The 72,089-nt window shown below is 37.8% G+C and overlaps 1 pseudogene; it reads right to left on the reverse strand.

Annotated features, from left to right (window-relative positions):
• Nucleotides 1-38,619: 38,619 nt before the first annotated feature.
• LOC138439194 (small ribosomal subunit protein eS19 pseudogene) lies at nt 38,620-39,043 on the reverse strand (annotated as a pseudogene).
• Between the last annotated feature and the right edge of the window lie 33,046 nt (nt 39,044-72,089).

The following is a 72,089-nucleotide window of genomic DNA, read 5'->3' on the forward strand; positions in this document are numbered from 1 at the left end:
CTGAATGAAGGAGAACCATTTATTATTGTCTCCAGATGAAAAAAATGATTGGGTATAATGCTCTTCTCTGCTAGGTAAATAATAATGCAAAGCCATGAGGAAAGTTATATATATATGATATAAAATACTGTGAAATAAACAAACCTAGAATTGTCATTATAAAGTAGTTTGTCATTCTTTTTTTATTTGATTCTTTCAGCCCAGGTCAGGAGTCGTTTGATAAATGTTCAAGTCCATAGTTCCATTTTTTAGAAATGAAATAAATTCTGAGTAAAAAGAAATGATTTTCTTTTTCTTTGCACACTGGATAAACAATGAAATTAAGATTGCATTCACCTACCAAATAGAATATATTTTCCTGGACTTCTTGGCTACAGACATACAACATAAAATGAGACAAAAATTTTAATTTTGTGTGATTTTGGACATAGGTGGACAGATTATATGTCTTTTCATGGTTACATGGAGTTGCCAGCCAACCACCAAAATGTATGACTGCCCTGCCTTCATTTAGAGTTGTGGTTGGGAAGTCATTGCTGAACTGGGCATTGCAGATCCCTTTACATTTACATTAGATGTGGGAGTAGATCTCTTCATTGTAACATGAGCAGAACAGAGTCAAGGGTATGTTTTCTTGAAGCTTTCTTCTCTCTCTGCCAACTTGGGCTCTGAAGATTGAGGCCCTAAGAGATGGAAGATTTCATAAGATGGAAGTCACCAGAGTCTTAAAATCATCATGTGGAGGCAAGCAACATGCGAGGAATACCCAGGTTAGACTATTGTCCAACTGAGAAATAAACTTTATATGACCATAGTCACTGAAATTTTGAAGTTTATTATAGCAGCTAGTGCTGTCTAACTAATGCAAAATTGAATACGTATTTCAATGCATTAATATCATGTGAAAGGTAAAAACCACACCCTAAATAAAATTTTTAAGTTATGAAAAGTTAATCACTCTTAATAAGACTAGTTTATTTTCTTATTTTAAAAAGAAAATAAAAAAATTACAGACACTGCATAAACTGAATACAAACGGTTTTCGCAGATGATTATAATCAACTTTTCTACGAATATATAAATATTCTCTCTAACTAGTTACACAGGTATTATCTCACTTTTCAAAGAAATGTATCTTGACTATTGTAAATAGTGCTGCTGTGAATGTTGGCGTGTATGCACCTTTTTAAATTATGGTTTTCTCTGAGTATATGTCCAGCAGCGGGATTGCGGGTCATATGATAGTTCTATTTTTAGTTTTTTAAGGAACCTCCATACTGTTTTCTGCTGTGGCTGTATCTATTTACACTCCCACCAAGGGTGCACAAGGGTTCCCTTTTCTTCATAGCCACCCCAGCATTTATTGTTTGTAGATTTTTTGATGATGGTCCTTCTCTGGTGTGAGGTGATATCTCACTGTAGTTTTGATTTGCAGTTCTCTAATGATTAGTGGTATTGAGCATCTTTTCATATGTTTGTTGGCCATCTTTATGTCTTTGGAAAAATATCTATTTAGTTCTGCCCTTTTTTGATTGGGTTGTAATTTTTTGTATTGAGCTACATCAGCTGCTTGTATATTTTGCAGATTAACCCTCTGTCATCTGCAAATAGTTTCTCTCATTCTGAGGTATGTCATTATATCTTATTTATAGCTTCCTTTTCTGTTCAAAAGTTTTTAAGTTTAATTAGGTCTCATTTTTTTAAAATTTTAAGTACTCTAGTGAAAGTCGCTCAATAGTGTCTGATTCTTTGTGACCCCATGGACTGTAGCCCTCCAGGCTCCTCTGTCCATGGAATTCTCCAGCCCAGAATACTGGAGTGGGTAGCTCCAGGGTGTCTTCCCAACCCAGGGATCGAACCCAGGTCTCCCACATTGCAGGAGGATTCTTTACTGTCTGAGCCACCAAGGAAGTACTCTAGGAGGTGGGTCAAAAAAGATCTTCCTCCTATTTATGTCAAAGAGTGTTCTGCCTGTGATTTCCTTTAAGAGTTTTATAGTATCTGGCCTTAAATTCAGATCTTAATCCATTTTGAGTTTGTTTTTGTGTCTGGTATTAGGGAGTATTATAATTTCACTCTTTCACATGTAGCTTTCAAGTTTTCCCAGCACCAGTTACTGAAGAGGCTGTCTTTTCTCCTTTGTGTATTCTTGCCCACTTTGTCATAGATTAGGTGACCACAGGTGCATGGCTTTATCTCTGGGCTTTGGAAGCAACCTTAATGTTCATCAAGATAGGAATGGAAGAAGAAGCTGTGGTATATATATATAATGGAGTATTACTCAGCTATAAAAGGAAGGAAACTGGGTTATTTGTAGAGACATGGATGGACCTAGAGATGAGAGAGTCATACAGAGTGAAGTAAGTCAGAGAGAGAAAAACAAATACCTCATATTAAGGCATATAGGTCAGAATCTAGAGCTGTTTAATCACTCAGTCCTGTCCAACAGTTTGTGACACCATGGACTGTAGCCCTTCAGGCTCCTCTGTCCATGGGTTTCTCCAGGCAAGAATATTGGAGTGGGTTGCTATTTCCTTCTCCAGGGGATCTTCCCATCCCAGGGGTTAAACCTGGGTCTCCTGCATTACACGAAGATTCTTTACCATCTGAGCCACCAGGGAAGTAATATCACATTGTAAAAGCAGCTAATTCCAATAAAAGTAAATTTTAAAAAAGCAAGCAGAAACACATAAAAGAATTGATAGATAGCAAGAACACTTTTGTTTGCATATTTTATAGATGAGACTCTAATTAAATAAATAGGTACTATTTTACTTTGTTCTGAAATGTACAAACCCAGCCTTTGGCCAGCATGGTGTTAGCAGCTGGTGAAGTGATTTAAAGCAAACTGAAATTTGGAGAAACCTTGTCACATTTAAAAAGGGAGGGGGGTTCAGGATTGGGAACGCATGTATACCCGTGGCTGATTCATGTCAATGTATGGCAAAACCAATATAGTATTGTAAAGCAAAATAAAGTAAAAATAAAAATTAAAAGAAAAAAGTGATCTGAGAATGTTTCTGTTTATGTGTGAATTCTTGTCACGTGCATTTACGTGCACATTCTCAGTCTTGGTGGCCAAGGCTCAGGAGCCAGAGCTGGAGATCCAGTGAGCCAGTTCCTATCTGTGAGACTGGGACAGTTTGCCTACCAAGCCTCAGTTTCCTCATATGTAAAATGAGAACAATAATATCTAAGCTATAAGCTTTTTATGAAAGTGAAAGGAAATAATGCATGTGAAAGTATACTTTAAGTTGTAAAACAAAATCATACTTGTTGTCATTATTTATTGGACCTTATATTCCATCACAAAAAATATAAATTCATAGAAAAGCTTGGTTTAAGTTCAGCAGAAATTCACTTTTGGCAATATTGCCTGAATATGTGTATTTTTATTTATTTTTTTCTTTTTTTTTATTTGAAAAAAATTTTATTTTTTTACTTTACAATACTGTATTGGTTTTGCCATACATTGACATGAATCCACCACAGGTGTACATGAGTTCCCAACCCTGAACCCCTCTCCCATCACCTTCCCCATATCATCTCTCTGGGTCATCCCAGTGCACCAGCCCCAAGCATCCTGTATGCTGTATCGAACCTAGACTAGCGATTTATTTCTTACATGAGAGTATACATGTTTCAGTGCCATTCTCCCAAATCATCCCACCCTCTCCCTCTCCCACAGAGTCCAAAAGTCTGTTCTTTACATCTGTGTCTCTTTTGAATATGTGTATTTTTAAAAGTATGTCTGTGTTTCCCTGTACTTTTTTGCTCCCTTGCACTGGGTTAAAGAAAAGACAAATTAGTCATCCGAGATTATCCATACAATCCACTCCTGTAGGTCAAGATGGAGACATGTTAATGGAGAAAAGATATCATTTATTTACAAACACTTCAGTTAATTGAAGTGACTATGCATATTCAGCTGACCTCAGAGCTTCTAGCGGGTCACTGTGTATAGGAAAAAAAATAAAGGAATCATCAACATTCATCATACTGACGCCTGTTTGTCTGATATTTTTTATAATATTGTGGGAAGCTAACAATAAAATTTGGCAAACAATTTGGAATTTGTGTGTGTGTTTTATAAAATGTGGCTTTTAGATTTGTAGTTAATCTTGGCTCAAACCCCATTCTTTAGAGTTTTCGGCAAACCAAGTTTTCAAATACAGGATATGCTGAACACTAATTTGTGAAAGGATGTGGATAAATTTAATATTCATATATTGTGATATTTTGGAGAGTTGCTTTCAATTAGAGAATAACTACTAGATTTTTTTGAAAAATAATGACTATTTTAGACAAGCTTATTTTTTTAATTTATTTTTTAATTTGAGGGAAATTGCTTTATAATTTATATTGTGTTGTGTTGGTTTTATGACATGAATCAATCATAATGATATATATATTCCCTCCCTCTTAAGCTTCCCTCCCCCTTGCAAATTATCACAGAAGGCCAAGCTGGGCTCTGAGTGTTATTTACCAATTCCCCACTATCTGTTTTACACAATATAATGTATATATGTCAGGGCTACTTTGTAGATATTTTTAAAAGATGGAATTCAATCCTGGAGTTTGGGTAGGAAGACATATTTTTATATGGTGGTTTAGTCTCTAAGTTGTGTCCGAATCTTGTGACTGCTTGGACTGTAGCCTGCCAGGCTTCTCTGTCCATAAGCTTTCCCAGGCAAGAATACTAGAGCAGGTTGCCTTTTCCTTCTCCAGGGGATCTTCCTTATCCAGGGATCAAACCTGGGTCTCCTGCCCTGTAGGTAGATTCTTTCCCAATTGAGCCACCAGTGAAGCATTTTTATATACTGTAAGTAAATATGTATTGTGATTTAATAATTGTGCATTCATTTAAGTCTTCAGTTGCTGAGTTGTGTCCGACTCTTTGTGACCCCATGGACTATAGCACGCCAGGCCTTCCTGTCCATCACCAACTCCCGGAGTTTGCTTGAACTCATGTCCATCAAGTTGGTGATGCCATCCAACCATCTCATCCTCTGTCGTCCCCTTCTCCTCCTGCCTTCAATCTTTCCTAGCATCACGGTCTTTTCCAATGAGTCAGTTCGTCGCATCAGGTGGCCAAAGTATTGGAGTTTCAGCTTCAGCATTAGTCCCTCCGATGAATATTCAGGACTGATTTCCTTTACTATTGACTGTTTGATCTCCTTGCAGTGCAAGGGACTTTCAAGAGTTCTCTCCACCACCACAGGTCAAAAGCATCAATTCTTCAGTGCTCAGCTTTCTTTATAGTCCAACTCTCACATCCATACATAACTACTGGAAAAGCCGTAGCTTTAACTAGACAGACCTTTGTTGACAAAGTAATGTCTCTGCTTTTTAATATGCTGTCTAGGTTGGTCATAGCTTTTCTTTCAAGAAGCAAGCATCTTTTAATTTCATGGCTGCAGCCACCGTCTGCAGTGATTTTGGAGCCCAAGAAAATAGTCTGTCACTGTTTCCGTTGTTTCCCCATCTATTTGCCATGAAGTGATGTCACTGGATGCCATAATATTCATTTTTCGAATGTTGAGTTTTAAGCCAGCTTTTTCACTCTCCTCTTTCACTTGCAAGAGGCTCTTTAGTTCTTCTTCACTTTCTGCCCTAAGGGTGGTGTCATCTGCACATCTGAGGTTATTGATATTTCTCCTGGCAATCTTGATTCCAGCTTGTGCTTCATCCAGTCATGCATTTTGCCTGATGTTCTCTGCATATAAGTTAGATAAGCAGGGTGACAATATATAGATTTGATGTACTCCTTTCCCAATTTGGCATCAGTCTGTTGTTCCATGTCTGGTTCTAACTGTTGCTTCTTGACCTGCATTCAGATATCTCAGGAGGCAGGTAAGGTGATCTGGTATTCTCATCTCTTTAAGAAAGAATACTCAGGTAGGACAATGTCAGGATGTCTTCAGAGATTAGAAACAAATGTCAAGTTTATAAAGCCTAGATATAAACACAATTTCTATTTTTACCAAAGATTAAAAAAATATAGCTTCTTGGGAATAGGAACAAATCATATTACTCTGATAGTCAGCAATGGAAATCACAAATATTGTGGTACAATGAGCTTTCATTTGGATAGATACTCAAGATACAACAATTTTCTAAATCTGTTTTATATCATTTAAGTAAATAAAAAAGCCTCAAACATTCCATGAATTCTGACAATTAGTTGGCATCTGTTTGGGTGGAGGCTCCAGAGTGAAGTATTAAAGTCCAGTACTCCATGGAGATAACCCCTTAGAAGAAAAAATTTGGATAATGAATGACATGTCTCACAATGACACACACAGACACATGCATATATATGAATGTATTGCTATTATTTCTAGCTACTCATTGGGGTGATAGAAGAAGACTTGTGTAGAAAGCAATAAAAAATAGCTGATCAACTATCTCGGGTAGTTTGCAGTTCATTCAATTTTTACTTGTCTGCCTTTATCTAAATGTGTTTTTTATCATTATTAGATCCCTTTGCCCAATCTTTTAATCATTCTATGGCTCTGCTCTAAACCTGCTTCACATTCTCTTAATTTTTTTGTAACTTGTGCTGCGGCTGCTGCCAAGTTGCTTCAGTCATGTCTGACTCTGTGCGACCCCATAGACGGCAGCCCACCAGGCTCCCCCGTCCCTGGGATTCTCCAGGCAAAAACACTGGAGTGGGGTGCCATTTCCTTCTCCAATGCATGAAAGTGAAGTCGCTCAGCTGTGTCCGACTGTTAGCGACCCCATGGACTGCAGCCTACCAGGCTCCTCCGTCCATGGGATTTTCCAGGCAAGAGTACTGGAGTGGGGTGCCATTGCCTTTTCCGTGTAACTTGTGTAGTCAGAACTAAATGGTAGTTTCTGTTAGTTCTCTTGATTAAAGATTTCATTTTGTTTTGTTAACAGTTATATGGGTATATTTGCATATGAAGTTTTAAAATTTTCAATTAACACAGGAAGTTATGGCTTTGTGATAGCAACCCAGTGCAAATATGTGGGACTTCAGCATTTTTTACCTTTCTGGATACAGTAATGAATTATAATTTACCTCTATTTATTAAGCAAGTGGCAGCTTAATTTTTGTAGTACCATATTTGAACACACTCAAAAACTACTTACTGGACTTTCTATGTGATAATTTCCCTTTATCAGTAATTAAATAATAATTTACCTTTTCTGAAAATTTTGTTTGAACAATTTGTTAAGAGGTAAAACTAGGGGCTTCCCTGGCAGTCCAGTGGTTAAGACTGTGCTTCCAATGCAGGACATTCAGGTTCAACCCCTTCTCAAGGAACTAAGATCTCACATGCCTCATGGCATGGCCAAAAAAAAATAAAGTAAAAACATGCTTCAGACTTTACTAGCAGAAACAAATAGCATAGTTGTCATCTCTAGTTCATCTTGAATCACTGACTTCTATTAATGATGTTCTTGTGAGCAATGACATACCTTCTGGTGTATAAAAACAGGCAGTTCAGTTCTTTGAGGCGTTTTTTTCTAGCACTCTAAAGCACTCAGTTTTTAAATTATGCTGCATGTCCACCGTATACACACAAACTTATTCCTTGACTCTGAAGCCTGGCATTTTGTTTTTATTTGAAATGCTATTGCCTTGAGGGAAAAGGAAAACAGAAATGAGCAGAGGTCAGAGTTGAATTTTAGATTTATTCTCAGAATTGTTTGTCAGGACCAGCCTATACACCTTGCTACTGTCTATAAAAGATTACTCATTTCCAAGGACAAAGTTATTTCTAAAAGATCTTTCCATGTCCTTTAATGATGTATACTTAGAATGTACTCTTTTAAACTTTTTAAAGAGATCAACACCATTGACATTCTAAATTAGAATTACTTGAATTCCAAAGATCTACTCTGCTTATTATACCTGAATAGATCTGCTGCTGCTAAGTCACTTCAGTCATGTCCAACTCTGTGCAACCCCATAGACGACAGCCCACGAGGCTCCCCCGTCCCTGGAATTCTCCAGGCAAGAACACTGGAGTAGGTTGCCATTTCCTTCTCCAATGCATGAAAGTAAAAAGTGAAAGTGAAGTCACTCAGTCATATCTGACTGTTAGCGACCGCATGGACTGCAGCCTACCAGGCTCCTCTGTCCATAGGATTTTCCAGGCAAGAGTACTGGAGTGGGGTGCCATTGCCTTCTCCACCTGAATAGATCTGGAGGGCAGAAAATATGTTTTCAAATACGAACCCATTTGATACAAAGAATACCACATGAATAAAACTATCTGAAGTTGTTTGAAAAATACATCAAGCTTTACTTTGCTACTTTTAATCACTGCCTAACCAGCCAGCTAATTCTGAAAATACATTTGTTGTATGATTCTTTGTTTTTCTAAGACAAATGCCCAGAAGAACAATTGCTGTCTTACGGTTGTTGAATGTTTATATTTTTTAAGAAACTGTGCAGTTTTTTTAAAGTGTCTGTACCATTTTACATTCCCATCAGAAATAAACATGTGATTTAATTTTTCTGCATCCACACCAGTATTTGTCACTTAAGAAAAATTTATTCTGATAGGTGTATAGTGCTACCTCATTGTGGTATTGATTTGCACTTCCCTGATGGTTAATAATATTGTTTTTTAATGTTTGTTTTTGCCATCTGCATATCCACTTTGGTACAAGGGATACATATTGTACAAAATACATTGTATTTTCTGACCTTGCTAAACATTTTAGTTTCAGAAGATTTTTTTGTTTGTTTTTGTTTTTGCATATTCCTTGGGATTTTCTATGTAGATAATCATGACATCCACACATGGCACGGCGTTAGCCCTTTCTTTCCAGTCTGTATGCTATTATTTCCTTTTCTTGCCTTATTACACTGGCTAGAACTTGCAGCATTATGTTGAATAAGAGTGGGGAGAGTAGTTATCCTAGCCTTATTCCAGCTCTTATAGATAAAACATTCACTTTTTCAATCCTTAAGTGTAATTTTAGCTGTAGGTTTTTTTTGTAGATTCCTATTCAGCAACTTTAGAAAATTCTCTTCAATTCTTTACTGAAGATTTTTTAAAACAAGTAGGCATTGAATTTTTTCATGCTTTTTCTTCATAGATTGATATCATATAACTTCTCTTTTACAGTTTTTAATATATTGGCTTATATTCATTTATTTTCAAATATTAATCAGTGTTAAAATGCATTTGGTTATAGTGTGTAGTTCATTTTATATGTTGCTGAATTCTATTTGGTAATATTTTGCTAAAGATTTAGCATCTATATTCATGAGGGATATTGGTCTGAAGTTTTTGTTTCATTTTGTTTCGTGCTATCTTTGATTTTGGTATCAGGGTAATACCAGTTTCTTAAATTGAGAAGTGTTCTCTGCTGTTTTCTTTAAGAGATTATATATAATTGGTTTCAATTTTCCTTAAATTATCACTTCATTTTACTTAATTGTTATAGGTCTATTCATATTATCTATTTCTTATTGGATGAATTGTGGTTGTTCTATGTTTCTTGAGAAATTGGTCAGTTTATCCTAAGTTATCAAATTTAGCTATGCAACATTGCTCATAGTATTCACTTAGCATTGTTTTGATGTCTGCAAGATGTCTTATTCCTAATTTTGGTCACTTGCGTTATCTCTGTTTTGCTCTTTATCTCAGTCTTGCTGGCAGTTTATTATTTTTATTGATCTTTTAAGGAAGCACCTTTTTAATTTTTATTTTCCCTATTTTTTTTCTGTTTTTAGTTTCAGTGCTCTCTGCTCATATATATTATTTCATTCCTGATACTTGATTTGAATAGCTTTGCTCCCACCCCTTTTTTCCTAGGTTCTTGATATGGGAGCCTAGATTATTGATTTGAAACATTCCTCTGTTTGTTTGTTTTTTTTTTGTTACACCCAAGTACTATAAACTTAGTGCCAAAAATTTCGCTCTCATCCCTGATTTACCTGTGCCCCCGTGTTATGATGGGGCATATGGAAAATACTACCATTTTCATTTTGTTAAATATATTAAAATTTTTTCTTAAAATTTCCTCTTTGATGAATGAATTGTAATTGTTTTGTTCTATTTCCAAGTATTTGGGGGATTTTTCTGTTTTCTTTGTACCATTGATGTAGAGTTTGATTCTGTTGTGGTCAGAGAACGCAATTCCTATGGTTTAAATTCTTTTAAATATGTTGAATTTTTTTAATGACCTAGAATATGATCTATCATTGTATATGTTCCATGGCTTCTTAAAAAGAATGTGTCTTTGCTTCTGTTAAGCAAAGTATTCTAAACGTGTTGATTAGATTCATTTTTTTGCCTGATGTAGTTCAATTCTTCTATACCCTTGCTGATTTGCTGGCTAGTTGTTCTATCAGGGATGAGGTAGGGATGTCGTCTCCAACTATGTTAGTGGATTTGAGTATTTCTTTTAGTTCCGTCAGCTTTTGTTTCATTTATTTTGCATCCTGTTTGTTTGGTGTTTATGGTTGCCATGTCTTCTTGGTGAATTAATCCTCTTGTCATCATCATACAGTCTCCTTCTCTGCCTCTAGTCCTTTTATTTGCTCTGAAGTCTGTTTTATCTGATAATAACATAGCTAATGCTGCTTTCTTTTGATTAATATTTGCATGTTATATCTTTTCCCAATTTTTCTTTCAATTTTCTTATATCATTTTGTTTGAGGTGAGTTTCTTATATTACAGGAAGCATATTGAATCATGATTTTAAATCTACATTGCCAGGCTTTGTCTTCTAATTATTGTATTTAGACTATTTTCATTTAATATAATTTTAATATGTTAAGGTTTAAGTCACTCATTTGTGTTTTCTCTTTATGTTCTTTTTTCCTATGGGTTACTTGTATATTTTATAGAATTACATTTTTATTTATTTGTCATGTTTTATATTTACATCATTGCATCAGTTCAGTTCAGTCGCTCAGTAGTGTCCAACTCTTTGCAACCCCATGGACTGCAAAACACCAGGCTTCCCTGTCCATCACCAGCCCCCAGAGTTTGCTCAAACTCATGTCCTTCAAGTCAGTGATGCCATCCAACCATCTCATCCTCTGCCATCCCCTTCTCTTCCCGCCTTCAGTCTTTCCCAGTATCAGGGTCTTTTCCAGTGAGTCAGTTCTTTGCATCATGTGGCCAAAGTATTGCAGCTTCAGCATCAGTACTTCCAATGAATATACAGGACTGATTTCCTTTAGGATGGACTGGTTGGATCTCCTTGCAGTCCAAGGGACTCTCAAGAGTCTTCTCCAACTCCACCATTCAGAAGCATCAATTCTTCAGCATTCAGCTTTCTTTATGGCCCAACTCTCACATCCATACATGATTACTGGAAAAACCATAGTTTTGACCAGACAGACCTTTGTTGGCAAAGTAATGACTCTGCTTTTTAATATACTGTCTATGTTGGCCGTAGCTTTTCTTCCAAGGAGCAAGAATCTTTTAATTTCATGGTTGCAGTCACTGTCTGCAGTGATTTTGGAGCCCAGGAAAATAGTCTGTCACCATTTCCATTGTTTCCCCATCTATTTGCCATGCAGTGATGGGACTGGATGCCATGATGTTCAGTTTTTGATTGTTGAATTTTAAGCCAGCTTTTCACTCTCCTCTTTCACTTTCATCAAGAGGCTTTTTAGTTCTTCTGTGCTTTCTGCCGTAAGGCTAGTGTCATCTGCCTATCTGAGGCTATTGATATTTCTCCCAGGAGTCTTGATTCCAGCTGTGCTTCATCCATCCCGGCATTTTGCATGACGTTCTCTGCATTTAAGTTAAATAAGCAGGGCGACAATATATAGCTTTGACGTACTCCTTTCCCAATTTGGAACCAGTCCGTTGTTCCATGTCTGGTTCTAACTGTTGCTTCTTGACCTGCATTCAGATATCTCAGGAGGCAGGTAAGGTGATCTGGTATTCCCATCTCTTTAAGAATTTTCTGCAGTTTTTTGTTTTTCTTTTTAAATGGTTACTCTAACATGTAATGATTACATTGAAATGTAAAATTTATCACAGTCTAATGGTGTCATGTTACCACAGGGAAGTTTGAAATCCTGCTTTTCTTTATATATCCCTTTACCCTCCTCTATTTATAATATGAATTATCTTAAATATTTCCTCTATGTACATATGGAACTGCATAAAACAGTACTATATTTTGCATTTCAATCATCAAAAGTAATTTAGTATTTTGCCTATATATTTGTATATTATGTTCAATTTTGCTTCCTGATATTCTAGGAATTTTTCTTACTGTATTTATTTTTTTCTTCAATGGACTTCCTTCAGCCATTCTTTTAGATTAGAGATGCTGGGAGCATATTCTCTTAGCCTTCCTTCATTTCAGAATATCTTGATTTCCTCTTGATTTTTGAAATAGATTTTCATTCTAGGTTGAATAGTTCTTTTCTTTCAGCACTTGAAAACTATAGTGTAATTCCTCCTGGCCTCCATTGTTTCTGATGAGAAATTTGCTCATTGAGATATTTTTCTTCCATATGTAATGTGCTATTTCTCTCTCACTTCCTTAAAAAACCTTTTGTTTTGTTAGTCTTCCAAAGTTTGACTATGATACATCTTGGCATGGATGTATTTTTTATCTATTTTCAGCTCACTCAGCTTCAATCTGTAAGTTTATGCCTTTTGCCAAATTTGGGAAATTTTCAGCTTTGATTATTTGATTTGATGTTGTTCAGTTACTTTTTCATTATTTCAGCCTGGCATGGGTGGAGGTCTAGGCAACTCACTCAGCCTTTGTTGGTGTGGTTGAGGTTTGCATGCATGCTCAGTCATATCCAGGATTGCTGATAAGAGGATGGCAACCTCATGGACTATAGCCCGCTAGGCTCCTCTGTCCATGGGATTTCCCTGGCAAGAATACTGGAGTGAGTTGCCATTTCCTTCTCCGGGAGATCTTCCTGACCCAGGGATCAAACCCATGTCTCCTGCATTGGCAGGTGGATTCTTTATCCACCAGCCACCTCAGAAGCCTGGGTGTGGTTTGGGTCATAGTTATTTCTGTGGTGTTTGACTGGAATAGAGTAGTTCTTACCTGAAGGGTATTTGGGGGCTTTTGTTTGTTTTGTCTGCGCCTGCTAGTGTTACCAGATTGCTAGCTTCTTTAACTGAAAACCTGGGACACATGAGGCCAGTAGAAAATTCAGAGAGCTTACCAGTGTGCCACTCCTGAGGTCGCTAGCCAGACTGCCTTCTTTACTCCTTTTGGAGTCTTTGGATGTTTATTTTATGTATAAAGTCCAAAGTTTTGCATTGTAACTAATGGGAAAAAAAGAAAAAGTATGTTTACTTTGTCTTCTTGAAAGTGAAACCTAGAGCGTGTGTATTTAACCACTAGGATATCTTTATATCCCACTGGAGAGTTAATTGCTGATTAATCTGAAATGCAGTGTACATCTTCTGAATCTGTAGAACTAAGTGAGTGATTCATTCCAGGCTTAAATGATTTTCTGTACTTAGCAAATTACATTAAAACAGATGCAGTACTGGGACCTATATTATTGTGGGCTATGAAAAGTAGAAATATTTTCCTTTTACATTATACCAAATATCTTAGAATTCTGCCTAAAAATGAATGCTATGGTTCCAAAATGTAGAAAAATGAAAATATTTTAATTTGTTTAAGAAACTTCTGGGGCCTTACTCTTGATACAGTGATGAGGCATTTCAGACAGCTAATCAATTAGAAAGCAAAGCACTGAAAAGTGTGTCCCTCTGAATTTTCCATCCTGCTTCAACAGACACCAGGAGTGTTTATATTGTTTCTTAACACCAAAAAACAGAGTTCACTATTAACTCAATAGCTGTTTTCAAACTTTTTAAAGCAATACAAATAATGAACACATAGAACAAAATAATAGAATAGTCAAGAAATCCATAGGAGTTTTGCCTAGAACTAAATGCTGAAGTATAAACCAAATTTTACTCAAAATCTTAAAGGTTATAAGATTTCTAAGGTAGAACAAAGCTACTGTTACATAAATTAATTACTGAAATCATGTGACTTTTATTCATTGAAAGTTCTGCCAAATAAAATGAAGTAAAACTGAGTATATCATATTTCTGATTTTGTGCTACCGTTTTGTTTTGACAAATGAAACAATCATGAAGCTGACTTAAGCTCAGCAGAACTTTGCCCATTTTGAAGATCTCCTTGGACTAGTAATTTCAAGGAAAATTACTTTCAAGGAAAACTTCTACTTTTATATTTCCTATAAGATGCAGTTCAGTTCAATTGCTCAGTTGTGTCTGACTCTTTGTGACCCCATGAACCACAGCACGCCAGGCTGTCCATCACCAACTCCCAGAGTTTACCCAAACTCATGTCCATTGAGTTGGTGATGTGATCTAACCGTCTCATCCTCTGTCATCCCCTTCTCCTCCTGCCCCCAATCTTTCCCAACATCAGGATCTTTTGAAATGAGTCATCTCTTCACATCAGGTGGCCAAAGTATTGGAGTTTCAGCTTCAACATCAGTCCTTCCAATGAACACCCAGGACTGATCTCCTTTAGGATGGACTGGTTGGATCTCCTTGCAGTCCAAGGGACTCTCAACAGTCTTCTCCAACACCAGCATTCAAAAGCATCAGTTCTTCTGCACTCAGCTTTCTTTATAGTTCAACTCTCACATCCATACATGACCACTGGAAAAAGCACAGCCTTGACTAGATGGACCTTTGTTGACAAAGTAATGACTCTGCTTTTTAATATGCTGTCTAAGTCGGTCATAACTTTCCTTCCAAGGAGTAAGCATCTTTTAATTTCATGGCTGCAATCACCATCTGCAGTGATTTTGGAACCCAGAAAAATAAAGCCAACCACTGTTTCCACTGTTTCCCCATCTATTTGCTATGAAGTGATGGGACCAGATGCCATGATCTTAGTTTTCTGAATGTTGAGCTACTTAAAGTGTGGCCTGTGAATCAATGTCAGATCATGAACGATAAGTTACCTGTATAACGCTGTAATTACAGAAATTAAAAATGTGCATTTAGAAACTTTTGTAGAAAGTTGATATCACAATAGCATCCAACTACATGATCAGTGGATTTGTTCCCTTGAACAGAATCTGGGCCAGTTTAGATATTGCCAGACTTGTGTGTTGGGTCCAGGTGGTACAGCTTCTGAACCACATATTGGTCTCTAGCAGATTAGAAATAAAAAAAATAACATATGTATCTCGCCAAAAATAGTCTTAGCAGTATAGTAAAGCATAGATTACATGGGTCATAGTCAAATTTTTAAAAAATGTATTTTATGGCTCATTTGGTAAATTTCCAAATCAGTTCATATAAAATATTTTCCTATGTTGAAATATTGACTATAATGAGAAGGCAAAGTTAATGAGTTTAATCTTACTATAAAAAACTTTTCATAGGATCACTGTCAAGTCAGAAATTATATGATGTTAGGTTGTATTAGACTTCACTGTTATTCAGAATATCAAATACAAGTTAATTAGCTAAGGAAATTTTTCATTTCACTCATGAGACATGTTTATGCACTGAGAGTATAGAAATACTCTGTCCACCTTTCTCACCCTAGAACAGTTGTGGACATAAAGATTTATAGTGGTTTTCAAAGTTTGATCCTCAGACTGTGGGTTTTAGCATCAACTGGCATTTAGTTAGAAATGCACGTTTTTGTGCTCCATTCCTCTCACTGAGTTGACATCTCTGGGTATAGGGCCCAGGAATCTGTGTTTTATTAAACCCTTCAGGTGATACTGATGCATATTAAAATTTAAGAACTACTTCCCTCAACAAAACAACATTGCACGTCTCGGTTAAATCAGTTCAGTTCAGTCGCTCAGTCGTGTCTGACTCTTTGCGACCCCATGAATCGCAGCACGCCAGGCCTCCCTGTCCATCACCATCTCCCGGAGTTCACTCAGACTCACGTTTATCGAGTCAGTGATGACACAGTAGCTTTCAAACGTTTGTCCCCTTCTGTTCCTTTCGCTGCTCTACACTCAGATTGACTTTTACACAGAAACACACACACATACACAAATGCTCTCAGGCTAAAGACCAAAATAAATCTTTTTAAAAAATTAATTTTATTGGAGTATAGTGATTTACAATGTCATGTTAGTTTCAAGTGTACAGCAAAGTGAATCAGTTACACATATACATGTATCTGCTCTTTTCTTAGACTTTTTTTCCATATAGGTCGTTACAGAGCACTGAGTAGTGCTATACACACTAAGCTTTTCTACTGGTTTAGTCCTTTCTACTCTTGGACTGATTACCTCTAATACACCCTTTAAAAGAAATCATTTATCAGGGAAATCTGTAGCTTACTAAAAAGTCTCATATTCTGTTATTCAAAGGACCATGTATTATCAAAGGACCATGTATGATCTCTCCCAACATGTATCCCAGCTGAAGTTTTATTTTTATGTGTGATTATTAAATTGTTTGCCCAGCCCTACATCCGAAATTATTTTGTTTGAGTGTCTACACAGAAAAGACCACGTCTGCTTTTGGTTGCGGAGAAGGCAGTGGCACCCCACTCCGGTACTATTGCCTGGAAAATCCCATGGATGGAGGAGCCTGCTAGGCTGCAGTCCATGGGGTCACTAGGAGTCGGACACAGCTGAGCGACTTCACTTTCACTTTTCACTTTCATGCATTGGAGAAGGAAATAGCAACCCACTCCTGTATTCTTGCCTGGAGAATCCCAGGGACGGGGGAGCCTGGTGGGCTGCCGTCTATGGGGTCACACAGAGTCAGACACAACTGAAGTGACTTAGCAGCAGCAGCAGCTTTTGGTTGCAATTGAGTCTCCAGAGCCCAGCACTGTGTTTCCTCTGTGGTTGATATTCAGGGAATTTTGAATGACTTAATCAATGGCTCATTATACTGTAATGAACCCCTAACAAAGGAGTGACTCCACTGCAACTTGGCGATCACACTGTATAGCTCTCTTGTGTTGTTTCTTGTAGCTGCAGCTCCTATAGTTCCCATTCATGTTAGGAACAGGTATGGTACTGTCTGTCACCATCCAAGGAGTATCTGTCTCTGAAAAGTGGAGCAATCCTGTTCATTCATCTGCTGCTAGAAAAAAACCAAATTATCAGTCCACCTTGCCGGAAGAATTGCCGTCAAGTATTAAAGCTCAGGGGGAATTTTCCTATACCAAGAACTGAACAAATAAGTGATCGGCTTTTACAGTGGTACTGTTTCTATAGTTCTTTAGGCTAAACTGGAAATTTATAGTACTTTACAGGAAATTTTTAGGGAGAAATAAAATCTAGTTTCTGAAAAACTTACAAACCTTACAAACACACCTATTTTTAAATTTTCAAACTTTAAACTTTTTATTTTGTAATGGGATAGAAATGGACTAACAATGTTGTGATAGTTTCAGGTGAACAGTGAAGGGACTCGGTCGTAATACACATACATGTATCCATTCTTCCCCAAACTCCTGTCCCATCCAGACTGGCACATAACATTGAGCAGAGTTCCATGTGCTATATACAGTAGGTCCTTGTTGGTTATACAACTTAAATGTAGCAGTGTGTACACCTTCCTAAATTCCCTAACTGATCCTCTCCCCACCTCCCCCAGCAACCATAGGTTTTTTCTCTTAAGTTTAAACACATCTGTTTTTTAAGGGATTCATTACACAAGCAGCAACTGGTTTGCTTATTTTTTTCCCTGATGCCCCTAAAATTCAAATATTTTTCACTAGCCTGTAACCTTACTTCCTCCCTCCTCTAAAATTTAGTACAGAATTTAAACTTAAACCAAAACTTTGGAAGCATACTTCAAAATTTCAAGAGATGGCTTTTTTTATTATCTTTTTTCTTTTTAAAATTTTAATTTAGTTTTAATTGTAGGATAATTTCTTTACATTGTTGTATTGATTTCTGACATATAATAATACAAATCAGCCGTAGATATACGTATGTCCCCTCCCTCTTGAACCTCCTCTCACTTCCCATCCCATTCTACCCCTCTAAGTTGCATGGGATGGCTTTTTTTAACCCAGTCCCATTTATTCTTTTCTCTGGTAATTCCTAAAGATTAAGATTTACTGAATACCATGTTTAATTAGTGATGCTAGGAGAAATTACACATAGCAAACAAAGTAAAAATAAGTGCTTTAAAATTCTAAACCAAACAAACAGAACTTCTGTCCTTTTTTTAAGGCCTCTAAGACCTTTTTGTATCTAGTTTGGCTCTAGGGCAAATCAGCATGCTTCAGCCAACTTAAAGTTTTCCTCCCTGGATCATAGGATTCAAGTAATAAATTTAAAAGAAGGTAACAGTGGAGCAACTCCCCTGAAGGCCAAATCAGATACAGCAAAGAACACTAAGCATTCTACTCAAAGAATCAAATCAAGGGATATTTTTAAAATGTGGTTAACATAATGAATATTATTCATGCTTTGTTTTTGCAACATCCTCACAAAGATAATCACCATCTGTACCATCATAATCAAATATAAAGGTATAATTTTTATAAGTGTACAAAATAACTAAATAGACACTATAATTTTCATTTTATAGGTTTTAAGGAGTGTGTGTATTTGTGACTAGAGTATGGGGGTGTGTGTGTGTATGTATATCTTTATACATGTATGTATCTTTCTATATGTATATATTTATACATCTGTGTGTATATATACAATATGTGCATGTGTGTACTTGTAAATGTATACACAGTATATGCATGCATGTACATATGAATATACACATTTACAGTATGCGCATGTGTGTGCATTTAAATGTATACACGTTTATTTCTGTTATACACACCCATATACAACCACATACCTATCTATCAAGAGTAGAACAATTCTATTTGACCTCATTTGTGGAGTAGGTTTTATCCTTTCTTTTCCCAGTGAAAACTGGGCAGTTTTCAAAACCCTGTTTAAGGGTGGAAATCAGACCATTTCTGTGCATGAAATTTCTGCATGTGACCTGTCATTATGTCTTTAGGAAGGAGTTGCTAACAGCACTGAGAACACATTTCATAGGCTCTCCCTAGATTGTGTGACAATGTGTCAGTTTTTCTAATTGAATCACTTGTATCTGAGGCTAATGGCAGCACTACTACTTCAGAACATAGTTCATTCAGTTCAGTCCAGTTCAGTTGATCAGCCGTGTCCGACTCTTTGTGACCCCATGAATCGCAGCACGCCAGGCCTCCCTGTCCATCACCATCTCCCGGAGTTCACTCAGACTCACGTCCATCGAGTCTGTGATGCCATCCAGCCATCTCATCCTCAGTCATCCCCTTCTCCTCCTGCCCCCAATCCCTCCCAGCATCAGAGTCTTTTCCAATGAGTCAAGTCTTCGCGTGAGGTGGCTAAAGTACTGGAGTTTCAGCTTCAGCATCATTCCTTCCAAAGAAATCCCAGAGCTGATCTCCTTCAGAATGGACTGGTTGGATCTCCTTGCAGTCTAAGGGACTCTCAAGAGTCTTCTCCAACACCACAGTTCAAACGCATCAATTCTTTGGCGCTCAGCCTTCTTCACAGTCCAACTCTCACATCCATATATGACCACAGGAAAAACCGTAGCCTTGACTAGCTGGACCTTAGTCGGCAAAGTAATGTCTCTGCTTTTGAATATACTAACTAGGTTGCTCATCACTTTTCTTCCAAGGAGTAAGCGTCTTTTAATTTCATGGCTGCAGTCACCATCTGCAGTGATTTTGGAGCCCCAAAAAATAAAGTCTGACACTGTTTCTACTGTTTCCCCATCTATTTCCCATGAAGTGATGGGACCAGATGCCATGATCTTCGTTTTCTGAATGTTGAGCTTTAAGCCAACTTTTTCACTCTCCTCTTTTACTTTCACCAAGAGGCTTTTTAGCTCCTCTTCACTTTCTGCCATAATGGTGGTGTCATCTACATATCTGAGGTTATTGATATTTCTCCCGGCAATCTTGACTCCAGCTTGTGTTTCTTCCAGTCCAGCGTTTCTCATGATGTACCCTGCATAGAAGTTAAATAAGCAGGGTGACAATATACAGCCTTGACGTACTCCTTTTCCTATTTAGAACCAGTCTGTTGTATTTCAGAACAGTGTAGTGGCCATTTTAAGGCTCAAAGCCTTTGGAAAGAGAAATATTTCACCCATCTGAATTAAGGAATCATACCTAAATTCTTAATTGTGTTCTTTACCAAATAACCTAACATTCAGTACTAAATTAAACAAGTGAAAGTCTCTTAGTCATGTCTGACTCTTTGTGACCCCATGGACTGAAGCCTACCAGGCTCCTCTGTCCATGAGATTTCCTGGGCAAGAATACTCTAGTGTATTGCCATTCTCTTCTCCAGGGGATCTTCCTGAACCAGAGATTGAACCGAGTCTCCTGCATTGTAGGCAAATTCTTTACTGTCTGAGCCACCAGGGAAGCAGGAACATTCAATTGAGGTGGCTTTAATGCTTTGGTAGTATATTTAAGCAAACCAAAACCTAAGCCTGTAAATGCCCAAGGGTTAAAGTCTAATGACAGCCACTCACAAACAGCCAATTAGGCTTTTACAAATAAGGCAACTGCTTAAGTTATAGCCAATCAAACAATTTCCTTGCTTTGCTTCCAACTCTTTTCTTTAAAAGTTTCTCACCAAGCTCTCATCAGTGGCGCACTTCTAACCACTTCTGGTTTGGGGCTGTCCAGTTGGAATCAACTTTTGCTCAAATTCTTAAAAAATTTTAATATGCTTAGTTTACCTTTGATCATAAGAAATTCTACACATTACCAAAAATAAATCTAATGAGTTTCTTGAGTCTTATATTTAAATTTTTGTCATAGACACAGTCATTTTGCACATGGGCATTTCTGGCTAAGTCCCAACATGTTTATGGGAAAAAGATAAAAGATCAATTAAAAATAAAAAGCGGGGCTTCAGAGTGGTAAATCGTTAGGGTAAGTCATTTTACATGTGAAACAGCAGTGTCTGGAGACAGTTCCCAGCCATATAATCATTCATGACTTTTTAAAAATAACTGACTGTATGACATGACTGAAGCGACTTAGCAGCAGCATGCTAAGTTTCTCAGTTGTGTCCAACTCTTTGTGATCCTATGAACTGTAGCCTGCCAGGCTCCTAGGTTCATGGGGATTCTCCAGGCAAGAATACCGGAGTGGGTTGCCATGCTCTCCTCCAGGGGTTCTTCCCAACCCAGGGATGAAACCTGCATTTCTTACTTCTCCTGTATTGGCAGGTTCTTTCCCACTCGTACCTCCTGACCACTTCAGGTATTAGATGGCCCTGAGCTTCAAGCAAGGCTGGACTCCTGGGAAGCAATAAAGCATTAGTCTTGTTTCCTTCTGGTAAAATATGATAGTTCTATGTACATATGAGGTGATGAGGAGTAGTTTGCTTAGATATCGAGAGAAGATTTTTCTTGCCCCTCCCCCTCAGCATCCAAGGAGAAGACATTTTCCTTTCAGACTTTGGACTGGTTTTGTATGTAGATGTTGTGCTCAGAAGGAAGGCCAACAGATGAAGGCGGAAGAGTAAACTGACATAAAGCATTTGTTTCCTTGATGATAGGATTTATTTGCTGAATACACCAAATTGTGAGCCCACTCACTTCTGATTTCCTGAGATAAAAAACTGCATTATCACAGGTGCGATTTCAAATTGGATTTTCTCTTACTTGCTGCCTGAATGGCTTAACTGACAGTAGTTTCTGCAAGACTACTTGTGTAAAAAAAATGTAACTTAAGGATGAAGATGCTACTGATAAATGTTTCTCTACCAAAAATTTAGTTAGTTTTCTTTTCTACAAGGAAGCAAATTTAACTATATATGTAATCCATGATTGCTATTTTAAACATCAACCACCTTTGAGAAGGTGATGGAAAAATATTACATCTAAAGAGTGAGTCAGCAGTATGTGGGAGTGAGATGAAGATCAGTGATGCTTAGCTGAGAGTCTTTGGCAGTTCTTTGAAAACATAAGAGCAAATCTTGTATCTTGAAATGCATTGAGTATATATTACTGAAATTGCTGCTGCTGCTGCTGCTGCTGCTGCTGCTGCTGCTAAGTCGCTTCAGTCGTGTCCGACTCTGTGTGACCCCATAGACGGCAGCCCACCAGGCTCCTCTGTCCCTGGGATTCTCCAGGCAAGAATACTGGAGTGGGTTGCCATTTCCTTCTCCAATGCATGAAAGTGAAAAGTGAAAGTAAAGTCGCTCAGTCGTGTCAGACTCTTTGAGATCCCATGGACTGCAGCCTAGTCTAGGTTACTCAAATATATATTATAGGCAAGAAGAAGTTAGTTTTTTTGGTTATGTACTACTGTATGGCTCCCTGAAAGCCCAAATGAAACAAAATACCAAAGCCGTGTGAAAAAGGCTTCATTAGGACATCAATATAGGACAGAATCCAGACAGCCCAGAAATGTTCAATGTGTTATTATTATAGGAAGTACAGATGTCAAGCTCAGGGACTATAGGTAGGAGTAGCCAAGTCTTAGAACGGTCAGGAATTCATCTTCCCAGCGCACATCCAGTTCATTTGAACTTAGGCTTGTGTGCCTTACCCTGAAAATATGCTGGAAGAACTATGTCCAAGAAATCATCTGATATTTAGTCTCAGTACTGATCAGACTAGATAGACCCTACAAATAAATGTTCCTTTTCTTCACTAGGTTAGTGTTTCCAAGAGGGGTAGAGTCTTAAAGACACTTTAAAGGTTGTGGAGAGGGATTTGTACTTATTTTTGAAGGAAAAAAGTTGTCTTTGATGCAAAGAATTGACGTTGATGTGATATGGACTTGTTCATCTCTGCCTGCCATTTATCTTACCTCCTGCCAAGATTATGACCCTGTCTGAAAATTCACAGGCAGGAGATAAAGTAAGTGGGTGGCCTAGATGTTCAAAAATCTCTCAGGAGTTAGCAAAGTAGAATTTCTTTTCATTGAGGTCACCAAAGAGTGGGGACATAAGTTCATCTTCAAAAACTATCTCTACACAGGTTTAACAAGTAATCTTAACTCAGTGTTTTAAGTTTAATGATTCATGCAATATTGAATATGTTAATATAACATAAGGTGATATTTACTTTATATAAAGCAATAACTTATTTATGGCAAATTTCTTTCTTTTAGATGAAAAAACCCTTCTTCAGCAAATGAATTTTATAGTATTAAAGCAGGTTGGTTTGGTGTTCAGTGCTTCACACTGATGCATCAAATATTATGCAATATAATTTTCCTAAATATGTTTAATCAATTGGATGACAGCCTGGTTTTTCAGTAAGTCTTCACATACCTCCATAGCTGGTAATAATGTTCCCCTCTGCAGCTGTAGTACCAAGTACTAGCAGAATCCGCCTAGAACCCTGACTATTTTCACATATGCCATCTGACTTAATTAGGCTATATTGTTGTGTTGTATAAGTTTATCTCTTGCTCAATAAATAAAATATAAAGAACTTATTCTGTGGCTGTAATACTTATTTTGTATGTATTTTTGTTGTGGATGAGACTTTAGAATTTATAAAAATATTTTAAAAAAATCATTTGATGCCAATAGCAACTTTGGTGTCATCTCCCTTTTATGTATGTAAAGCTTTATCTATTCTCATTAAGTAGCATGTGTAGTAATTCTTGAACCTTTGACACATTATTTGAGCAGTTGGCAGCATACTCTATTGGAAGCAGTTCTGGGCAAAAATTCAGATGATTTAGGCTCGAATTCTCAAGCTGGGAACCTTGGCTAAGGGGCTTAACCTCCTTAGTCTCATTTTTTTCATCTGTTAAATGGGTTGTTTGCTATTTAGTCACTAAGACATGTCCAACTCTTTGTGACTCCGTGGACTATAGCCCATCAGGCTCCTCTGTCCATGGGATTTTCCAGGCAAGAATACCGAAATGGGTTGCTTTTTCCTTCTCCAGGGGCTCTTCCCAACCCAGGGATCAAACCCGCATCTCATGCATTGCAGACAGATTCTTTACTGTTAAGCTTCCAAGGAAGCCCCTGTTAAATAGGTAGGCTTAGCTAATTTAAGAGGTATATTTTAAAGATTAAAAGGACAGATGAGGTATGCATGTTGAAAACTTTGTGGGAAAAATATAGTTGTTCCTTGACATCTGTGAGGGATTGGTTTCAGGAACAACCACCACCCTCCCCACCCTGGTTTGCTTACCAAAATCTGAGAATGCTCAAGTACCTTACATAAAATGATATTTTCACATCCTCATGTACGTTTTAAATCCCCTCTAGATTAGTTACAATACCTAATGAAATGTAAATGATATGTAAATAGTTGTTGTGTGTATGTTAAGTTGCTTCAGTTGTGTCCAACTCTTTGTGACCCTGTGGACTATAGCACGCCAGGCTCTTCTGTCAGTGGGATTCTCCAGGCAAGAATACTGGAGTGGGTTGCCATGCCTTCCTCCAGGAGATCTTCCCAACCCAGGGATCAAACTTGCAGCTCTTGAGACTCCTGCATTGCTAGCAGATTCTTTACCACTGAGACACCAGGGAAGCCTAAGCATTTAAGGGAAAGTGTTAGTTCTGACTCTTTGTGACCCAATGGATGGTACACCTTCAGGCTTCTCTGTCCATGGGATTTTCCAGGTAAGAATAGTGGCTGCTGCTGCTAAGTCGCTTTAGTTGTGTCCAACCCTGTGCGACCCCATAGACAGCAGTCCAAAGAGCTCCCCCATCCCTGGGATTCTCCAGGCAAGAACACTGGAGTGGGTTGCCATTTCCTTGTCCAATGCATGAAAGTGAAAAGTGAAAGTGAAGTCGCTCAGTCGTGTCCGACTCTTAGCGACCCCCATGGACTGCAGCCTACCAGGCTCCTCCGTCCATGGAGTTTTCCAGGCAAGAGTACTGGAGTGGGGTGCCATCGCCTTCACCAAGAATAGAGGAGTGGGTAGCTATTCCCTTCTCCAAGGGATCTTCTCAACCCAGAAATTGGACCTGAGTCTTCCACATCACAGGCAGATTCTTTACTGTCTGCGTGAGCAGGTGCTAGTGCCTGACAAATTAAAATTTTGCCTCATAGAACTTTATGGAATGTTTTTTCTAAATATGTCTGATTTGCAGTTGCTTGAATCCGTGGATGCAGAACCCATGTGTATGGAGGGTCATTTTAACATGGCAGTTTGGACTTTATGATAATTATTTAGTTTTAACCTTTTTAGAAGATAGTATTGATAAGATAAATTTGGCTGAATAGGATAGAAAAAACAAATAGTGGTGAAAGAAAAATACTATCTCTCCCTCTCAAAAACATTTCAGAGGTAGCAGTCTAGGGCTATACAGTTTGGTGGTCCTGTGACGTCATCAGTGGCTCAGGTATCCTGTGTTTCTGGTTTCTGTCCTTAACACTTAGTACATGAGTTCTAGCCATTGTATCTGTCTTTTCTGTGGAACAAAGGAGGAAAGTGGGAAGAGTAAAAGTGCTCCTTTCCCAGCTGAGTCAACGTACTGCGCAGGCATTCCTGGAAGAAACAAGCAATGACTTCTGCTTGGCAGCTGTTTCAAGGGAGTTTGAAGAATTTCCTCTTTTAGCTGAGGTCATGAGTAGTTTTCTGTGGTCTACAAAAACAAAGTATCTATCTTCTGCTTTTTCGTTACCAAATAGAAAAAACTTGTGAAAGACATATTGGTACCCTTCCTTCAAACTTACCCTTATCCCTCCCTGTCTGCATTTCCCATACCATCCCTACTTTTGGATGGGGTAGCCAAAAAAAAAAGGAGCTGCGTTCAGAGATGGAATTAGGGTGGGCAGACAAGTAAAAAATACATCAGTTACTTCAGAATGTAAGTGCCATGGAAATAATAAAATAGATTAAACAAGGAGCAAGAATAAGGTGAGTAGATGAGTAAAATTTAGAAGGGATAACAAGAGAAAGGAGGGTCTTGGAAGAAGGGAGAATTGGGCCTGGATCAAGAAGGTTTGTAGGAAAGTAAAGAATTACTACTATAGGGCTTCCCTGGTGGTGCAGTAAAGAATCCGCTTGCAATGCAGGAGACCTGGGTTTGATCCCTGGGTTGAGGAAGTTCCCCTGGAGAAGGGAATGGCCTTCAGTATTCTTGCCTGGCAAATCCCATGGACAGAGGAGCCTGGCAGTCCTTATAACTTGGTGGATGAGACTGCATGTGAAATCTGGTCCTTTCTTCTTGTTTCTTTTCTATCCATAAGCCACTTTGCTGTTATAGTCCAGTTGCTAAATCTTGCCCGACTCTTTTGTAACCCCATGGACTGTAGCCTGACAGGCTCCTCTGTCGATGGGATTTCCCAGGCAAGAATACTGGAGTGGATTGCCATTTTTTTCTCCAGGGGATCTTCCTTGACCCAGGGATCAAACCCGTATTTCCTGTATTTGCAGGATTCTTTTTTGCTGAGCCACCGAGGAAGCCCCATAAGTCACCTTATAGAGCCAGAAAAGAATTTTCACTGATGGGTCGTGTAGGGGAAAGGAGTGATGGGAGCCAGGTCCACCTAGACATTTCCTCCTTTAGTCTATTAATTCCTGACTTATTGAACGGATTATTGCTTCATATGATAATCTGATATGATCAAACCTCATTAAAACAGCATTGCTAACATCCCATTAGAAACTCAGTACAATAGGTCTAGGCAGTAAGGGCAAATATCAAGTATAATCTTTTTCCTTGTTTTCACTTGTGGTAAAATGATAACATTTTGATTTTAAAATCATCTTGTTCGACATTACATATGAATGCAGTTGTAGCTGTTTTACAGTAAGTATTTGTCTTTTCTAAAGCTGACCATTCTGTTTTCTTGTAGGAGGATTTGGGTTCTATTTAAGTCTTATGAAGTTTTTGATGATGTAAACAATTCATCACGTAGTTCTCCCTTGCTTTATGCCACAAGATATGACAGAAGTAATTAAAGTATCAGGCAAAAGAAGCCAGATTTCTGGTACACAGTTGCCCACCTCACCATGTTATATTTATGGTACCAGGATGAGTATTGACTAAACCCACTGAACCCACAGTCAAATTTCCATTTCCACTCAGTCTACTTGATCTATTAATGGCTCCTTTTACAATGAGAAGAGTCTGGATGCATTCGCTTTAGATAATTATCTATGTTTGTGAAATCAATTTGGACTCATGCTGGTCTGTAGCCATGTCAAGAAGAAAGGAGTTTGTAATTTGCCCTTAGGGCTCTTGATTCATCTCCTTGTGTGAGCAGCCTGCCAGCCAGCGCTGTGTTGGCGAGGAAGCTCTTGGACTGGAGTGTATGTGGTTTGGCACAGCCTGCTGTGAACGTGTAAGTGCCAGTAAGCAGTGCTGGGCTCCAGGGCGGCATACTCGTTGTGATCACAGCCTGATCACTATCAAGTCTCTAGCAGGACCTGCTTCAAAGGAACCTTCCTTATGATTTGAAGGAAAGCAGCCAGTGGAAAGCAATCTAGAAAAATTAGCTGGCATTGCTGTGTGTGATTCAGCCTGGGATAATTCCTATAAAGGGAGAGAGGGTAGAGGCAGTGGTCTCACGTATTACAACAGAATGACTGTTGAAGCTTGCCTCTGCTCCATACTATGTTTTAAATAAACAAGTATGCATTGGTTGCGTTATGACAGTGTTTGAATCACCATGGGGGATTATAAAGACATAAAAGACAAACATCCTGACCTTTGATGAGCTGCAGTTTTATTGGGGAGACAAGATAAATATACATGAAAGGGGGGGAAACACATGAGATATTTGGTGATAAAGAGCTGAATAACTAATGTGGTTTGTACTGTGATTGCTGTGAGAGCTCAGACGAGGTTTTGCGTTTTCTGTTTTTCTTTATGAGTTTATAGTAATTGCTTCATCTTGTGGATCATAGAGGAAGCACCATTGAATGTTTCCATCGGTAAATGAAAGGCAAGGGGGTGTATTCATTCAGCATATACTTGTTGATGAAGAAATGACTTACGTTCACTGAGAGATGGAGTCCACAGAGGCAGAACTTGTAACATGATCTAGTGTGACATACAGCTCATTAGATATGTCAGAGCTTCATTCTGCCAATTCAGATGCTTGTAAGGCCAGATGGGCTGAAGCCAAGTGAAGGTGAGGCCGTGCTGCCTGGTGAGGCCAGTGGAATAGGCCTCACTAGAGAGGGCTCACTGAGCAGCTCTGGGATGAATGCAGGCTTAGTGTTGGCGAGTCTTCAGATGTTTTTTCAAGAGGAGCCAGAAATAACAATTTTTAAAATTTTATTTTTAATTGGAGGATAATTGCTTTGCAATATTGTATTGGTTTCTGCAAACATCAACATGAATCAGCCATAAGTATACACATGTCCTGTCCCACGTTAAGCCTCTCTCCCACCCCATCCCACCCCTCTAGGTTGTCACAGAGCACCCAGTTTGAGTCCCCTGCAGCATACAGCAAATTCCCCCTGTCTGTCTTACCTATGGTAATGTATCTGTTTCAGTGGTACTCTTTCAATTTGTCCTTCCCTCTGCTTCCCTCGCTGTGTCCACAAGCCTGTTCTCTATGTCTGCATCTCCATTGCTGCCCTACAAATAGGTTTATCGGTACCATCTTTCTAGATTCCATCTGTTTGTGTTCAGTCAGTTCAGTTCAATTCAGTCGCTTAGTCATGTCCGACTCTTTGTGACCCCATGGACTGCAGCACTCCAGGCCTCCCTATCCATCACCAACTCCTGGAGTTCACCCAAGCTCATGTCCATTGAGTCGGTGATGCCATCTAACCATCTCATCATCTGTCATCCCCTTCTCCTCCTGCCTTCAATCTTTCCAAGCATCAGGGTCTTTTCAAATGAGTCAGCTCTTCGCATCAGGTGGCCAGAATATTGGAGTCTCAGCTTCAACATCAGTCCTTCCAATGAACACTCAGAGCTGATCTCCTTTAGGATGGACTGGTTAGATCTCCTTGCAGTCCAAGCGACTCTCAAGAGTCTTCTCCAACACCACAGTTCAGAAGAATCCTATATTTGTTTTTCTCATTCTGATTTGTTGTTGTTCAGTTGCTAAGTTGTGTCTGCTCTTTGTGACCCCATGAACTGCATCCCACCAGGCTTCCCTGACCTTCACTGTTGGATTTACTTCACTCTGTACAAGAGGCTCTGTGTTCTTCCACCTCTTTAGAACTGACTCAAATGCATTCCTTTTTATGGCTGAGTAATACTCCATTGTATGTATCTACCACAACTTCTTTATCCCTCAGAAATAAGAGTTTTGAGTTGAAATTTACTCACACTGAAAGCACTTTGTTGGAGCTGGATAGGAGAGGTGACTGCACTTTGCAGCCCACACTGTGAGCCCGTCCTTGCCAAGAGTTGTCCCAACATGGTGGCCTTGGCAGCACTGATTTTCCATCCAGCACCAGTGATGAGATAACAGATTCTAGAAAGCACTACACTGGAAAAATGCTAATCAATATCTGAAGTGCCCGGTTGCCTCAGACTAGACATAAAATAAGAGACAGTATTTGCAGGAATTTTTGAAGCAAATGTATCCAAATGGAAAATAGTAACAATGATCTTTCCAAACACCCTCTCTAGTATTTCTTTAATTTGAAGAAGTTTGACCTAAGCATCTCTTCTTGGTCTGTGCTGATAATTCACTGCAGGACCAAGCCACGTGGTTTGCATGGAGCTTCTCGATGTCAGGAATACAAGCAAAGCTTCCTGTGCTCTCATGGGCTGTTGAGCAGAGGTAACAGATGCGTAACAAAGCAGTATCACGTTTCCTCTGCCTTTGCTCTAAACTAAAGAACTCAGGAGCCTAAGGAAATCCACTTCTCTTTCGTTTCTGTTTTATACACCAAACAAGATAGAAACGGATGCTCGGGGGTGAAGTCACAAAAACCCTATCCACTCCTCTTGGCAGGAACGATAGTTAAAATCAGTGTCTGCATCCACACAGTGAATATAGCAAACACTGGCTTCTGCTGAAACTCTGAGTATCACTTGCTGACTGATTTCCAAGTTGACTGTCAGTCTTCTCTTGCTACCCTTCTTATCTAGCTCTCAAAAAGAAATTATGTGCAAATTTTTAGAAATGCACACTGGATAAATTAATACTATGTTGTTCTCCATTGAGCTTTAAGCTCAAGTTTTGTTTCTGATGACTTTTATTTTACCCCAATAATGTGTATATTTTGAAAGGGAATCGGAGCTCTTGAAAGAACACTTTTGTAACTACTGTTTTTTTCTTTTTTAACAGATCTCTAAACTTCATACCAAAAGTTATTTTAGACTCAGTGTTTCTCCTTTTCCAGACTCCTAAAATATTCCATCATGTTGTTAACAAAGCATTTGTTTTTATATCTTTCTTGTTGTGCTTTCAGTTATCCAAAGTGTTCTATTCTTTCTTTCCTGTCATTCCTAAAATGTGATTTGCATAGACTTTGTGCAGTATTATATTTTCTTGAGTAAGGTGATGGCCTTTTGTTAGATTTGGACAGGATGGAGTAGAAGCCCTTTTGCTAACCAGTCTTGACTGCTGTTGATCAGCTAATCTAAGTCCAGCTTCAGCTCACCACCAAAAAGGCTCATAAATGATTTATCAAGAGTCACTGTACCAAGTGATACTCTGTAAGGCTCAGTTGTATTCAGAAGGATTCAGAAATGGAGAGTGGCTATGGGATAAGCCTAATCAAAATATCTTTATCTAAGAGATCAGAAGTTACCTGGAGAAAAATTCATCATATAAGGGATTAGAGGTGTACATGTTTGATCCAATTCAGTGTCCTAACATTAGAGGAAAGGGAAATTTGGGGTACAGTTCCATCTGTGTTATATACTACATGGATACAATATATCTATGTAGTATGTAGTAGTATGTAGTATGTAATGCTACTTTTGTTGTCCTTTCCACTCTCTTTTTGTCCTGAACATGTGTGTCTGTGATCTTCATCAAAGGCCTCCTGGTATATTGTTTATAAGACAAGCTTTAAATACATATAAACAGTGTTATCTGCAATTTGCAATTGAGAGATAATACATCAAAGATAAGTGATGGAATTACTTCAGTCAAATAGAGCTTGTTAATTTAAAAAACAAAGCTTGCCAATATAGTTGGAATAACATTACATTTATTTGGAGAAAATGGTATCTTTAATAATATTAAATTTCCCATTCAGAAACATGTTGTGCCTTCCAATTTATTCTCATCTTTTTGTACATATTTTGGTAAACATTTTTAAACAAGTATTGTTTTATTATGTTATATATATATTTTTTGCAATTTTTTTCTTCTGTTTTATTTATTTACTTATTTTACTTTACAATATTGTAGTGGTTTTGCCATACATTGACATGGATCCGCCATGGGTGTACATGTGTTCCCCATCCTGAAGCCCCCTCCCACCTCCCTCCCCATCCCATCCCTCTGGGTCATCCCAGCGCACCAGCCCCGAGCATCCTGCATCATGCATCGAACCTGGGCCGGTGATTCGTTTCACATATGATAATTTACATGTTTCAGTGCCATTCTCCCATATCATCCCACCCTCTCCCTCTTCCACAGAGTCCAAAAGACTGTTCTATACATCTGTGTCTCTTTTGCTGTCTCACATACAGGGTTATCGTTACTATCTTTCTAAATTCCATATATATGTGTTAGTATACTGTATTGGTGTTTTTCTTTCTGGCTTCACTCTGTATAATCGGCTCCAGCTTCATCCACCTCATTAGAACTGATTCGAATGTATTCTTTTTAATGGCTGAGTAATACTCCATTGTGTATATGTACCACAGCTTTCTTATCCATTCATCTGCTGATGGACATCTGGGTTGCTTCCATGTCCTGGCTATTATAAATAGTGCTGCGATGAACATTGGGGTACACGTGTCTCTTTCAATTCTGGTTTCCTTGGTGTGTATGCCCAGCAGTGGGATTGCTGGGTCATATGGCAGTTCTATTTCCAGTTTTTTAAGGAATCTCCACACTGTTCTCCATAGTGGCTGTACTAGTTTGCATTCCCACCAACTTTTAAATTATTCATTTTATATATTTATTTTATATCCTGGTATCTTATTAAATGCCTTTAATAGTTCTTCTTAAATGGACACATCTAGTAAATAAACAATAAGAAAGACTTTCATGAAATTTAAGCTTGAGAGAGCTATAATCAGTAAGCTTAATAGAGCCTGCGAAATTCAGGGAGAATGTTCAATGGACATTTTCTTATGTCCATTGAATATGTATAAACCTAATCTTGTATTTGCTGCATAGAAAACCTTAAAATAAAAATTTATATATACTAATGATTACTATGTTTATGTGATAATATACTAAAATTAGGGATCATTACTGTCTCTCTTGTTGAGTGTCATAGAGTAAGACCTAATACGTTAGGAGAAGAAAATGAAAAACCTAGCATAAATATTGGTTAAAAAAAAGGTATAAAGTTCTTTCTTTTATGATGATTCATTTTATAGCTAAATCATTCAGGAGACTTAAAATTTTTTTTTATTTTATGTTGAAATACAGTTGATTCACAATGTTGTGTTAATTTCAGGTGTGTAGCAAAGTGATTCAGTTATATAAAGACATATCCATTCTTTTTCAGATTCTTTTCCCATAGGTTTTACAGAATATTGGATAGAGTTCCCTGTGCTAGATAGTAGGTCCTTATTGATGATCTCTTTTATCTATAGTAGTATGTACATGTTAATTTCAAACTCCTAATTTATACCTCCACCACCTTCATCCTTTGATAGCCATAAATTTGTTTTCAAAGTCTGAGTATGTCTGTTTTGCAAGTAAGTTTATTTTTTTTATCATGTTTTAAAGTTTCTGCGTATAAGCAGTATCATGATATTTGTCTCTTGCTTCACGTAGTATGATAGTCTCTATGTCCATCCATGTTGCTGCAAATGGCATCATTTCATTCTTTTCTATGACTGAGTAGTAGTCCATCATGTATATGTACCACAACTTCTATATCCTTTCCTCTGTCAGTGGAAATTCTGGTTGCTTCCATGTCTTGGCTATTGAAAATAGTGCTGCAGTGAGCATGGGTGCATGTGTCTTTTCAAATTATGGTTTTCTCCAGATATATGATTAGGAGTAGGCTTGCTGGATCATCTGGTAGTTCTGTTTTTAGTTTTTTAGGGAACCTCCATACTGTTCTCAATAATGGTTGTGCTAATTGACATTCCCACCAATGATATAGGAGGGCTTCTTTTTCTCCACTTTCTTTCCAGTATTTATAGACTTATAGCAAGTGTAGACTTGCTGGCTGTTGTGACCAGTGTGAGGTACTTCATTTAGTTTTCATTTGCCTTTCATTAATAATCAGTGATGGTGAACATCTTTGCATGTACCTTTTGGCTGTCTGTATGTCTTCTTTGGATAAATGTCTATTTAGGTCTCCCACCCATTTTTTGATTTTTTTTTTTATATTGAGCTGCATGAGCTGTTTGTATACTTTGGAGGTAAAATATTTTTTAATGATGATATAATTGTAAATCTAGATCATTTGGGAGACTTTATTTTTTTAATGATCAAAATCAATGATTTGGGCCTGCACTTTAGATTTTCCCATATGCCCGCTTGTGTCCTAAAGGGAAAGAAAAACAAATTTTGTCAAGGAAAGAGCTAAATTAATAGAATAGCTGATGATTTCTAAAATGTTTAATAATGTCATTAGGAGAAATAGAAAGTCTTATACATCCAAAAAGAGAAAAATGAAATAAAATTCAAATTTTAAACACAATGCATTTAATACCACTTAATATTAAAAAGCTTCTTTGTCGAAGATAAGGTGTCCATAGGTGTGTGGATTTATCTCTGGGCTTTCTATTTTGTTCCATTGATCTATATATTTGTCTTTGTTTGGTGGGAATGCAAACTAGTACAGCCACTATGGAAAACAGTGTGGAGATTCCTTAAAAAACTGGAAATAGAACTGCCATATGACCCAGCAATCCCACTCCTGGGCATGCACACCAAGGAAACCAGAATTGAAAGAGACACATGTACCCCAATGTTCATCACAGCACTGTTTATAATAGCCAGGACATGGAAACAACCCAGATGTCCATCAGCAGATGAATGGATAAGAAAGCTGTGGTACATATACACAATGGAGTATTACTCAGCCATTAAAAAGAATGCATTTGAATTAGTTCTAATGAGGTGGATGAAACTGGAGCCAATTATACAGAGTGAAGTAAGCCAGAAAGAAAAACACCATCCAGTATACTAACACATATATATGGAATTTAGAAAGGTGGTAATGATAACCCTGTATGCAAGACAGCAAAAGGGACACAGATGTGTAGAAGTCTTTTGGACTCTGTGGGAGAGGGTGAGGGTGGGATGATTTGAGAGAATGGCATTGAAACATGCATACTATCATGTTAGAAACGAATCGCCAGTCTAGGTTTGATGCAGGTTACAGGATGCTTGGGGCTGGTGCACTGGGATGACCCAGAGAGATGGTATGAGGAGGGAGGTGGGAGGGGGGTTCAGGATTGGGAACTCATGTACACCCATGGAGGATTCATGTTGATGTATGGCAAAACCAATACAGTATTGTAAAGTAAAATAAATTAAAAAAATATTAAAAAGCTAACTGCCTAAAAAAGTGGGTCAAATTGCTCTTTTAATCATTAGATATTAGTTTGGTTTTATTTTTGTTTGTTTGTTTGCTATCAAAGCCTGTGCCTTACATCGTAATAAATACACTAAAGGAAAGCAAAAAAAAAAAATCAAATTTAGATCAACATTTATCTAAAATTTATTTAGATTCCAAGTGTTTAATCTGTATGAGGCTGGAAAACAATATATGGTTTTTAAAAAATATATCAAATAGATTTATTTTTAATTTCAAGCCATGTTTAGTAGGCATTTCAAAACTTTATTTTTATATATGTATATCCATTAATCATTTAATATTTGCTAACCACTTTTAGTATACTAGGAACTCTGCTGTTGGGGATACAAGCAATTCTTGCTCTCTTAGTCTTCATTCTACTTAGGGGATGATAAGAAAGAGTAAATTAGCATTTGTTAGGTTGTATTAAATGTCTTGCAGGAAAAAATAAAGCATAGAGAGAATCGTGAGTACCTCACAGGTGGGTAGTATGGCACGTGGTTCGCAACTTTAAAGTGGGTATTCAAAGCAGAGCTTACTGTATAAAATAATTAAGCTGTAAGGATATGTTGCAAAGCTCAGGGAGGATAGCCAACATTTTATAATAATTTTAAATAGAGTATAATCTACAAAAATTCTGAGTCTGTTGTATACTTCAACCTAATATAATATTGTAAGTCAACTATGTGTTGTTATTTAGTCACTAAGTCATGTCTAGCTCTTGCCATCCCATGGACAGTAGCCCACCAACTATACTTAAAATGAAAACCAAAACAAAGAAGACCTCACTGAAAATGTGAAATTTGAAAGACCTGAAGCAAGTGACAAAATACACAGAAAAATATAACTTAGATTTCACCTGTTTTTCAAAAAGTTAAACTGAAATGCTTTATAAGTATTTTTAAATGGCAGTGTTAGAATAATTTATCCCATTAGTTATTCCATCAGGGGCATGTGTACAGTCCACTGTGGACCTGTGATCATCTTAAAAGATGGCCTGCAACATCCTGATGATTCCCATTTTATTCAAGGCGATTTTAATATTCAATGTGACTTTCCTTCATCTTTTTGAAAATGAGGGCTATGGTCTTTTTAGGGACCTAGCTTTAACCACTTAATGACTTTAACAAGCAAGAACATTCCATTCTCTGATCAGAATAATAAAACAGGAACCAGGCAAAGAATCCAACCGAACTGAGACCCGAGTTAGTGCTAGTTCTCTTGAGTCTCCTTGTGACCCTAGGCAGCACATTTAATGTTTCTGGGTCTCAGTTTTCTCACCTGCTAAGCAATCAGTTTGTGTCCTGGGATCCTTCAGGTTTCTTGTAAACTGTAACAGTTTATCATTTCCCAAATTGTGTGATTTCATCACACATTTCTGTGCCTCTTGCTAACATAAAGGGTTTCAGGATAATAACTGTTCTGTGGGAAGTTCTAGTGAGTGACTCAGCAGACCAGGCTAGGAAACCTGAACACGCCTCTCTACCTGTGCCCGTGTGAATCATTTTCTTGGATTTTCAGCTGTATTCACTTACTGTAGAATTTGTTAGTGCCCTTGGCAAAGTCCTTACCCCATTGCTCAATCAGCATGCCGAACTGCTTCATCTCCTGCTATTGTTTTCCAGAAATTACAGCTGCCCTACATGGCTGCAAGCAGTGCTTTGAAGTGCCCCCCACACCTGGGGTTATGCTGTTTTATCTCACCATGCCCAGATTTCGGGAATCCTAAAATAACCCTTTGTCACCACCCAGTAGCTCAGTGAAAATATGCTGTGGTGTGTCTTACTTAATTCTATGAGAACTGGCACTGGATGGCATTATTTACTTGTTTTTTATGTTTATCTTGGAGAGAAAGGATATGTATCAGAGCTCAAGAGTCCAAAGTACAACTTTATATTGTTTGAATTCCTCCTGCATCTACAAAGTTTTCTGAATACTTGGACTCACATGAGTTCCCCTGCCTTCTTAGAGAAAGGTATAGCATTGGTGGTAGCCAAATGGAAATGAACAAATTGAATTTGAAATCGAGCTTCACATCTTATTGGCTGGTTATTTGGGAAAGTACCAGTATGATTTCATTTCTTTTAAAATATCAGTTGTCATATTCATATCACACATTTTTTTGTGCAAAGTAATGGAAGAGGATGTATGTAAAACAGTCAATCACTAAAGTACCCAACATTTGAAACATACTAATTTCTCCTTTTGAACTTTTTTTTTCAGTATCTAAGCTGAACACAGTGTTTTATAATTATTTCACATACATAAATGTTGTCTTATTAATCTTCTCATAAATTTTGTGAGAAAATGACCAATATTACATAGTTCCTTGGGGTCCCCAATGCAGTGTCTGGTCTACTTGTGACTTTATTAAGTTAGTAATTTTAGACTTAGACTTAGCACAATACCAGGCATATAGTAACTGCTCAATTAGGATTTTATGAATGAGTGGGTTTCAATGATTTGGTGCATTTTAAAAATTTGTAGGTCTAATTTCCTGTGTCTAAAGTTTTCTTTCAATTGAAATTCTGTTTGATAAGAGGAATGATCCTTGCCTAGACCTACCATGACTTATTTCAAAATACCTCTAAAGTCAGGGGCCTCCCAATCCCACATTTCTGGTATATTAGGTCCTGTTCTAGGACTTCAGGATTGCCTAGAAAGGGATATTCACATACAAGGTTATGTTTTAAATAATATATGAAGTTCCCAATAGGCATATGGGAGATATATCTAGGCTTAACCTAATGCCAACGTCAGCAATGATCAGAATATTAACATAACTGGCAAAGGCTGAAGAAGATAGTGTTCTTTGGATTACTCATTCTAGTTTTAGCAAATAACAACTTTTCAAATAGTTTGAAGGAAAACTTCTACTGGAACTTTGCTTTTGTATCCAAGAATTGCAATGTGAATGATTGTTTAATGGTTTGCCATTTAGAGGGCTTAAAATAATTATTTTCTCTGCATGGAAAAAAAAAAAGAAAGATAGGCCAAGGTGCCAATCATCTAACCACATACCTGAGATAAATTTAATGTTTTGAATAAATCTGAAAGAAATTTATTTTGTTTAGTCCAGCAGTCTCAACTTTGGGTAAGAATCAGTTGAACAATTTATTAAAATTGCAGTTGGTCTGAGGTGGAAATTGGGAATCTGCATTTTAACAGGCATTCCAGGTGATTCTGATGCTTACCAATCTATTGATGTCAGTAAGGAAACTCAGTCTTAGCCTCTGCACTGCTTAGGAAAGAGCATGTGGGTTTTATAGGCAAATAGAACTCAATTCAAGTTCAAGATCTTCCATTTACTATCTTTGTGTGTGAGTACTAGAACATATATAACCTCTTTGAACTTCAGTTTCCAACTGTAAAGCTGGATAATTCTTACCATATACGTATGATTTTATCTAGAGCACTTAAAAATTTGTTTTACAGCAGGTCCGTTTTGGTTATCTATTTTAGATATAGCAGTGTGTGCATGTCAATCCCAAACTCCCAATCTATTCCTTGCTGCCACATTTTACCCGTGGTAACCATAAATTCATACTCCAAGTCTGTGAGTCTGTTTCTGTTTTGTGAATGAGTTCATTTGTATCATTTTCTTTAGATTCTGCACATAAGCCTTGCCGTACTGCCTGACTGACTTCACTTAGTATGATAATCTGCAGGTCCATCCACGTTGTACAAACGACTTTATTTCATTCTCTTAAATAACTTGAGTAATATTCCATTGTGTATATGCACCACATCTTTATCCATTCCTCTGTCAATGGGCATTTAAGTTGCTTCATGTCCTGGCTATTGTGAACAGTGTTGCAATGAGCACTGTGGGACATGTATCCTTTTGAACCATGTTTTTCTCTGGATATATGCCCAGGAGAGGGATTGCTGAGTTACATGGTAGCTCCAATTATAGGGTTTTTGTTTGTTTGTTTTCTAAGGAACTTCTATACTGTTCTCCATAGTGGCTGTAACAATTTACATTCCCACCTCCAGTGTAAGAGGGTTACATTTTCTCCACACCCTCTTCAGCATCTATTTTTTGTAGATTTTTTTTTTAAGCGAATGAGGCAATTTATTAACCCAGCATCATTTGTCCTAATGCTTTTTGCTGGCAGCTGCCACCTGTCCAGTGATTCTGTCCCTGAGGCGTCAGTTTGTGGCCCCCATCTTGGTCCTTTTCCACCATTTTCAGCCCCTCCAGGGCTTGGAGGACCCGCTGGGCCACGCTCTTGGAGCCTCTGCTGAAGTGGCTGGGCATGACACTATTCCTCTGACGTCCTCCATAGATCTTGGTCATGGAGCCAACCCCAGCGCCATCCGGGAGATACAGGTGCTGTGCCGTGGAAGCAGCTCTTGTGTAGAACCAGTTCTCATCGTAGGGAGCAAGTTCTTTATGCTTGGCCAGCTTGACGGTGTCCACCCATTCAGGGATTTTGAGCTTCCCGGACTTTTTAAGGAAGGCTGCCAGAGCTCTGACGAACTCCTGCTGGTTCACGCCTTTTACAGTAACTCCAGGCATTGTGCAGCCTCTGTGCTGCCAGCCAGGGGAAAGTTGTTTGTAGATTTTTTTGATGATGGACATTCTGACTAGTGTGAGGTGGTATCGCTTTGTAGTTTTGACCTGCATTTCTTTAATCATTAGTGATGTTGAGCATCTTTTTCTTGTGCCTCTTGGCCATATGTATGTCATCTTTGGAAGAAATGTCTGTTTAGGTCTTCTGCCCATTTTAAATTGGGTTATATTAATTCTAGTAGGGAAATACATTGTGCATGCATTGATATAATGTCCTAGGCTCGGTTAGTTCCTTAATTCTTCTGCAGTCACTCAGAGGTAGAAACCTTGAATACTGCCAGTAGTGGGAACATGGTCTCTAAATGGGTCATTCACTTTTGAATCAGATCAGAGTCCCTTGAATATTACCATAGGCAAAAGTTGTTGAAGGAAATGTATAGTTTTATACACTTGATTGCTCTAAATTTTAATATAAGAAAAGACCTCATCTATTTCCAGCTCTATAACTCTACTTAAGTCACAGTGTAATTCCCCATAAGAGAGACTTGAAGTGATTACTCAAGCACTCAGTACCTGTAAGTTGACCTGTTTTGAGGCTTCCTGGTTTGTCTGCTGCTAATGCAGGTAGAAGCTGGAGGGCTTAATGATCAAATTGTTCTAGAGCCCGTCTGGAAGTATAAGAGTACTTCGTTGTACTCTGAAGGTTACCAAGAAGGGTTCTAAGGGGAACCCAAGCCCCAGGTAAGACTCTCTGAATTATCACTAACTTGGAGTTACTCTCCATCCCTCTGTGCAAAGCTTTACTGATGCCCCAGAGGTTGATGTTCTTCACACCCTCCCAAAACCTTGATATTTGCACCTCCGCTGCCTTACATAAATGTACTGGACTTGATCATTTGCACATATGTATCCCACTGAGGACATAGATTTTGGTTCACTCCTTTTTATGTCTGTTAGAAGGACAACTGTCAGACATTGAATAAATGAATTAATAAATGATTATTCTCAATTATATACCCACTTCCTAGACTGAGTGGTTCTCTCCTGTGTTAAGCTTCTGTATGGAATTGTACAAATGTTTTGCCTTAAAAAGGCTACTTTAGTTCCCTGTGTAATATGTAGTTCCTTTGGAGTGAATGAGCTAAGAGTATTTTATACACGAGTGCTTCAGCATTAAGAGAAGAAAATACTTGCCCTGGTGATTTCTTAAATTAGATGAAAAAGATTTTTTGTTTTCTACTTTGCATTGCAATGCTTCAGAAATCATTTTAAGAGATATGTATATCTTTAAGAACAGGTCTTAAATCCCAAAAGGCCAAGGAAATATTTTATCACAGTTTCAGATTTATTTATATAGGTTTTACAGTTAGCTCATTGCCATCATGAAAAGCAGCTCAGACTTCGAGAACTGCCTTCTAAGCAGTTACATCCAAAATATGTAAAAGAGCTGTTTCAGTGTTGAAAAGTTTTCTTTATAAAATGCTGAAACGTTTTTATATTAATAAATGCTATTTTGAAGTTTATCTATTTTGTAAAAATGCTATAAAATGCTGAAGACACCAGTCTGAATTAAACTTGGACCTATGCTGCAAAGATAAAAATGCCATCTCTCTGGAGAACTTGATACTTTCTTGATAGGCTTGAATAGCTGTGCTTAATCATAGTATGCCTGAAATAAGTCAGCTTGCACCTCTACCTAGACTCGAGGGACATCCAAACCATAACTTACCTGCCTTGATGTCATATTTTTCTCTCCATCAAAAGGTTTTAGCCTATTTTTTAAAAAGAGGAATTTAGTCAATTTAAATATGTTAACTCAGTACTAGGAATGAAGTGAAGTGAAGTCTCTCAGTCGTGTCCGACTCTTTGCAACCCCATGAACTGTAGCCTACCAGGCTCCTCTGTCCATGGGATTTTCCAGGCAATAGTACTGGAGTGGATTGCCATTTCCTTCTCCAGGGGATCTTCCCAAACCAGGGATGGAACGCGGGTCTCCCACATTGTAGACAGACGCTTTACCATCAGAGCCACCAGGAAATACTAGGAATACTAGGCAATACTAGGAATAACTCCCCTTAATTAAGAGAATTTTGTCCCTAAACCTCATTATACTATTTTCATTTAAATTAGATGAAGGAAAAACTAATTGTACCTTTAAACCTCTCGCTTATATCTCCAGATGATAAATGTGCCAGTAACATTAAAGAGAGAGGCATGATAGAGTTGAATCCATTGTTTAGTTGGAAGGTAGTTTATTAGTAAGCACTGAAAAATCATCCAAGGAGGGATCACAGGCAGGAACATGAGACTCTTAGAAGAGCTGTGATGGTAAGTGATGATCTCTCTGTGAGGGAATCTGATCATTGTTACAGTGCTGCGTGTGCAGGCATGAATGAGTACTTGGAAATATCCGTTTAGGAAATGGTAAAGCAGAAGTCAACTCTGAGATTCTTAGATAAGAAACAATACTCTTAAGCTTTACCAGTGCCTCCGTTTTCACTCAGGTTACAGCCAAGTCACATGTGGGCTGACATTTTATTCTCATTGTTATACTTGGCCCAGAAGAACTCTTACAGCAGGAATTGTTTCTATTTCTCATTGAAAGTGGGATATAAAAAAGTTAACTGGGAATCATTGTGAATACTAGTATTTAGAATCATTTGAGTATGGATCTTTGGAAAATACCTTGAGGTTAGCTTATTTTGGGAGTGTAAAACATAGGTAGGAAAATACACAAATCATATGTACAATTGATGATTTTTTTCCTCACAAAATGATGACTTCTGTGTGAAACCTACACCCAGATGAGGAAAGAGACCATTATTTGTACTGAGAAGACTCCTTTTTTTTTTTTCTCCTTTCAACCATTAATCCCCATAGATAACCACTATCCTGATTTTTCTAGCTTCATGTAATTGGAATCATACAGCAAAGATTTTTTTCTCCCTGATTCTCTCACTTCATATATGCATGTGAGATGCATCCACACGGTTGCTATAGTTAATATTCTTTTTCTTATCACTATGTGGTTATCTATTTTATCAGTGTATCGTAATTTATTCATAATTCTACTGTTATAGACTCTTAATATCCCTATTTGAAAGCTATTGCAAATAGTGCAGCATAAACATTGTCATTGTCTTTGTAGTAAATATGTGAGTGCCTTTCTCCTGTGTACAAGTCTAATAACAGAATTGAGGGATTATTGGATCTGTGTTTTTAGTAGTTTGAGTATTTTCTGCTAAGCAGTAAGAGTGCCATTTGATTCATATCCACTCCAACATTTGATATTGCCTGTTTTTTAAAAATGGAGTGTTCAGTTCAGTTCAGTCACTCAGTCGTGTCCGACTCTTTGTGACCCCATGAATCGCAGCACACCAGGCCTCCCTGTCCATCACCAACTCCCAGATTTCACCTAAACTCATGTCCATCGAGTCAGTGATGCCATCCAGCCATCTCATCCTGTGTTGTCCCCTTCTCCTCCTGCCCCCAATCCCTCCCAGCATCAGAGTCTTTTCCAGTGAGTCAACTCTTCGCATGAGGTGGCCAAAGTACTGGAGTTTCAGCCTAGCATCATTCCTTCCAAAGAACACCCAGGACTGATCTCCTTTAGGATGGACTAGTTGGATCTCCTTGCAGTCCAAGGGACTCTCAAGAGAGTCTTCTCCAACACCACAGTTCAAAAGCATCGATTCTTCCACACTCAGCTTTCTTCACAGTCCAACTTTCACATCCATACATGACCACTGGAAAAACCATCACCTTGACTAGACGGACCTTTGTTGGCAAAGTAATGTCTCTGCTTTTGAATAAAAATGGAGTGTACAGTATATCTATTCTCAGTTTTAACTTGTATTTACTTGATGACTCTTAAAGCCTCTTTTTGTGTATTTAGGAGCCATTCTAATAGTTTCTTTGTAAACTGCTTTTTCAAGTCCTTTTTCCTATTTTGTTTGTATTTTTCTTAGTGATTTGTAGGAGTTATTTATATTTTCTTTACACACATTCTTTGGCAGTACATTTTAAAAATGTGGTTTTGTACCTACTATAGAGTTTATCTGTTTGGTTTGCAATGATGTCGTCGTCTTTTGGGGAACAGAAATTATTTAAGCTAAGTCCAATTTATATTTTTTCCTTTCTTCTTTAACGTTTTTAGAATCTTATTTAAGAAACACTTGCCTATCTCAGGTCATGAAAATATTCTCCTGTTTTCTTAATGAAAGCTTTAGTGTTTTGCATTTCATATTTAAATCTACAATCCATCTGAGATTGGTTGTTGTGTCTGATGTGAGACAGGGATCACATTTTATTGATTTTTTTTTTATATGACTAGCCCATTGATCAGTACCCATACTGAAAAGACCATCCTTTCTGGAAAAGACTATTTTTTACCCATTGTACTGCAGTGTTACTTTGTAAAAAAAAATTAAACATGACTGTGTATGTGTGTAAAAATATGAATATATATATTTATGGATTTTCAATTTTACTTCACTGGTCCATTTTTTGATTATCCTCATTCCAAAATCACACTGCCTTAATTACTATAAATTTTAAATGTCTAGCAATTTGTTAGTGTAATTTCCCCAGCTTTGTTTTTCTTCTATTTTTATCTTGGCTCTTCTCAACCTTTTTTTCATTTTCAATAAGTTTTAGAATCAAATTTCAACTGACACCAAGAAAGTACTGAAATTTGTATTGTATATATGAGTCAGTGTGGACTGAATTTACATTTTTACAATGTTGAGTTTGACAGCTCTTGATTATGGTATATTCCTACTTCTGTTTACATCCACTTTGACTTCTCTCACTAATGCTTTGTCCTTACATATTTTTTGTTGGATTTATTCCATCAAAGTTATTATTTAGGTCTTACTATAATTGGCTTTGTGTTAAACTTTTTTTATTTTATATTTTTATTCTGGAAGATAAAACACAGTTGACTTTGTATAGTCATCATGTATCGAGAGATTTTGCTCAGTTCACTTTTAGATAGCTTGAATGTAGATTATTTTGCTTTGTTTTTGCCATTTTCTTTGTACACTTATCAAGTCACCTGAAAATAATGAATTATTTTGCTTTTATTTTTAGTGCCTTGCACTGGCAACTCCTTTTAGTATCGTAAAAAGTAAAAGTGGCAATACCAGGTAAGTAATAAGAAGAGTCTTATTACTGGTCTCAGGAAATTATTGAGCATTCTACACTATTTTGAAAGTTCCATTCTATATGCAGTTGAAGAGTTTTTATTGTAAATTAATGTTGAATTACCTGAAATGTTTGCATGTATTAAGAGGACTATGCGCCTTTTCTTCTTTTCTTTTGCTAATTTGCATCAACAGTAATTTATTTTTTAATGTTAAAATGCCCCTGCATGCCTCGAGTAAGTCCAGTTGTTAATGATGTATTATTTTTTTTATCAAATATTCTTTTACATGGCAATTTACTCATGAGAGACACTAGGTCAAATGTTTTTACCCCTCTTTTAAATTAAGTTGAGCTTTTTTTGCATCCTCTTTTGTTGCTTTTGACATTTTAACTCTTTAAAAACCAAAAATTTAAAATATTCATTTTTGTGCTAATTTTTATAGCAGATATAGTCACATAGGTAATATCTTAGAATGATTATTCCAAGCACCAGTGTACTGCTGCTGCTAAGTCACTTCAGTCATGTCCAACTCTGTGTGACCCCATAGACGGCAGCCCATGAGGCTCCCCCGTCCCTGGGATTCTCCAGGCAAGAACACTGGAGTGGGTTGCCATTTCCTTCTCCAATGCATGAAAGTGAAAAGTTAAAGTGAAGTCGCTCAGTCGTGTCTGACTCTTAGTGACCCCATGGACTGCAGCCTACCAGGCTCCTCCGTCCATGGGATTTTCCAGGCAAGAGTACTGGAGTGGGGTGCCATTGCCTTCTCCAACCGGAGTACTGGTACTGTGTAAATAAAACAGACTCTTGTGTTGTTACACTTTGAGTAAACTGGGTTTCCCCAATTTCTCCAGACATCACACCTTTTTCTTAATATGTAAGCAGTAATAGAATCACTATCTCACTGTCTACAAAATGCAGTCTTTGGTGAGATTTTACTCCAAGAATACATTTTAGTTGGAAATTTTTGCCTGAACTGGTTTCTGAACTCATTTTCTTAAAATGTTCCAGAATAAAGTCTGTTCTTTACCTTTGCATAAGCAAAAGTCCCATTTTGTGTTTTTCCTTAATTAGATGTGTTATTTGTATTCAAAGGGGAATCCAAACTTCTACAGAAAATGTTAAAAACTGAACTCTAGTGAATTCTATTATTAACTTGTCTTTTCCATTTAATTGTGATTTCTATCATTTACATATCTATTTTTTACTTACGAGTTTTCTTTATATTAAGCATTTTTACATAAAATATTTGCATTTAAAAATGGGGCACAGTTGACAGAAACTTAAGTAAAACTGGGGAAAAGTATATGAGTAATTTAATATGAAAGTTGCTATGTATAATGGTATTGCAACAAAATGATGGATAGAAAATAATCGTAGACTAAAACTTCTATAAAAGTCTGGTAATTATATTTAATGGATGTAAGTGTCCTTCTACTCTGTTTGTTGTTGTTTTTCTCTTTTTTGGTTCTAATATAGTTTTGGATTGTATGGTTGCAAGAAACGTAAATTCACTCCCAGTAGTGGAGAGAATAGAAAACCTACAGTCAAGACAAATAGGCAAATGCAGTTATCCATAATGGAAAAATAAAGTGCCAGTGGGCCACAGTAGGACTGGAACTAGAAACCCAAAAGTTAGTTTATTCTTCAGTTCAGTTCAGTTCAGTTCAGTCGCTCAATCGTGTCTGACTCTTTGTGACCCCATGAATCGCAGCATGCCAGGCCTCCCTGTTCATCACCATCTCCCAGAGTTCACTCAGACTCATGTCCATCGAATCCATGATGCCATCTAGCCATCTCATCCTCGGTCATCCGATTTGAAAAGGCTTGTCTCTGTTCAGTTTCATCTCTGTATGATTTCACCTTAGTTTTTTACATGGTATAGCATGGCTACCACTACATCTCGTATTTGTGTGGTTTTAGAATTTGTATGCTTTTGTTATTTCAGTTATTAAGGAGGAAAGCCTCTTATTGTTCCCTTCTTATGCTTCCACATGAGGATCTTCCACCTCTATCTTCTTCTTTTATACTTTCTTGACTCCATCTTGCAACAAGGGGGAATTATTTCGCTTGGTTTGTTTGAGAGGAGTTGTTGAGATTGCTGTGCTAAGCAGCCACTTCACCACTCTCTCTAGATCTCCCTGCCTGTGGCCAGGGTGCATTATCTGCTCTCACTCACAGGGATCTGCTACATAAATAGGAAGTCAGTAGTATTCTACCTGTGCCAGTTCGTGCATGGATAACTAACTGTTTAAGTCCACTTGTGCTGCCCTAACAAAATACCACAAACCAAATGGCTTATAAACAACAGAAATTTATTTCTCACAGTTCTGGAGTCCAGAAGTCCAAGATCAAGATGCCTGCAAGTTTGGTGTCTGGTTAGAACCCACTTCCTGGTTCATAGACTGCTGTGTGCTCTCATAACACAAGGGGGCCAAAAAGTTCTCTGGGATCTCTTCTATATAGGGACTAATTCCATGATTGAAGGCTCCATCTCATACCTAATCAACTTCCAAAAAGCCTTATCTCCTAATACATCACATTAGGGTGTTAGGATAGGAATTTTGGAGAGATGTGCTGTGCTTAGTCATTCAGTTGTGTCCGACCTTTTGTGACCATATGGACTGTAGCCCACCAGGCTCCTCCATCCATGGGGATTCTCCAAGCAAGAATACTGGAGTGGGTTGCCATGCCCTCCTCCAGGCGATCTTCCCAACCCAGGGATCAAACCCAGGTCTCCCGCATTGCAGGTGGATTCTTTACCATCTGAGCCACCATAATCATGTTCAATTTAGGAATAAATTTTTAGCAAGCCCATTTGGCTTTATATATAAAGTCATAATCCCCAATTAGCTTTCCTAGTAGTAAAGGTGATATTTTGAGTTCTATTTTTCTGACTGTTGATTCTATTTCTCAGCTGGTTCCAAAAGAACAGAGACCTACTACAAATCCTACACAGAAAGAAAATATGGTCCATTTGTCACATGATATAAAAACAATTAAAATGTTAAGACTGAAATAAAAAAATATTGCTTATATATGCAGATGAAAATATAGATCATATTTATGAATTTGAATATGGAAGGATTTTGTAAGGAAGCAAGTTAAAATGTAAAAACTAGCCTCATATATGACCATAATAAAATAAAAATACCTGGGTCTCAAAAAAAACACACAATAAACAAAGTACAAAAAACCCATTAGAGTGAAGTAAAAAATTGTAGCCTGTAAATATAACACAAATTCCTATAAACGAGAAAGAAAAAACAACCCATTAGAAAAGTGGGCATCATATAAAATATATCCTGGCTAGTCAGGAAAGTATGATTTATTTCTACCACTAGTTCCACAAGGAAGTACTGGTTATAATGAAATACTAGTTCTACAGTGAGATACTAAAAATACCAAGTGTAGTAACACCAAGTATTGGAAAAAATGAAGAGCAATCATAATATTTATACTCTGATGGCAAGGGTATAAATTGGTAAAGTCCCTTTAGATGGCAGTTTGGCAATATTGAGTGAAACTGTAGATGTACACGCCAAATGACCCTGCAGTTTCATTTCTATACCCCTCTTCCAGATGTTAACAAAGAAACATGTATAGGTATGTTCATAATGACAGCATTTATAGTGGTAAGTCTGTGGTCCTAGGAGAGGGGATTAGAAAAGTACATTATGTCAATGCAAAAGAACACTATATATCAGTGAAAGTGAGTGCATCTGAGCTTCATATATCACCAGGGATCAATTTCACAAATATGATGTTAGTTGAAGAAAGCGAGTTGCAGAAACATTTATATATATTATGTATAATAAAAATATGGGGAAAATAAAGGACAGAATGATATTACACCAGATTCAGGTAGTAATTTTATATCAGAGAGGGAAAATAATGGAAACTGTTGAAATGATTTTATTTCATAAAGTGAGTGAAACATTCATAGACAGTTACCATGTTGTAAGCTATACATTTTTCAATGTCTAAGATATTTTATAGTTTTTGAAGGAAAGGCCTTATCTTGAAATCATAGGTGGTAAGACTTGTGAAATAAGGATTTTTATCATAATACATGCAGCCACAGTCCTGGGATTACTAACACTTTCTGGCTCCTAGTTGCCTACTGGACAGAAGTTAAATATCCTAGCATGACATTGAAGGTCTTTTACATTAGGATCTCTCTTTCTGTCTTCCTTCCTTTTTTCTCTTCCTCACTTCCTCTCTTTCTTCGCTATGCTGGGTCTTAGTCGCGTCACATGGGGTCTTTAGTTGTGGCATATGAATCTTAGTTGTGGCATGTGGGATCTAGTTCCCTGACCGAGGATTGAACCCAGCCTTCCTGCACTGGGAGAGTGGAGTCTAAGCCACTGGACCACCAGGGAATTCCCAGAATCTCACTTTATTTTCCACACTTACTCTTTCTTTCCTCCTTATAGTGTATGTTCTGAGTATCTAATAAATCGTTTTCAATTCCTTGAGTGTACTCCTTTTTAATGCTTTCAATTCCTCCTTAACTTTTGATCATCTTTCAAAACAGTTAAAATATTACCCTTGTAAAAATACCTCCAGTTTTCACACTGTGTTACATACTTCAGGGTGTTGTTATGAGCTTATGTATCTGTGTTCTCCATTAAAGGCAGCTTGTGGAAGGTGCAACCACATCTTACTTGTTTTTGCTGCCCAGTGCTTGGCATAGCAGGTGCCTGATATTAGAAGAATAAATTATTAGAAGAGATGTTGAAATGTCACAAGTTGAAGCATTTGTTGCTAAATTAGTGACATAGCACTGAGCAGGATGAAACTTCAGAGGCTGTCACTGTGTTAGAGTGGTCTGAAAAGATTCCATGAAAGCTCTTGGCCTTACTCTTGGTCTCAGAGGGTGGGTAAACTTTGCAGTCATTGAGAAGAGAGGTAAGCTTCCCAAGCTGAACCAGTAAGGAGAGCAGAAGTTTGGACAAGGGGAAGCCATTCTTCAGTCTGCAGATTTCAATGCATGTGCCGCCTCTTTAAGGAGCTAGTAACTTTATCTTCTGGGTTCTGTAGAAACTGCTCACGTTTCCTTACTGTTTAAGGTAAAGGTAGAGACTGTGTTAACATTTCAGCTCCATGGAGAAAAAAAGAGAAAAGGAGATACATAGGAGATGGAGCTAAGCAAGGATTTGTGGTCTCAGAATGTAGTCTCAGCCTGAGCCCATAGAGAGCTCTGGAGTGTGAGTAGCACTCAGAATTAATCTCTCCTCAGGGCAAGCAGGGGATCCTTTTATATACTCAGGTCAGTCCGTTATTGATAACAGGCTGTTTTTGAGAGGGGTCCCATCCCTGGAGCAAGAGAACTTCCATTTGGCTGGAGGCACTTCTCTTAGAGAGGGGTCAGCTGTGACTATGAGCTGCTAACACACCCAGCAGCTGGGAGGTGAGTGTTCTTGCCTGCTAAGGGGGATCTAAGCAAGGGACTACTTTTAAAATCTGCTCAGATACCCTCTTGCAAGTATCTATCTTCCCACTCTTCTGCTGCAGCCCCACTTTGTATCATGCGGTTGTATCACTGCCCCCATCTGCTGGGCCACTCATACTGCTTTTGCTGACACTATCACTTTAAAATAGATCCTGGTCCTTTGGGCACTGCTGTGTTTCAAGGTCCTCGGCATCCTAGCCACTTCTGGATATCGCCATTTATTGCATTGCTCTTGATGCTGTAGCTTTCTGGGTGTCAATTTCTATTCAAGGTCAAAGCTTGGGAAGAAATCCCCTTGTATTCTGTTACATTGTATTTGTTAATTGGTACCCAAAGCAGAAAAGATTGTACTCCAGTTTTTAGGAGTAAATAGTAGAGCTACTCTTTTGCTTTCTCTAGCACTTACCCAAACATTACCCAAAGTCTTCGCTAATGACCACGGTTCTGTTTTTGAAACACTATGATCTTCCCAGTTTTCTGCTCCTTTAGGATGTGTCCTCTCCCCACTGATCTCTCAATCCCTCTTGCAAATGGACACTTGGTAGGCCTGTGCCATCAAAGATCCTACCACATATACAGTTTCTAGTAGTGGCAGAATCATGTCTTTAGCTACATATGCAAAATTCAGGTTAAGACTAAATTATGTGACTAGTTGAAAGGAGTTAATTAATTCAGTGACTGCTCTGGGGAGAAGCACTGTATTAGTTTCTGTTCAGAATTCCATGATTGGAACGTCTAGTACTTTCTTTTTTTAATATATTTATTTTAATTGGAGGTTAATTACTTTAAAATATTGTACTGGTTTTGCCATACATCAACATGAATCCACCACAGGTATACACATGTTCCCCATCCTGAAGCTCCCTCCCTCCTCCCTCCCCGTACCATCCCTCTAGGTCATCCCAGTGCACCAGCCCCAAGCATCCTGTATCCTGCATCAAACTTAGACTGGTGATTCATTTCATGTATGATATTATACATGTTTCAATGCCATTCTCCCAAATCATCCTACCCTCTCCCTCTCCCACAGAGTCCAAAAGACCGTTTTATACATCTGTGTCTCTTTTGCTGTCTCGCATACAGGGTTATCATTCCCATCTTTCTACATTCCATATATATGCGTTAGTATACTGTGTTGGTGTTTTTCTTTCTGGCTTACTTCACTCTGTATAATAGACTCCAGTTTCATCCACCTCATTAGAACTGATTCAAACAATATCTGGATGTCCTATCCTTCTAGGCAAATAGAAAACCAACTAGCTGTGAATGGAATGGCTTCTGCGATAAGGCATTCATTTACCAGTGTCATTTCTAGGCTGAAGCATTTAATTATGCATGTGAGACCCTCTTGTGCTTTCGTGCCCTGCTGCAGCAAGGATGGAGGAGGCTCTGGGGTGCAGCTGGGGGGCCAGTGGTTGAAACAGTCTCCACCGTCATACTCAGAGGACGTTGTGTAAATGAGAAATAAGAGAAATGGTTTTTCTTGAGTTAAGCCATTGAGATTTGAGTATTGTGTGTTAGTACAGAGTAAACTTAGCATATCCTCACTAATAAAAACAACTGCTTTTATTTCCTTCTTATTCCCCATTTAACAACAACCACCAAAAAATGGTCTCTATAATGAAGGAGCTTTTGGTGAAGACTGCAGGTTATAAAACTTCATACTCATAAACTTTCCTTTCAACTCCATTTCTCCTTTGCCTCCCCTCTTCTGTCACCTGGTATGCTTCTTAAGGAATCTGTGTGTTTGAGTAGAATGGTTTCATAAAAAAAAATACTAAAGTACATTCCAGATGGTTAATCTGCCACAGTTATTCAAATAAGCAGAATATCTGAATTGCAAAATGAGTGATTGGTATAACTTAGGAAGTCAGTAATCAGGTCAATTGTATAGCTCTAGAAAGCCAAACATTTCAAACTCTGCATCTTTGTGTGTGTGTGTGTATGGGTGTGTGTGTGTGTGTGTGTGTGTGTGAAGTTGGTCAGAAGTATGTCTTTAATCAATGTGTTGATTTTGGAAAGTCTGATAAGTAATACTGAGTTATATAGATAGATAAAATGTTTCTTCACTGGAATCTCTCAAATAAGTCTCAAAAATGTCTATTTGCACTCTGTACCTGTTGAACTGAATTTATAAAAAAGGTAAAATCTGACACAGTCACATCACAATGTAAACTCTGCTTGTGAAATGTTATTGCAGCCAATATTTTAAATATTTTAGTATAAATCATTTTGAATGTATGATATATAATATGATAATTAATATTTATCTTAATACATCTATTATTTATAAAATAATCAGCTGATAGTAAAATTTACTTCTTGCAAATCTAGTAGCTAAAATCAGAATGTAATTTAGGTGTGTGGCTGATGCTCTCTGCTGCTCTACTTTTTAACATTTTAGAAAATAAAGCTGGAGGCCTGCTTTTCAGAATCCCTAATTCCTGTGTTATTTTTAAAAAGTGTTCCCATTAGGGAACTCTCTGCTTTTAGAATCAACAACAGTTCATGGCCTGTGTTGTGTCAGCTTTATTTATTCATAGAAGTTATCTGCGGTAAAGAAACTACTATAAGTAAATGAGTCTATTCTGAATTTTTTAACGTGAAAAAATTTTAAAGGTAAAATATGTCTGATGATATTACATGGTGAAAGAGAGTTAATAAAAGCACCACCAAGAAAGAGGAATGAGACCCCAGAATCCAATGGAGTTACATTGATGGCCTGGGGGTATTGGTCTGTTCTGAATATTTCTTCCCTGCAGGCACTGTGTGCTGTCATACTGCAAGTCTACCTTTGTGTTATAAAGGGTGAAGACACTTCCTACAGTGTTCCCCCATAATGATATTCAACTGCAGTGGTAAACAAGCCTATTTGTTTAGCACTGTTTTTAGACCACTGTTAAATAGTCTTTTTAAAAAACTTAGAAAATGAAACATTTTCATGACCATTGTTTATAGGATTTTAAAATGCAGTATTTTACTGTATTGGTGTTTTTCTTTCTGGCTTGCTTCACTCTATATAATTGGCTCCAGTTTCATCCACCTCATTAGAACTGATTCAAATGTATTCTTTTTAATCGCTGAGTAATACTCCATTGTGTATATGTTCCACAGCTTTCTTATCCATTCATCTGCTGATGGACATCTAGGTTGTTTCCATGTCCTGCCTGTTATAAACAGTGCTGTGATGAACACTGGGGTACACGTGTCTCTTTCAATTCTGATTTCCTCGGTGTGTATGCCCAGGAGTGGGATTGCTGGGTCATAAGGCAGTTCTGTTTCCAGTTTTTAAAGGAATCTCCACACTGTTCTCCATAGTGGCTGTACTAGCTTGCATTGCCACCGACAGTGTAAGAGGTTTCCCTTTTCTCCACACCCTCTCCAGCATTTATTGCTTGTAGACTTTTGGATAGCAGCCATTCTGACTGGTGTGAAATGGTACCTCATTGTGGTTTTGATTTGTATTTCTCTGATAACGAGTGATGTTCATGTGTTTGTTAGCCATCTGTATGTCTTCTTTGGAGAAATGTCTATTTAGTTCTTTGGCCCATTTTTTGATTGGGTCATTTATTTTTCTGGAATTGAGCTGCAGAAGTTGCTTGTATATTTTTGAGATTAGTTGTTTGTCAGTTGCTTCATTTGCTATTATTTTCTCCCATTCTGAAGGCTGTCTTTTCACCTTGCTTGTATTTTCCTTTGTTGTGCAGAAGCTTTTAATTTTAATTAGGTCCCATTTGTGTATTTTTGCTTTTAGTTCCAATATTCTGGGAGGTGGGTCATAGAGGATCCTGCTGTGATTTGTGTCGGAGAGTGTTTTGCCTATGTTCTCCTCTAGGAGTTTTATAGTTTCTGGTCTTACGTTTAGATCTTTAATCCATTTTTAGTTTATTTTTGTGTATGGTGTTAGAAAGTGTTCTAGTTTCATTCTTTTACAAGTGGTTTACCAGTTTTCCCAGCACCACTTGTGAAAGAGATTATCTTTAATCCATTGTATATTCTTGCCTCCTTTGTCAAAGATAAGGTGTCCATAGGTGTGTGGATTTATCTCTGGGCTTTCTATTTTGTTCCATTGACCTATATTTCTGTCTTTGTGCCAGTACCATACTGTCTTGATGACTGTGGCTTTGTAGTAGAGCCTGAAGTCAGGCAAGTTGACTCCTCCAGTTCCATTCTTCTTTCTCAAGATTGCTTTGGCTATTCAAGGTTTTTTTTTGTATTTCCATACAAATTGTGAAATTATTTGTTCTAGCTCTGTGAAAAATACCGTTGGTAGCTTGATAGGGATTGCATTGAATCTATACATTGCTTTGTGTAGTATACTCATTTTCACAATATTGATTCTTCCGATCCATGAACATGGTATATTTCTCCATCTATTAGTGTCCTCTTTGATTTCTTTCACCAGTATTTTATAGTTTTCTATATATAGGTCTTTAGTTTCTTTAGGTAGATATATTCCTAAGTATTTTATTCTTTTCGTTGCAGTGGTGAATGAATTGTTTCCTTAATTTCTATTTTCTCATTATTAGTGTATAGGAATGCAAGGGATTTCTGTGTGTTGATTTTATATCCTGCAAATTTACTATATTTATTGATTAGCTCTAGTAATTTTCTGGTGGAATCTTTAGGGTTTTCTACTTAGAGGATCATGTCATCTCCAAACAGTGAGAGTTTTACTTCTTCTTTTCCAATTTGGATTCCTTTTATTTCTTTTTCTGCTCTGATTGCTGTGGCCAAAACTTCCAAAACTATGTTGAATAGTAATGGTGAAAGTGGGCACCCTTGTCTTGTTCCTGACTTTAGGAGAAATGCTTTCAATTTTTCACCATTGAGGATAATGTTTGCTGTGGGTTTGTCATATATAGCTTTTATTATGTTGAGGTATGCTCTTTCTGTTCCTGCTTTCTGGAGAGTTTTTTTTTTATCATAAATGGATGTTGAATTCTGTCAAAGGCTTTCTCTGCATCTGTTGAGATAATCATATGGTTTTTATTTTTCAATTTGTTAATGTGGTGTATTACATTGATTGATTTGCAGATATTGAAGAATCCTTGCATCCTGGGATAAAGCCCACTTGGTCATGGTGTATGATCTTTTTAATGTGTTGTTGGATTCCGATTGCTAGAATTTTGTTAAGGATTTTTGCATCTATGTTCATTAGTGATATTGGCCTGTAGTTTTCTTTTTTTGTGGCATCTTTGTCAGGTTTTGGTATTAGAGTGATGGTGGCTTCATAGAATGAGTTTGGAAGTTTATCTTCCTCTGCAATTTTCTGGAAGAGTTTGAGTAGGATAGGTGTTAGCTCTTCTCTACATTTTTGGTAGAATTCAGCTGTGAAGCCTAGGCTTTTGTTTGCTGAAAGATTTCTGATTACCGTTTCAATTTCTGTGTTTGTGATGGGTCTGTTAAGATTTTCTATTCTTCCTGGTTCAGTTTTGGAAAGTTGTACTTTCTAAGAATTTGTCCATTTCTTTGAAGTTGTCTGTTTTATTGGCATATAATTGCTGATAGTAGTCTCTTATGATCCTTTGTATTTCTGTGTTGTCTGTTGTGATCTCTCCAGTTTCATTTATAATTTTATTGATTTGATTTTTCTCCCTTTGTTTCTTGATGAGTCTGGCTAACGGTTTGCCAATTTTTTTATCCTTTCAAAGAACCAGCTTTTGGCTTTGTTGATTTTTGTTATGGTCTCTTTTGTTTCTTTTGCATTTATTTCTGCCCTAATTTTTAAGCTTTCTTTCCTTCTATTAACCCTGGGGTTCTCCATTTCTTCCTTTTCTAGTTGCTTTAGGTGTAGAGTTAGGTTATTTATTTGACTTTTTTCTTGTTCCTTGAGGTATGCCTGTATTGCTATGAACCTTCCCCTTAGCACTGCTTTTACAGTGTCCCACAGGTTTTGGGTCATTGTATTTTCATTTTCATTTGTTTCTATGCGTGTTTTGATTTCTTTTTTGATTTCTTCTATGATTTGTTGGTTATTCAGCAGCATGTTGTTCAGCCTCCATATGTTGGAATTTTTAATGGTTTTTCTCCTATAATTGAGATCTGATCTTACTGTATTGTGGTCAGAGAAGATGCTGGGAATGATTTCAATTTTTTTGAATTTACCAAGGCTAGATTTATGGCCCAGGATGTGCTCTATCCTGGAGAAGGTTTTGTGTGGTCTTGAGAAAAAGGTGAAATTCATACCTGCAGCAGATTCATGTTGATGTATGGCACTACCAGTACAATATTGTAAAGTAATTAACCTCCAATTAAAATAAATAAATTTATATTTAAAAATAAAATAAAATGCAGTATTTTTAAAACATTTCCATAAAAACAGTAGCTGTATATTATATTTACTGAACATGATGTTGGGCATTGTATTCTACATGGATTATTTCATTATATTCTCAAGGCAATCCTTTAAGTTATATACTATTATTATTTCTGTCTTACAAAGCAGAAAGCATAGATGGGCTAGGTAACTTATTCAAGGTCATAAATATAGTCACTCATAAAGCACAAATTGAACAAATATTTGCCTGGCACTAGGGTTTCAGAAATGAGTAAGACATGGGCCCAGTCTCTGAGGAACTTTGTGAAAGAGATAGTCCTAAAGATAACTGTTCAGTATGATATGAAAAGAACTATCTACTCTAATCAGGAGCCATGATTTGATGCAGGGAAAATGACATGTGAGCCAGGAGTTAAATTTTATCACGAGAAAGGGGAGTGTCATTCTGGACCCTGTAACCTTCACTTCCAGAGAGAGCGAGAGATGAAAGGGCATTGTGCATGGGGAATGCTGGTGAGTGTGTGCAGCTAGAATGGAATGTGTAGGGAGAAGAAGAGCTAAGATAATGCAATTAATCTTTAGTATAAACTTTTACCATTTCCTTCCTTCCCTTTTTTCATAACCTTTCTTCTTTATGCACTCTCTGCTTACTGTTTTCCCAAAATCTTTATAATGCTTATATTTTAAACAACATAAAATAGAGTGATTGAGATGAAAATATATAAGTACATTCTGTGTAATAGACTCAAGGACTTGACAAGATGAGCAAAAATAGAGATATCCTTCCATTATGTAGGCCAAAAGTGGTTTCTAAAGTTAAATATCAAATATAGGTCCATGCATCCTAGGTGATCTGGGGGAAAAAAAAAAGAAAAAAAAAATAGAGTTACATACCTACCTAATTAAAAATTTTAATTTGAATATTAAACTCCCTCACAAGGTTGGAAAACCCCTATGGTTACCTTGGACATTTGAATAGACCACAACCCATGGGAAACCCCTAAAGAAAAGTTAATTTATTTCAGTAGAACCAGGGCTTTCTGAGTTTATGTTTAAAGATGGTAATGTAAGTTTTTAGGTTGAAAGGCTAGGCATTTATTTCAGAAGGTAGTGTGCTGTTATAGAGAGACTAACTAAACGAGAATGCAAAATAAAATTCTAAGATGGTCCAGATCATTGTCCAGACTATCCAGGAGGTTGTGCATATGTTTCTTCCTGATGAGAAAAGTGGAAAACATAAGTCATGAGATATGTTTTCACTCAAAGAATAGCAAAATAACGATGGAACCAGCACAAATTTTGTCTGTTTCTAACAATAGAAGAACCTACTGTAGAAATAAAGCGGCTGAAGAATGAAAGATACCCATGTATAGCACAAGAGGGGAAGTCCTACAGGACAGTGCATGTAAATGCTTAGAGTTGTTTATCATGTAGGAACAAAGCCAATTTAGGGAAATATGTTTGACATTATAACATGTGATAGCAAACGCTGATACAATTACCATCATGGAAATAATAATAAAAGTATGAATTAGGAAGTTGTAAATGCATGTGTGTATGTTTTGTTGTTCAGTTACTAAGTTGTGTCTGACTATTTGTAACCCCATGGACTGCAGCACACCAGGCTTCCCTGTCTTTCACTGTCTCCTGGAGTTTGCTCAAACTCATGACCATTGAGTCAATGATGTCATCCAACCATTTCATCTCTGTTACTCCCTTCTCCTCCTACCCTTAATCTTTCCCAGAATCATAGTCTTTGCCAATGAGCTGACTCTTTGCATCAGGTGACCAAAGAATTGTAGCTTCAGCTTCAGCATCCTTCCAGTGAATATTCTGATTTCCTTTAGGATTGACTGGTTTGAACTCCTCTCAGTCCAAGACACTCTAATACAGTCTTTTACAGCACCACAATTTGAAACCATCCATTCTTTGGCACTCAGCCTTTTTAATGGTACAACTCTCACATTTGTACATGACTAATGGAAAAACCATAGCTTTGACTAGATGGGCCTTTGTGGGCAAAGTGATGTCTTTGCTTTTTAATATGTTCTCTAGGTTTGTCACAGCTTTCCTTCCAGGGATCAAGCATCTTTTAATTTCATGGCTGCAGTCACCATACACAGTGATTTTGAAGCCCAAGAGCATAAACTCTGTCACTGCTTCTACTTTTTCCCTTTTTGCCATGAAGTGATGGGACCAGATGCCATGGTCTGGGTTTTTAAAATATTGAGTTTTAAGCCAGCTTTTTCACTCTCCTTTTTCACTTTCATCAAGAGGCTGTTTATTTCCTTTTAGCTTTTTGCCATTAGGGTAGTATCATTTGCATAACTGAGGTTGTTGAAATTTTTCCTGATAATTTTGATTCCAGCTTGATTGTTGGTCATCCAGACCAACATTTCACATGATATACTCTGGACAGAAGTTAAATAAGCTGGGTACCAATATACAACCTTGTCTTGTCATATTCCTTTCCCAATTTTGAACCAGTCAGTTGTTCCATGTAAGGTTCTGTGTGTGTGTATATGTATGTGTATATATATGTGTATATATATGTGTGTGTGTGTGTGTGTGTATATATATATGTATATATATATATATATATAAAACACATAGAATTGATACAGAGGCTCTGCATGTATGCTAAGTCACTTCAGTCATGGACAACTCTTTGCAATCCCATGGACTCTAGCCCACCAGGCTCCTCTGTCCATGGGATTCTTTAGGCAAGAATACTGGAGTGGGTTGCCATTTGCTCCTCCAGGGGATCTTCTTGGCCCAGGAATTAAACCAAACCTACGTCTCCTGCTTCTCCTGCACTGGCAGATGAGTTCTTTACTACTAGCTCCACCTGGACAGCCCCTAATGTCTACTAATTTAGAGAACACAGTGGACACAGAAAGAAGAAAAAGAGAGAAAAGAGTCAGGGAGAAGAGATACAGTAGATGTGACTTTTTCCAAAATGGCTTCAACAGTGTTTCCCTTCCTGTATGTTCTTCGATGCTTGTCTCATTGAAAAATGGAGTCTGTATTCTACCTTGGTTGAGGTGGGCCCAGTGACTGTGATGAAAGAAATGCCATGAGACTTCTGAGACTAGGCCCTACAAAACGATGCAGTCTCTACCTGCCTCTCTTGGGACACTCTGCTGTGGGACTCTGAGGTCCACAGAAAATGTCTGAGGCTGCCACATTGTGAGCAAGCACCATGAAGATGCTGCATGAGGATTAGCTAATGCCTCCAGCCAAGGTTTCTGACAGCCACCAGCATCAATTGGTATGTGTGCTCAGTCACTTTAATCATGTCCCACTCTTTGTGACCTCGTGGGCTGTAGCCCACAGGGCTCCTCTATACATGAGATTTTCCAGGCAAGAATACTGGAGTGGGGTGCCATTTCCTCCTCCAGAGGATCTTCATACCCAGGGATCGAACCCACGTCTCTTGTGTCTTCTGCATTGGCAGGTGTGTTCTTTATCATTAGTGCTACCTGGGAGGCAGCAGCTATTAGACATGTGAACAAAAGATGCTTCCAGATGATTTTGACTCCCAGCCTTCCAGTCCTTTCAGCTGAGGTCTCAGGCTACATAGAGCAGAGATTGCTGTTCCAACTGCTCCCTTTCTAAGTCACTGATCCACAAAATCCATGATTATAATAAAATGCTTATTTTTACCCACTAAGTTTTAGAACAGATTGGTTATGCATCAATAAATGACAAAAACAAGAAAGGATGGAAAATAACTTTTATTGTTAAAAGTATTGAGATTGAACATTCTCGTACTCAGGCCCTTGTTGATTTACGTCTAGAATTGGTATTGCTAGATCATGGACTCTCAATATCTTAAATTTAATTAATTGTTGCCAAGGTCCCATCAGCTGTGTCTAAGAGTTACCATCAACATTTAAATAGTAAATTTGATCTCTCTGACAAATATGAGGAAAAAAATCTCAATATTGATGTAGTTTGTACAACAGTGTTTAAGGCAACATGTTTTAACACGGTTAAATCTAAGTATCCTTATGGGAACAGATAGATAATTTGTTCATTATTCTCACAAGGGAATACTGTGTAGCTATTGGGCTTCCCAGGTAGTGCTAGTGGTAAAGAACATGCTTGCCAATGCAGGCAATGTAAAAGATGCGGGTTTGATCCCTGCATCAGGAAGATCCCTGGGGGAGGGCATGGCAATCCACTCCAGTATTCTTGTCCGGAGAATCCCACGGACAGAGGGATTAAGATGAATGAACTAGATGAATACATATCAATATGATTAATCCCAGAAATACAGTGTTAGGGGGAAAAAGCAAATTGCAATAGAATGTGTAGTATGATGACATTTCTATGCTTTTAAAAATCTGAACAACATCTCTGCTGTGTAATCATTCATGACGTCTACAGAGCGTCTGGCAGGTTGTCAGGTTCTGTTCTAGACACAGAGTTCAGTTCAGTTCAGTCACTCAGTTGTGTCTGACTCTTTGCAACCCCATAAATCGCAGCAGGGGATGAGAACATGAAGGTAAACACATAGCTCTTGACCTCCCAGAGTCTCAGTGGTTTGCACACAGCGTGTGTGCATAGTAAGAGAACAGAAATGTGGGCAGCAGTGACACCAGCTTCAAATGGCAGCTCCTTCCAAGGAAGGAGGACTTGCAGAAGGAGTAGGGAGAGGGTATGAAGTAAGAGTGTAACTTGATTTATGTCTTATTTCTTTAAAAAATGTGAAGCAAATATGGTAACATGTTAACATCTGTGAAAGTTTGGTAGCAATTTTGTAGTACCTTTTGTACTTTCGAACTATGGTATTGGGAGAAGACTCTTGAGAGTCCCTGGGACTGCAAGGAGATCCAACAAGCCCATCCTAAAGGAAATCAGTCCTGAGTATTCATTGGAAGGACTGATGCTGAAGTTGAAACTCCAACACTTTGGTCACCTGATACAAAGAATTGACTCATTTGAAAAGACCCAAATGCTGGGAAAGATTGAAGGCTGAAGGAGAAGGGGACAGCAGAGGATGAGATGGTTGGATGGCATCACCGACTCAACAGACATGGGTTTGAGTAAAGTCCAGGAGTTGGTGATGGACAGGGAGGCCTAGCGTGCTGCAGTCCATGGGGTTGCAAAGAGTCAGACAAGACTGAGCCACTGAACTAAACTGAACCCTGTGCTTTTCAGTCTGAGAATTTCAAAATTTGCAATAAAAACAAGTCTATGGATAGAAGTGAAGTAGCTCAGTCGTGTCCAACTCTTTGCAATTCTGTAGACTGTAGCCTACCAGGCTCCTCCCTCCATGGGATTCTCCAGGCAAAAATACTGGAGTGGGTTGCCATTTCCTTCTCCAATGGATAGATTAAAACACAGGGGCTGCTGTTCACCTAGAGGCATGATATCTATCTTACTGATAAGTGGTGTGTATAAATAAAAATTTTAAGTTTAAAATTTATTAGAACAGCCAGGTCTTAAATTAAAAGGAAGCAATGTGATATATTGGGAAGAGTTCATAAAGTCTTTCAACCCAGGTAGACCTGAATGAAAATTCTATTTTCTCCACTTCCTAGTATAAGTAGGTAAAGTACTCAGGCTCCTAGAAGCCCAGTTTCCTAATCTGAAGATGGTTGTATAAACCAAACTGTAAATAATCTAGTGTTTGAATCAGAGATAAAATAGACAAATAGCTAACACTTATTGAATGCTGGTACATGGCAGCCTCTGAGTGCTTTACATGAGTTAGCTCTGTGATTCCCAAACTGTGTACTGGGACAGCATTGTAGTATACTCACCGTTGTTTGGGGGAGTATTTCAAATGTTTAGGAAAATATGGTAGTTGACAGTTTTGGACATTGCTTAAACATCTGGCTCGAGCTATTCCATAGTTTCACCCTTAGATCACATAATATTCCTTGTGATTATATCTTTGCAATATTGTTTTTCTTTTAAATTATGTGTGCTATATTTTCTAGCGGCTGCTACTGTAAGTTGCTAGAACATAAATGCTTATTAAATTGTTTGGATGTAGTCATTTAAGAAATGCTACTATGAAGTATTTTGTGTAGCTTGGGGACACAGTGAAAAGCCTTAGTACTTAGAGCTCTAAGAACAAGGAAAGTTTGGGCCCCTCCCTCAAAAACAGCTCCTTTAATCTTTGTATCAACCAAAGAGGGTGAGTTCTAATCTTACCTCCATTTTACAGAAACTAAGACACAAAGAGTTTTACTGTCTTGCTCAACCAGCCATGGAGTATTATGCGGGATTGAACCTAGTTAGCAGCAGCAGCAGACACTTCAAATCTCATACCCATAACCAGTATGCTCTACTGTTTGTATGTATGTATGTGTGTGCATGTGTCCTCAGTCGTGTCTGTCTCTGTGACCCCGTGGACCATAGGACTGACCTTGGGTCAAGGACCTGGGTCCTTCCCAACCTAAGGATTGACCCATCTCTCCTGTGTCTCCTGCACTGGCAGGCAAATTCTTGACTACTGGTGCCACCTGGGAAGCCACTGTAAATTTCTCTGTAAATAACTTTGTAAATACAGCGTGGCAGTGCCAGATATCCTGCATTGAAGAGGAATGTCCTAAGGAGAAATATAATTTCACTCAGAATCTTAGAAGTATGTCATTTAAATCTGGAGCTGAAAGGGACTTTGTGCATTTTTATACAAGCAGAAAACTCAAGTCCTGATGAGTCTCTGAGACAAGCACATCTAGTCACTGGCGAGGTCAGTAGAAGAACCTCCTCTTTTTCCCAGTTGTGAAATAACTGTGTGAAACTGAAGAAGTTTTATTTGGAAGTGGCCACCAAGTATAGGATATACTTGTAATGCCTCAGGAAATTAGCAGAAAAATAAACACCCACATTTGGAGAGCAATTGGCATGGCTGGATCTTTGCAGTTGATAAGAACCAATAGATAAAAAGCCTGGTTTTTTTTTTTGTTTGTTTATTGAAAGTATATAGAAGTACAGTTGCTTTTTTTCTTTTCATCTTTTAAATTATGAAAGTATGATAACACATTTACAGAAAACTTGGAAAATACTGAACACAGTTACTATATATATATATATATATATAGTATATAGTTCCACTCTATATTAAAATTATTTTTAAGCAGATAAATTAAGATTTTTGGTTGTAGTTTCAATATCAGACTCTTAAAAATTAATAGAATGAACAGACAGAAGAGTAGGATATAATAGATCTGAAAAGCACCATGAACCAATTCAACACAATTAAGATTTATACAATTTCACATAAGAGTAGGATACAAATTCTATTCAAGTTCCCATAGACTATAAATGAGGAGACACTGGAACATATCCTGGAACATAAAACAAGGTAAAAAAATATTTCATGGTGTAAAGGTATTGAAATCATACAGAGTGTGATCTCGTATCACTGTGAAATTATATTAGAAATCATTATCAAATGATATTTGAAAATAATCCACATATTTTCAAATGCTATGTGGCATTTATCAAGAGAGATCTTTAACTTAGCCATTGAAAGGGGGATGAAAACACATGCTTGTGTGTACTTCCGCTTACAACCTTTTTCTTCTTAACCTCCCAAATTGTGTAATTGTATAATTACTTTATATTGTTAGATTGATCATGTTTCCATTGTGGCTTGCAGTTGTAATTATCTTTTATTTTTTTGCCTGACTGTTGATTGTGAAGACTGATCAACATCTTTGACTTTTGTGATTATGCAACTATTATATGTTTTAATCATCGGATCATGATTGGTCAACAGAAAATAATAGAAGTCTATATCACTAAAACTACCACTTAATTAAAAAAAAACAAACAAACCTGTAATCACTTTTAAAATCCAGAAGCACTTTAGAATTACCTTGGAATTTATTGAAAAATACAAATGCCCAGGCATTTTTTCCTTCTCCAAAGCTTCAGATGTGATTCTGTTGAGCAGCCATGTTTAGAAACAACTGGACTATATGATGAAATTTTATGTTGAAAAGCCAGGTGTTTTTGAACTGAACTCGGAGTTTATAATGCTTTTTCCAAGCACTTACTAGAGCAACTGCTCCCATTGGGCAGTCAAATATTTCTCATTAAAGGGTTTTGTTCAAGCTCTGTGATTCCGCACTCTAGGAAACTCTTCCTTCCTGTTTTCCTCTCCAGGAGACAATGTCATACTCACTTTTTTTGTTGTCTGGCTTCCTCATCAGCTGAAAGCTCCTCCAAGGGCAAGGACCATATCTTGTCCTCACTCAGTATTTCCAGTGTCAGTCAAACATGGAACCTAACATATAGTAGGTGTTTAAGAAATGTTTGCTAAGTGAGATAATAATGAATGCATGTTGGCAGAAGGCTGTATATGAGCTATGGTGTTATTAGGTTGGTACAAAAGTAATTGCAGTTTTGGGCCGTGAATTTTAAATCATTATAACCAGACTCAAACACATCTTTATTCATCAAAATAGGAATCATTACAATCAACACAGTTTTGCCAATAAGAAATGTTTATTCCTATAGCATAAAAATGCATGCTTCGGGATTCGACAAGCTCTTAGAAAGCATTTTCTGCCTCCTGCTGGTTGTAGAAGCATTTTCCCTGCAAAATGTTGTTGAGATGCTTGAAGAAGTGGTAGTCACTTGGCAAGAGGTCAGGTGAATATGGTGGATGAAGCAAAACTTTGTAGCCCAGTGCATTCAACTTTTGAAGCGTTGGTTGTGGGAAGTGTGGTCAGGCATTGTTGTGGAGAACTGGGCCCTTTCTGTTGACCAATGCTGGCTGCAGGCGTTGCCATTTTTGGTACATCTCATCGATTTGCTGAGCATACTTCTCAGATGTAATGGTTTTGCTGGGATTCAGAAAGCTGTAGTGGATCAGACTACCAGAAGACCACCAGACAGTGACCAAGTCCATGGGGTTGCAAAGAGTCAGACACGACTGAGTGACTTCACTTTCACTTTCACTTTCTTTTGGCCTTGGGAAGTGCTTTGGAGCTGCTTCTCAGTCCTGCCACTGAGCTGGTCATCACTGGTTGTAATATCCAATCCAGTTTTTGTTGCACTTAACAATTTTGATTGGAAAATGTTTCATTGTTGTTACGTTGAATAAGAGAATATGACACTTCAAAATAATAACTTGTTGATTTGCTGTCAGCTCATGAGGCACACACTTAGCTTTTCCACCTTTCCAATTTGTTTCAAATGCCGAATAACCATAGCATAGTTGGTGTTGAGCTCCTGGGCAACTTCTTGTGTAGTTGTAAGAGGATCAGGCTCGATGATGCTCTCAGTTGGTCATTGTCAACTTCTGATGGTCAGCTACGATGCTCCTCATCTTCAGGGATCTTTCCTTTACAAAACTTCTTGAATCACCACTGCACTGTATGTTTGGTAGCAGTTCTTGGGCCATCAAATGAGTGTTGATGTCGTGAGTTGTCACTGCTGCTTTGTGACCCATTTTGAACTGGAATCAAAAAATGCTTGAATTTGCTTTTGCCTAACATCATTTATATAGTCTAAAATACATATAAAATAAATAGCAAGTAGTAAGACATCAGCAAAAAACATAAAGCAAGAAATGCATATTAAAATGATGTATAACATAGCCACATTTATTTAAGGATTCATTCCACTACCAAATGACGAATTTCAACAATGCAAAACCAGTTACTTTTGTAACTAATATATAGAGAACAGCCTAGTATAGAGAACATGCATGTATTATTACATAAATTATGGAATTGGAATTATATTTTATCTCTACTCCTTTTATTGGTTTGGAATCATAGTTTTGATCTCTGTGTAAGTCTTTCATCTATGAACCTCTTACTAGGTTTCTCAGCTCTTAGCTGAGAAATGCAAACTGCAGTTACTTTTGCACCAACCTAATATTTATTTCATCAGCTCAAATGCACATTTGTCTCCAATAGGAAACAACCTGATTTGGACCTCACCTAAGTAAGCAATGAATGTCTATTATGTTAAGCCACTCAGATTATGGGGTTTATCTATCACACAGGCTTCTGTTCCTCTAATACATCTGTTCATTGACCTAAAATAATCTTCTCCAAACCAAGACTTTATCAAGAGTCAGGCCTCTCCTTGTATACTCAGCTTCACTCAGAGCCATTATGCAGATCCCCTCTGCTCTGGCCACATTGTGAGGTAGACACACTTCTGCTTAGTGCTTGGAGAACTCACCACCACCACTCTCACTTCTTTGCTTTTACTCATAATATTCATGTTGCTTGAAATGTTTGCAAATGTCCATTCTCTCACTTCTTACCTGTCTACTTTCCTCATTATCTTGCTTAGGCTAATCACTGTGCTGTACCTTTTCTGATAGTTTTAGGCCCATGGACAGTCTTCCTCTAGCATGACAATTCTGGGCTGCACAATTCAGCTTATGACTATACTATCTATGATTTATATGACTTATGATTTATACTATCTATAAACCAGCTTTTCTCTGATTTGTTTCTTAGTTTGGACTCACCCACTTGATTCCAAGATCCTTAAGGACAGGCATCAATCTTGAGGGTCTAACATGGTCCTAAACAAATGGTAGTCATTCAGTATTTTGTGATTCACTTGCTCCATTGATAGCAACTTCACATATTATTTAACTTGAATCTCTGTGCCTTCAGGTGTACTTAAACCACAGAATTTTCGACAGGGTTCTGTCAGAGTTTAGACTATTTTCACTTGCTTTGTTCTCAAGCCAGTGCAGCAACCTGTTGACCCGTCTTTGAATAAAACCAAGTCATCTTCATGGTGTAAATCTCAGAGAAATAGGAAAGTATCAGAGATATGAATGAGGATGGTGGCTAGGAAGGGATGAGAGAGTTGTTCCTTTCCTGATGTTTTCTTAGCCAGCAAGGCATCCCTTGGGCTTCCCTAGTGGCTTAGATGGTAAAGAATCAGCCTGCAAAGCAGAAGACCCTGGGTTGGGAAGATCCCTTGAAGAAGGATATGGCAACTCACTCCAGTATTCTTGCCTGGAGAATTCCACGCATAGAGGAGCCTGGCGGGCTACGGTCCATGGGGTTGCAGAGAGTCAGACATAACTGAGTTACTAACACTTGTCCTTGTCAGCATCCCTTAAGAGATATAAAGATCCCTATTAAAAAATAGGGATTTGTGTGAGTAAAGAATATAGAAACTTTAAAGCAGGTTCATTATAGCAATTACATTAAGGGTTTTTGCTAATCGTCAGAGGAATGTAAATCATTAAAAAAAAACTGTTAGAAAAGAACTTTTTAAAAAAGGTTTAATTTAAATAAAAGGGCTTAATTTTTTAAAAAGTTGCATGTTTGAAGAATATTGACATCACAAAATACCTTCAATAAAATTGATACTGATGATTTTTGTTGTCACTCCTCAGCCAGTTCTAGATATTCCAGATTTTGTTTTAAACTTTTTAATATTTGCTTTCAAAATTATGATTCTTTCCCAATTAGGTTTACTATATTAAGTTCAAATAAGAAGTCATTAAGCTTCTTGAATAGGCCCTAAACTATGAAAAATTGAACAATAGTGGGAAGAAATTGAGAGTCCAGTAAACATTTTGCCTTAAATGAAAAGATGGTTCCAAAGTATCTACTTTGAAAAGAATGATAGTAAAAGTGACAGAAATCAGATACACAGAACACAATTTAATGAGAGATAAAAATATTATCTCAGTTTCTGGATAAATGGTTGTTACAAAAAAGCTCACTGCAGATATCTGACAGCAGTTTCAAGTATCAGTTGGGAACACATTAAGAATTAGGAGTGAAGATGCCAATTTAATAGGCATCTGCATTCTGTTGAAGGCATTGTAAGAGAGCAAAATTTGCCAGCTCAAAATATTTCTCTTTGACATGAGAATTGTTTTAGGCTGATTATTTTTAATGTCGAAAAGACTCAGGAAGAATCTCTGACCTTCCCTATAACTACCTAAAAGAATTTAGGTAGAGACCCTATTCTAGGAGGAGAGCTATCACCACAGATAACACAGTATAATATGAGCTAGGGGTGGTCCACTAGGAGGAACCTAGCAGGGTCAGTTTGTTACAGTTCTTCTCTGTGTCCAGTTGTTTCTGTATGGCCAGCAGACATTCTGTACCAAACATTTGCTCATTTCATCTTCCTGTGAATTGCTTTCCTTCCCTTTGAAGTCTCAGACCCCCACTCCTTTCTTTTTAGCTCAGAATAGCAAATACACTCCAATTGCCTGACTGTTCTTTGAGCTTGTAGTCCATGGAGTTCTCCATACATATTTAATTTTTTTTCTCCTGTTGTGATAAGTCTCTTCGGTCTTGTCCGACTCTTTGCGACCCAGTGGACTATTACCTGCCAGGCTCTGTTCATGTGATTCTCCAGGCAAAAATACTGGAGAAGTAGTGTTGCCATGCCCTCCCCAGGGGATCTTCCTGCCTCAGGGATCAAACTCATATCTCTTATGTCTCCTGCATTGGCAGGCAGGTTCATTACCACTAACTACCACCTGGCAAGCCCTAGTTTTTCTTGTTGATCTGTCTCAAACATCATTTTAGTTACTTGACCAGCCAAAAGAACCAAGAGGGGAAGAGGAAATTGTTTTCTTCCCAACCAGTTTCATAATTTGAGATTTTATTATTTTTTTCTATTATGCTCGATTACGCTTTTGTGGCTGTATGGCCCATGAGGGGTTGAGGACAGGGAGAGAAGAAAGAGGAGATTTCTGTTTGTTGCTGCTACTCTTCTAAGAATCAGAAACAACAGGGAGTGAAAGGGCCCCTGCTGAGGTGCTTGAGAATGACAAGCCCCCTGATGAGTAGTCGTGCAAACAGAAGCCTGTGGTAACATGAACTGTGTCTCCTTGTTAAATAGTGTCTGATGTTGACACCCTAGTCTGATTTTATCACAGCTAGCTCAAAATCCAGAATTCTTTTATGAGCTATGTGAAAAGCCACTAAAAGCATTCTCTGATGATACAGTCAGTTCTGCAAAGAACATCTGACCTTTAATCAAGTACTGTATGAGGGGGGAAATTTCTGGTATGTTGTTGAATGGACAAGAGAAACATGTTTCTCTCTTTAAATGTGCTTTGGATGACATTGAGTAGGTTTAGAGAGATTTATAACAAAATGGCATTGGTATGACAGTAGAATTCCTTAACTCATTCTTTTATGTCTCTCAGTGGAATCTTTATGTAATAAAATATCAGATTATGGGCTCAGCACAATCATATTTAAAACATGATCCTATGTACAAGAGCATCTCATCATTTAGAAGGATCCTTTGATTTAATACCGCTTGATACAAATTTAACTTGCTTTGGTGCTCAAGGTTTACAGTAAGTGTAGTTAACACTCTTTTGTGCTTGCCGCACAAAGTTTCCGATAGAAACCAGTCAACACAGATTTCATGACTCTTCTAAACATTGGGCAGAGACGTTTAAATGAAGAGTATGAGCATCTTTCCACAAATGCACATCTCCCCTGGGTTTGTTTATCTCTGAGTAGGCACATGTGATGAAAACAGTGTGTCCCTGTGGGGTTTCCCAAGTGAAGGGTTGTAGCTCTTTGCACAGAACAGAGAGTGCACTGTGCTATTGCGAGCTTTCGCCTTGTTGTGTTGTCATTTGTATAACTCTGATTGTGCATCTTCGTTTTGAGGGTGTCGAGAGTTACTTCTTGCCTAAAAAGAACCGTGATTGGTTTAAAAACAAAGTAGGTCTTAATCCACATGCTATTTATTTCTTTGATCCTTGCCTTATACTCTTAACCGTCCTCTCAAGAAAAATTTCAAGCACCTCAAGTACACATTTCCTGTGCTTCAATATATAACTGCTTAGTGAGTTCTAAACTTGCCACAGAACAACAAGAACATAAATCCCAAACTGAATACAAGCAAGTAAGCCTCAAACTTTTAAAGGCTGATGGCAGTCTGTTTTAGGAGATTACATGGAAGATTGTGGACTATGAGTAAAATTCCTCACGTTTGGTTTTGTATTGGTGATAGCATAATGTAAGTACAAAGATGGTGACCCCCATTAGAGTGCTGGCTCCTGTTCCAATATTCTACATAGGTCTCCATTTGACTTCTAATACGAATATGCATTTAAGCTGATATAAAAGCTAAATGGGGAAAAGACTTACATAGAATATTGGAAGGTACAATTTCTTCCTTTGCATTTAAGATTACATTTGGATCAAACGTAGAGTGATGAAAAATATTTTCAGTATGTCTCCTTTATACTCTTTAAGCTTTTCTTTCTACTCTCGTTTTCACCTGTGTAAGAGGAATATGCTAATAACCATGCTAATACCATGGTTAATGTGTAATAGCTAAGAAATGACTCTCAGCTTCCCTGGTAGCTCAGATGGTAAAGTGTCTGCCTGCAATGCAGGAGACCCGGGTTCGATCCCTGGGTTGGGAAGATCTCCTGGAGAAGGAAATGGCAACCCACTCCAGTATTCTTCCCTGGAGAATCCCACGGATGGAGGAGCCTGGCAGGCTACAGTCCATGGGGTCGCAAAGAGTCAGACACGACTGAGCGACTTCACTTTCTACACAATATATATTATTGTAGAAAGAATAACATACCCTTCCCCTCCAAGACATCCACCTCCTTATCCTTGTAACCTTGGAATGTGTTACCAAAATAGCTGAAGGGACTTTGCAGAGACAAATACATTCAAGGATCTTGAATGGAGATTAACCTTGGTTGTCCAGGTGGAACCAATCCAATCACTTGGGTCCTTAAACCAGAGAAACTTCCCCAGCCGTGGTCAGTGAGATAGGAGGAGAGTCTCAGTCATAAGTTGGGAATTCCATCTCTGTTTCCCTGACTTTAAAGGTAGAAAGAAGCCTGGAACCAGGGAATGTGAACAGACTACAGAAGCTAGAAACAAGATAGAATATTGGTGAGTTGAAACTGAATCAGTTACTTCCCTAATATTAAAATGTATAGCGAACTCTTGGGTTACTTGTTTAAAATGAGTATCTCCAGGCTCAGTCTCATGCATTCTGATTATTTATAGCTGGTCTAGGGCCCTAAAATCTGAAATTCAACTACATTTCGATGGCAATGTAAAAGTCACTCTAACTTGATTTTTTTAGAAGTGAGTTGCCATATTTAACATGTAGTTTAAGTCTCCCCCCACTGCCCCACCCCCGCCCATATTTGCATTCTAGAATCAGGGAAAAGTAACACATATTCAAAATGGTACTTACTCCCGACTCCATTCAAGTTAGCCTGCCTGATGGTTTCTCTCTAAAAAATTAACCTCAATTTTTGAAAACCGAATCAGAGTACATGACCAGAAAGTTCAGGAACGTCCCCTTTCACAACACTTATTAGACGTTTGTTTAATATGTTTTCCATGCTAGACTGTAAATTCCACTGGGGCAGACAGTATGGGTACCTTATGCCCATCAACAGCTCCACCAGTTAGCAAAATGCCATCTTTAGTCCAGAAGTCCTGTAACCAAAAATGGGTTCCAGCTGCTTGCTACTCAAATGTCAATAAAGAGCCCAGGTTAGTGGAAACAGTAGTTTGCTTTATTTTAGATGCCAGCAACCAAGCAGAGAGGGCAGACTCCCGTGCAAAGGCTGATTCCCCCACCCCAGTCTGGGGACAAGAGTTTTTATAGGCAGAGAGGGGGCCTACATATAGAAACAGTACAATCAGCTCTGACAGTCATCATTATGTCTTCATAAAATCATTTGTTCTTGTATATACATTTGTCTATTTGCCATTTATTTATTTAATAACTTATTTATAGCTGTATAGACTCATAAATATTTATACTTTGGTTTATAATCCAATACTACTTTATTTTGTCGCTAAAATTGTTCTAACTTTAGCCCTTGGGAGTTCTTTCAGTTCATGCCCATATCCCCTTCATGTCCCCACACTACTATGTGCTTTATTTTTGTCTGTTTTTCTTTTGAGTCTTCTTTACTTTCTGGCCCTACAAGATGTTCTAGATTAATCTTGCATATCCAGCTCCCATTCTAGTATTTGTGTGTGTGTGTGTTTTCCCCAAGAAGTTCTGGTTAGTCTTATTGGTGAGTGGTATTATAAACTAGGATATGAGTGTTACATGAATTAATTGCTTCAGCTGACAAAGTAAAGCAATGACTAATTTGAGTATATATGTTTGTTGTTTAGTTGCAGAGTCGTGTCTGACTCTTTCGTGACCCCATGGACTGTAGCCCTCCAGGCTCGTCTGTCCATGG

The sequence above is a fragment of the Ovis canadensis genome, chromosome 4 (assembly GCF_042477335.2).
Source record: "Ovis canadensis isolate MfBH-ARS-UI-01 breed Bighorn chromosome 4, ARS-UI_OviCan_v2, whole genome shotgun sequence".
NCBI lineage: Eukaryota > Metazoa > Chordata > Mammalia > Artiodactyla > Bovidae > Ovis > Ovis canadensis.